At 40.4% G+C, this 63,013-nt stretch overlaps 1 protein-coding gene and 1 long non-coding RNA gene across 9 annotated transcripts; one reads left to right on the top strand and one right to left on the bottom strand.

The window, feature by feature from the left end:
* Positions 1-24,260: 24,260 nt before the first annotated feature.
* On the bottom strand, positions 24,261-31,170 carry LOC110213856 (uncharacterized). The gene is made up of 4 exons (XR_002326128.2): positions 30,907-31,170; positions 29,863-30,105; positions 28,584-28,730; positions 24,261-24,606 (listed from the first exon to the last, which is right to left on the bottom strand). It is a non-coding gene; the product is annotated as an uncharacterized LOC110213856 (long non-coding RNA).
* A 6,465-nt stretch (positions 31,171-37,635) lies between these two features.
* Positions 37,636-61,643, top strand: LOC110213855 (complement C1r subcomponent). 8 transcript variants are annotated; one of them, XM_020994382.2, is made up of 6 exons: positions 37,636-37,745; positions 45,181-45,271; positions 45,754-45,946; positions 46,581-46,736; positions 46,827-46,901; positions 54,241-61,643. In XM_020994382.2, exons 3-6 carry the CDS (start codon positions 45,856-45,858, stop codon positions 55,008-55,010), a joined length of 1,092 nt encoding a protein of 363 aa, XP_020850041.1. In that variant the 5' UTR covers positions 37,636-37,745; positions 45,181-45,271; positions 45,754-45,855; the 3' UTR covers positions 55,011-61,643. The 8 variants fall into 8 exon arrangements, with proteins under 8 accessions (XP_020850041.1, XP_020850040.1, XP_020850043.1 ...); XM_020994384.2 differs by lacking the exon at positions 37,636-37,745 and adding an exon at positions 37,756-37,959; XM_078155706.1 differs by lacking the exons at positions 37,636-37,745; positions 45,181-45,271 and adding exons at positions 46,102-46,358; positions 51,109-51,169 and having other exon boundaries at positions 45,862-45,946.
* The last annotated feature ends 1,370 nt before the right edge of the window (positions 61,644-63,013 follow it).

The raw sequence follows: 63,013 nt of genomic DNA, 5'->3' as shown, positions 1-63,013 counted from the left end.
CTATGGTGTAAAATGCTTTAGAAGAAGCCAGCCCAGGAGAGATGGGAGATTCTCAAGGACTAAGTTCCGAAGACACAAAGGAAAACAATTCCAATGAGAAAGAAAAATGAGATTTGTGTGAAGAGACAGACAGACACAGATGTGGATGCATGGAGAACTCACTGACGAATTTCAATTTTAAAAAGAAAATGCACAGAAAATAGAAGCAAGATCAGAAGCAAAAAGAGTATGAAGGCAGAACAGTCTTGTAAAAAAAATTAGGATCAGAAATGCTAAAGCTCACAGGACCTGAGTTCAAATCCGGCCTCAAACACTTGACACTTACTAGCTGTGTGACCCTGGGCAAGTCACTTAAGCCCTATTGCCTCACTAAAAAGCAAAAAAACAACCAAACAACAACACCAACAAAAAAACAAAGAAATGCTAAAGCTCAGAATGAGTTGAGATTGGCAAGGGAACCTAAGGACAACAAAACATTTGTGTGTGTGTGTGTGTGTGTGTGTGTGTGTGTGTGTGTGTGTGTGTGAGAGAGAGAGAGAGAGAGAGAGAGAGAGAGAGAGAGAGAGAGAGAGAGCGCACTATATTGGTAGGAAAAAAGGATTAAATAAGGGATATGACTTTTGTTTGAAGTGGATGAGGCAACTGACAATAAGGAGAAAGCAGAATTGCTCAATTATTTTTATTTTTCTGTTTTCTCTCAAGGGACAATGTTTATGATGTAAATGACAGGACAAAAATGGCTAACATGGAGTTGATATCTATGATAAATAAGAAGAGAATAAGAGAACACCTGGCTGCCTTTGACATATTCAAGTAACTTGGCCCATGTGAACTACATCATTAAGTCCTGAAAGACCTAGTCCTAGTAGATGTGATTACTGATCTACAATGAATGATATTTGGAAGATCACAGGAAATGAACAAGTTACAATAAGATTAGAGGACAAATGTTGCCCCAGTTTTCAAAAAAGGGAAGAGAACAGAGTCTGAAAATTCTAAGCCATTGATTTTGACTTTGATTCCTGGAAAAACTCTAGAATGGATGGTTTAAAAAAATGGTTGGCAAAGATTTAGATAGGAAAGTGATGATTTCAAAGAACTAGTGAGTAACAACAGGTCATACCAGATTAATATCATTTCCTTTTTTTGACAGTATTTCTGAACTAGTAGATGAGAGAAATACTGTCGAAGGTTTTGATAATGTATATTATACTATTCTTATGGAGAAGATGGAAAGTTATAGATTAGAGCAGAGTTTTGAGGAAATGAGGGATTCAAAGAGGCACAGGTGAGATTGGAGTGCATTCTGGGTTTGGGGACCAGGTAATTATAGACATGAATATGAAGTGTCACATGTAAGGAGAAGCAAGGAGATTCTTTTGGCTACACTGCACAGTGTGGGAAGGGAAGTAATATATAAATTTGAAAAGGTAGGTTGTTAAGGGCTTTAATAGCTAAAAAGAGGTGTTTGTATTTGTCCCTGGAGGCAATAGGGAGCTATTGGAGTTTATTGAGTAGCTGAATGGAACTGTCAGACTTACTTTTAGGAAAATCACTTGGAAGTTAGATGCAGAATGGATTAGCGAGGGAAGACATGAGGCCGAGAGACCAATTAGGAGGCTATTGAAATAATACAGGAGAGAAGGGACTGAGTTTAGAATAGTAGCCATAATGAGTAAAGAGAAGGGGACATATGTGAGAGATATCATGGAGGTAAAAATGATAACACTGAACAACTGATCGGGTACATGGAGTGAGGGAGGGTGAGAAATCAAGGATAATACCAAGTTTTTGAACCTAGGTGATGGAAAAGGTGATGGGAACCTTAACAGAAATAGGGTCAAAAGTAGGGTGGAGATGGAGAGAAAGAGAATGAGTTCAGTTTTAGACATGTTGAGTTTGAGATGCCTATAAGACATCTGGTTGAAATGTTCAAAAGGCAGTTGGGGAGAGCAATTAAGGCTCTGTGTATATGTACATATTCACATAAATGTATGTACATGTATATATACATGTATACATATGTGTATACATACATATATACATATGTATACATGTATATATGCATGTATATACATGTATACATATGTGTATACATACACATATATACATATGTATACATATCTCTTGCATGGAGATAATAAATCCATAGGAGGATGAGGTCACCGAGTGATAAGTATAGAGAGAGAAGAGAGAAGGGTCCAGGATAGTATACCCACAATTAGAGAGTATACTATGGATAATGAGTCAGCAAAGGAAACTGAGAAGGAAGGTCTGGCAGAGGAAAGAGTATCCAAGAGGAGAATGTGGTTAATAGTTTTAGATGTTGTAGAGATCTTGAGGATGAGAATTGAGACTGGGCTATTTGATTTGGCAATTAAATGAAAACTGGTAAATTTGGAGAAAGTGGTTTCAATTGAATGATGAAGTTGGAAGCCAGATTATAAAGGACTTAAAAGTGAGTGAGAAGTAAGGACAATGGATGCAGAGAATTTTTTCCTATGAGTTGGGCTGTGAAAGTGAAAAAAGAAATATAGTAATAGATGATAAAATGATAGGTGACAGTTTGTCCTCTACATGATTCTCTGTGGAACACACCTGAGGGAATTGACTGGTGTTCTGAGGGGCTGCTTTTTGTCATCTTACCATATTTCCCATGCTTCCTAACAGAGGGGAAGAATGGAATAAGCACCTACTCTGTCCCAGACACTGTGCTAAGCACTTTTGCAAATATTATTTCATTTGATCCTCACAACAACCCTTGGAAGGGTTAATAAATGCTTTGATTATCCTCCTTTTATAGTTGAGGAAACTGAGGCAAATAGAAGTTAAATGATTTGTCAGGGTCATACAGCTAGCATCTGCATCCAGCTTTGTACTCAGGTCTTCCTGACTCCAGGCCCAGCTGTCTATCCATTGCACCACCAGGTACCTCTGACACCTTCAGAACAACCTTTCCCTACTTCACAAATCAGCCATATCAGTTCTGAATAGCTGGGGGTCTGTTTGCTCCAGACACTAATAGCATGATGACCTATATGAGCTTTCTTAGCATTTGAGTCAGCCTAACATGATCCATGTATTTCATAGGCACTGTACCACTGTACCTTGGCCTTCTGTGTAAGTTTCTCCAGAACAAGAAGAAAGTTGCATTCTTTCTCTTCCTCTTAAAAAAAGAGGAATTTCAAATGGGTACCCTTGGTACTTCTTGAACTACCAAAATGATTATTTAGCATCATGTCACTCAAATAAAAGCTATCTACACCCATTGCCTTAAATTACTCTCCTCTTAATCATTCCTCAACCCTTTGAAATCTGATTTCTGACCTCATAACTCAACTGAATCAGATCTCTCCAATGATCTAATTACCAAAACTAATGGTCTTTTTTCAATCCTCACTCTTCTTGGTCTCTTTGCTGCATTTGACACTCTTGACTACTCCCCCCTCTCCTCTAGATTTTCATGACACAGCTCTCTCCTGACTTTCCTTCTAGCTGTCTGACCACTCCTCAATTTCATCTGCTGTCATCATCCATATCATTGTCCTTAAATATGGGCCCTTTTCTCTCTCTGCAGCTTCTTGCTTGGCAACTTCGCTTGCTCCTACAGATTTAATTGTTGTCTCAATGCAGATGACACTCAGATCTATATATGCAGCCCAGAACCTCTCCTAGGCTCTCTAACTGTGTATCTTCAACTGATTATTTGACATTTCTAACTGGTTGTATACCTTGGAGATATCTCAAGCTCAACATATCCAAAACAACTCACTATTTTTCCACTCAAACCCATCCCTTACCAAACTTTCCTACTTTTCTCTGACACTTCCTCTCTTCTAGTCTCCCAAGTTCTTAACTTTGGTATTATCCTCTACTCCTCACTTTCCATCTTGCTATTTGTGTGTGTGTGTGTGTGTGTGTGTGTGTGTGTGTTTGTGTTTAATTGAATTTTTTTTTGGGGGGGTGAGGGAATTGGAGTTAAGTGACTTGCCCAGAGTCACACAGCTAGTGAGTGTTATGTTTCTGAGGCCAGATTTGAACTCAGGTCCTCCTGGTGCTCTATCCACTGTGCCACCTAGCTGCCCTTGTGTGTGTGTTTTTAATTTTAAATCTAAATACTAAAACTTAATTATACAGTAAGAAAAGAAAAAGAAACATATAAACTTAAATACAAAATAAGAAAAGGAAAAAAAAAGCATTGCCATGTGCACAGCAGAATGTAAGAGAGTATTCAAAATATACAACAGTAAGTTTCCATTTCAAGAAAGCCTATATAATAAATACTACACATTCTGATGACAGCTATCCATCTCTTTTTTTGCTTCCTTGTACTTTTTTTTTGTTTTCTGCTTTGCACTTTTTACTTTGTTCTTTTTTTCCCCCTTCCTCCTTCCTCCCCCAAGAAGGCTACAATTAAGCATAGATACACACACGTATGCACACATATATACACATATAGACATGCACACAAACACATATATGCATGCATACATGCATACATACACTTACACATAGATATACTTAGATATCTATAATTATACTCATATATAGACACATACATTCATATGCATCTGTGTAAGACCATAATATACTTGTTTGTCCTCTCCTAAGGGTGGATAACATCTTCCTTCATAGGTCCAAGGCTTTCCATATTTTTCCAAGTCCACCAACTCATCATTTCCTATGCCATGGCAATATTCCAAAGTTATGCTGTCTAGTTATTTTAAATAGTCCAAAATAGTATTGATTAACAGTTTCCCTACTTTTCACTCTTGATCAAATCTATTTTAGCTTTAACTTTTTCTGAGATCACAATTACCTCTGCTTTTTTTATTCTCCTAATAAATTCTACACCTGGTCTTTATTTCATGTTTATGTGTATATCTCTTATTTTCTATCCCTCCTGACTCTTCTACTTTACTTCTATCTGCTACCTTGCCCTCCTATTGCTAACCTATCCCCCCACCCTAAAATCTCTCCCTTATCCTCTCCCCCCTCCCTATCCCCTTAGCCTTTTATTTCTTTCTGAAATTAGAAGATTTTTATGCCCTTCTAGATATATATGTATTGTTCCCTTTTTAACCCAATCCAATGAGAGTAGGGTTCCAGAGCTACCAGCCCTCCTTCTCTTTCTAATTCTTCTGTGTCAATTTTTCCCCTCGAACCTCATTTGTATATGATAATTACTCTTTTTACCTTTTCCTAGAGGATTTACTTGTTAGTATCACATCATGCTCAGCTCTACTCCAGTCTTTCTTTCAAACTACCCAAATACTAATAACAATCTTAGACATACAATTTACATTTCCTCATATAAAAAGTAAATAGTCTATCCTTACTGAGTTCCTTGTTATTAGCCTTTGATGTTTACCTTGTATTTCTCTTAGATCTTATATGTCAAATTTTCTATTGATTTCAGGTCTTTTTGCAACAAAATCCTGAAAGTCCGGCAATTCATTGAATATGCATTTTTTTTTGTACAGGATTATGCTTAACTTTGCTGGGTATGATATTTTCAGCCACAATGTTCCTTGATATATAGTGTTTTAAGACGTTTTAGTGTAGCCTCTGCTAGGTCTTGTGTGATTCTAATTCTGGCTCTACCATATTTGAATCATTTTTTTCTTGTTGCCTGTAACATTTTTCTCCTTGAGCTGTGGGTTTTGGAATCTAGCTATGATATTTCTGTAGGTTTTCCTCATAAGATCTCTTTCAGTTGATGATTAGTGGATTTTTTTCTATTTCTACTTTCCCCTCTTGTGCTAATGCTTCAGGGCAATCCTCTTTAATTATTTCTTGTGTTATTGTATTAAGATTCTTTTTTTGAACATAGCTTTCAGGTAGTCTAATTATTCTTATGTTTTCTCTTCTGGATCTGTTCTCCAGATCAGTTGTTTTTCTCATGAGATGTTTCACTTTTTCTATTTTTTCATTCTTTATATTTTGTTTTGTTATTTCTCAGTCTCTTAGCTGGCTTCCCCTTGCCCAATTCTAATTTTCTTCCTTAAGACTTTAGATATCTTTTTCTAGTTGGTTGATTTTCTTTTCATAATCTTCTTGTTTTTCTTGGATTGGTGGGTTTTTTTTATCAATTTTTCCTAATTTCTCTTATTTGATTTTTAAAGTCTTTTTAAAATTCTTCTATGAATTCTTTTGGGGCAGGTGACCATTTGCCATTATTCTTTGTAAGAGTAGGCTTTTTTTGGTGACTAGGAGAGGCTTTTTTTTTGTTTTAATATCTTCCTCTGAAGACAAACCCCAGTCTTCTCTATTCCCACAGTAACTTTCTATGGTTGTTTCCTTCTCCTTTGTCTGCTCATTTTTTGAAATTTGTAGCAGCTTATTGTTGTAATCACCTCTAATCCTGGAGTATGAGGGATTGTGCCTCTGGCCTCAGATCCTCCTTCAGTTCTCCCCTCTGGCCTGGAACCAAAATCAAGAATTCCACCCTCCTGTAAGTGCCCACAGCCAGTGTCATCCTGGCCCCACTGCTTCTACATTCACCAGGCATATGCTGGTTCCTTCTTGACCAGGATTGCTTCTTGGCAGCACAGCTGGACCTGGCATCCCTTATCAGCAGAAGTTCCCTCAATCTTCTCCTGCTCAGATGCCCAACTCCCTATACTACCCAGAAGGTGAAAATTCCTGTGGCTGGGACTGAGGCTACCTCTCAACCCAGCTAGCCCCAAGGGCTTTCCACTTGCTGTTTCAGCTGAACTAGCCTGGAGGTTTTTACACTTCACAGGGACCAAACAAAGTCCATCATCTTGAAGATTTAAAGACCCATAGGTGTGCACAGAAGGTAAGCCAGGTGGACTGGCACAATGTGCATAGCTGCCCCACTATCTACACATGGCTATGTAACTACCCTGTGTTACTGACAGTAATGTGATAAATATAGCTCATACAAATCAGGGACACAAGAGGCGGAATACCAGAGATTTAGAGGAAGACTTATAAGACCATGACCTACATACTCACAATCAGATCTGCTCTATGGAAAACCCTCAGCATGCCAAGATAAGTGTTGGGGGTGGAGAGAGGGGAACAAGCATTTATTAAACATCTACTATATACCAGGCACTGTGCTAAGTGCTTTTACAAATATTATCTAGAGTGATCCTCACAATAACCCTGGGAGATAGGTGCTATTATTATCACCACTTTACAGTCGAGGAAACAATGCTTAAGTAAGTGACTTGCCCAGGATCACACAGCTAGGAAGTATCTAAAGCTGGATTTGACCTCAGGTCTTCCTGACTCCAAGCTCAGTGCTCTATCCATCATACCACCAGTTGCCTCCTCCTCTTGAATATCATAAATAATAACCAGCAAGACATAGGACTCCCTCGTGGCTGCCAAGAAAAATGTAGAATAGGATTTGGAGTTAGAGGACCTCATTTCAAATTCTGGCTCTGTTACCTATATGACCTTGGGCAAGTAATCAGGTCACCTCTTTTGACACAGTATGCTCCATACATTGCTACTATATACATTGCCACCATGATAGGTTGAGACTTCTATGGTACTGGTTTATTTTCCCAAGGTATCAGGTACTTAAGGCACCTGGGGCCTCAACTATGTCAGCACCATGGCTTATATAGAGCTGCAAAAGGTGGGGGATGTGGTGGGGGCAATGAAACAAGGACTGTCAATGGCCATGACTTTAAAGGTGTGATTGAGTCAGGAGGGAGCACAGTAGACCAAGCCTATGATAATGACAGGTAAGGTTGGGACATAGAATTCAAGAACACACAAAATACTGAAATTGTGAAAATACTTTTAGTCAAATCAATAGTCAATTGTTTAAAGTACTCTAATACTCTCAATATTTTGCCTCTTTTTCTAATATTGACCTTCCACCCTCTTCACTCTTCTGTGCTTTTGTCTTGGCCCCTTGGATTTGGGTACTCTGAAACCCTTGTCCCAACCAGACTCTTTGGTTTAAGCTTCCTGGACTCTACATCTCCCTGTCCCCCCTCCCCCCCCCCAAAATTTCACTTTACCTACTCTGAGTTTGCCTAGTTATCTGTTGTAAGACCCATTTCCACATTCCCCTAGTCCAATAAACAGAAAGAGCCCACAACCCACATCCTAGAGCTGAATCTCCAGTGTTATACCTTCTGCCTTCAGGATAATTGGGCTGCCCTATAACCCATGGAATTTTCTTATGCTAGTTTAGTCCCCTTGTCCACCCTTCTACTGAAACAATGGCTTCCACTTTTGGTACTTCACTATACTTATCTTGGGCACTAGAGTTCCTGAAGTCAGTACTACCAGCACACTCAACAAAGCAGCCCAAGCAGATTACAGATAGTGGCCTGTCTGCTATCATACCCCCAGGGGAGACAAGTGTATGTGTGTATATGTATTCATATATAATATATGTGTGTGTTTGTGTATATGTATGCATATACATATATGTGAATATATATCTATATGATGGATATTATGTAGATTGTGTTGCACACATGTATGCATGTGTGTATGTGTGTGCATACATGTATGTGTGTGTGCATATATATGGGAAGGACAAGCATTTATTAAGCTCCTACTATGTTACAGACATTATGCTAAGCGCTTCACAAATATTACCTTATTCAATCCGCACAGCAACCCTATGAGGTAGATGCTATCATTATCCCCATTTTACATGTGAGGAAACTGAGGCATACAAAGGTTAAATGACTTACCCAAAGTCACATAGCTAGAAAGTGTCTGAATCCAAATTTGAACCTAGCTCTTCCTTACTCCAGGCCCAGTGTTCATCCACAGTGCCACCTAGTTGCTCTCTCTCTCTCTCTCTCTCTCTCTCTATATATATATATATATATACATATATGTATATGTGTGTGTGCATACATATGTATACACACATAGACATGCATGTGCCAACAATACATATATGCACATAGATGTGTATGTATATAAACATAAGCCTCCAAATAGGGAAAGAGATAGTATCAGACCTGTTCTCACCACCTAGGCTGATATGTGGTCTTCAAGGTACGCTTTTGCTATTGTTTCTTCTGTCCCTGTTGTATTTCTACTTTCCTGTTCTTAAGTGAATGAGTATCAGAGATAAGATGGACCAAGTTGTGACACTGGGACCTTTAAAAGGTTGAAAACTACCAGAGGCTTAGCAGTGAAGCCCAAGAAGGAGCCAGCACTGATGAGTGACCTTGTGAGCTTGACCCAGATGAGCCAAGGTGTAAAGGGAGTCCAATGGAGTGTCCCAATTCAGGGGGATGTTTTTGTACTCCATGTATTGCTATATCTTTTCGATAAATATCCCTTCCTAAAAGCTAATTGATGGTGATTAGTTAATCAATGAAGAACAATCAAGTTGCTAATCACTGATATGTTGATATTGAGGAGATACTAACTGACACTGGGTGATTGATACTGAAGGGAACACATACTAAATGAGGGCTTGGAGTAATACTATTAGTAGAAGAATGACTCTAATTCCTCAATGTCGCCCCTAAAAACTAAAGGGCTATACATATATAGCTGCCTTCTGATAATATGACTTGCCATTGTCAAGGAAGTCCATATGTATCACACACATAAACATATATATACACATGTGTATATACCATGTATACACTAGTATATACAGTGTATATTACATATATGTGTATATTATATATGTATACTACACACAAAATAGTCAAAGCTAAGGTTGTTTGGGAGAGAAGATAGGAGATCAGGAAAGGCATCATGCAGAAGATGGTACTTGAGCAGCTGGGTGATGCAGTGGACAGAGCACTGGACTTGGAGTCAGGAAGATCTGAGTTTGAATCCTGTCTCAGACTCTGTCTCATTTAACCTCTCTCTTTGTTCCTCACTTTGCTCATCTGTAAAATGGAGATAATGAAAGCACCTAACTCATAGGGTTGTTGTGGTGATCAAATGAGTTAACATGTAAAGCCCTTTACAAACTTTAAAATGCTACATGAGTACTAGCTTTGGAGCTATCTTTCTTCCCCAATTAATGAGCATTTACTTTCTGTCCCTCCCAACAGTGCCTCAAATGGAAAAAAAAATGCTTGAAACAAATATACATAGTCAAGCAAAACAAATTCCCACCTTGGCCAGGTTAAAAAAATGTAAGTCTCAGTCTGCATCCTGCATCCATCTTTCTTGTCTGGAGGTGGGTAAGATGTTCCTCATCAGTCCTCGGAAGTACTGATTGTTGATCATATTGATAAGAGTTCTTAGGTCTTTTGAAGTTGTTTGCTTTTACAATGATGCCATTATTGTATACATTCATCTCCTGGTTCTTACTTTTCTGCTTCCTTTCATACAAGTCTTCTCAGGCTTCTCCAAAACCATCCCTTCTGTCATAAGAATCATACTTTAATATTGCATTTCATTTATGTACCGTAAGTTGCCTAGCCATTCTCCAACTCACGGGCACCCTTTTAGTTTTCAGCTCTTTGCAGGTACAAAAAGAGCTGCTAAAAATGTTGTACACATGTCTTTTCCCCTCTTACTTTGACCTTTTTGAGGGTATAAACCTAGCAGTAGTACTGCTGGGTCAATAGGTATGCATAGTCTGGTAACATTTTGGGACATAGTTGCAAATTGCCTTCCAGAATGACTGGATCAATTTACAATTCTACCAACAGTGTCTTAATGTGCCTCTTTTCCCTCAGCCTCTCTAATATTGGTCATTTTCCTTTTTTTGTCAACTTTGATAATCTGATGAATATGAAGTAGAACTTCAGAGTTGCTTTAATTTGCATTTCTCTAATTATTAGTGATTTGAGGGTCTTCTCCTCCCAGTTTAATTTTTTTTTTTAATTAAAGGGGCCATCCCTTGACTCACTTCTTAAAAGAGGCCCATTCACTGAATGGGCATTGCCTCACTCAAAATGAGAGCTGGGAAAGACCTTAGCTGAAAAAGGCCAACGTCTCCCACTGCATCCTAGGCCATCTCTAGTCATCCTGATTGATATCTGGCAACTAGACCAAGATGGCTCTGGAGGAGAAAGTGAGGCTAGTGACTTTGCACAGCTCTCGTTCACTCAAATCAAAGTCAATTGCATATCATGTCATTATCTCCTTGATGTCATAGTCATCTTTGAGAAATGAAGGACAAAAACCACAGTGATTTGAAGCATTTTTTCATAATCCTATTGATAGCTTAGATTTCTTCTTTGAAAACTACCTGTTGACCAATTAAGCTTTTATTCTTATAAATCTGAATCCATTCCTTATATGCTTAGGAATGAGACCTTTAGATGCTATCTGAATAGAATAGAATCAGGGAGATTTGAGTTCAAATTCTGTCTCAGATACTTACTAAATGTATGACCCTGAGCAAGGCACTTAATCTCTCTCAGACTCAGTTTCTTTATCTGTAAAAAGGGGATAAATACCTACCTCACAATATTGTTGTGAGGATCAAAGAAGATTAACACACGTAAAACATTTTGCTAACCTTAAGGCACTATAAAAATGCTACCTATTGCTATTTATAATAATATTTAGGGGCAGCTGGTGGCCCAGTGGATAGAGCACCAGTCCTGGAGTCAGGAGGACCTGAGTTCAAATGCGACCTCAGACACATGATACTCACGAGCAGTGTGACCCTGGGCAAATCACTTAACCCCGACTGCCTTGCAAAAAAATAAATAATAATAATATTTATCAGGAAAACTTGCTGCAAAGATTTTCCCCAGTTAACTGTTTCCCTTCCAATTTTAGCTGCATTGATTGTTTATGCAAAAACATTTTAATTTTATGTGATCAAATTTGTCCATTTTATCTTCTGTGAACCTCTCTATCCTTTGGTCATGGATTCTTCTCCTATCCATAGATCTAAAAGGTAATTCCTTCCTTGCTTCTCTAATTTATTTATGATGTAACCTTTTATAGCTAAGTCATTTACTGCTCATCTTGTTATATGGTATGAGTTGTTGGACTAAGCCTAATTTCTTCCAGACTGCTATCTATTTTTCCCAACAGTTTTTGCCAAATATGGAATCCTTAAACAAGTACCTGCGATCTTTAAATCTATCGAACACGAGGCTACTAGGTTCTTTTGCCCCTGTATGTTGGGTATCCAATCTGCTTCACTGACTGACTTCTCTATTTTTTAACCCACACCAGAGAACTTGGATGGTTAGTGCTTTGTTGTATAGTTTGAAGTCTGATACTGCTAAGCCCCCTTCCTTCTTGCTATGTTTCATTATATCCCTTGAGATTCTTGACCTTTTGTCCCTCCAGATGAATTCCATTATTATTTTTTTCTAGCTCTATTAAGTAATTCCAAGTTTAAGGAACCCCTACTCTCCCCACCCCTTCTTCCTTGTTTGTATAATCTTCCACTTGTGAACTTTGAGTATGTGAAATACTAAGTTCCCTCTCTTTATAATGCATTCATTTTCCTTCTCTTTCCTTTCTTTTTTTTTTCAGATTCTAACAAACCTACTTCCAAACCCTGCTTCTTATTTAACTTCCTCTATTGACCCCCTGATGATATTAGAATTTTAAAGAGATCCTTGTTATCATCTTCTTTAGAGCCTAACCACTTCATCCTTGTATAGTCTCTTCTGATTGCTCTGAAAAAATATTTTTCTTTTCATGTTTCTCTTGACTCCTATGTTTTGTTTCATAGCTTCTGTGGAACTTTAGTCTTTTCATCAAGAATGCTTAGAAATTGGGCAACTAGGTGGCACAGTGGATAGAGCTCTAGTCTTGGAGTCAGGACCTAAGTTCAAATTTGGCCTCAGAGAGCTGACACTAGCTGTGTGACCCTGGGCAAGTCACTTAAATCGAATCATGTCACGGGAAAAAAAAAAAGAATGCTTAGAAATCTTCTAATTAATGAAAGGCTAGGTAACATGGTAGATAGATCATTGGCCCTAGAGTCAAGAAGACATGAGTTCAAATCCAGCCTCAGATATTAGCTGCATAACCCTGGCCAAGTAACTTAACCTCTGTCTACCACAGTTTCCTCAACTGTAAAATGGGAATAGTAGCCACACCTCCCTCCCAGAGCTGTTATGAAAATCAAATGAGAAAATATTTGTAAAATGCTTCTTAGCTGCTTAGTAAATACTTATTCCTTTCCCCCTTCATGAGAGTGCCATTTTTTTTTTCTCCAGAGGATTATATTGTTTTACTGGGTGACTTATTCTTGGTTGTAAGTCTTTATCTTTTGCCTATGTGAATATTCAAAGCTCTCTCTTCTTTTATTGTGGTAGCAGATAACTCTCTTATGATGCTGACTTGCCCCTTACCTCATGAACTCTTTCTTTCTGTTTATTTGCAGCATTTCTTTCTTTAACTAGGAAGCTGAGTTTTGACTCTTACATTCCCAGGAGTTCTCATTTTGGGATTTCTTTGAGGATGTGACTGGTGGATTCTTTCCATTTTCACTTTGCCTTCTAGGTCTAATATGCAGTTTTCTTTCATGATTCCTTGAAATATGATATCTAGGTTATTTTTAAATTTAAAAAAAATTTGCTCATGGCTTTCAGGTACTCAAATAATTTTTTAATTCTCTTCTACTTAACCTGTTTTCTGGTTAGATCTTTTTTAATGAAAGATATCTTTTCTTCTTTTTTATTACCTTTCTATATATATATATATTTTTTTTTAAAGACTTTTGACTTTGTTTCAAGATTGTCTCATGGAATCATTAACTTCTGTTTAGTCCATTCTAATTTTCAGGGAATCTGGTATTGGGTATGGTTGTGTACCTCTTATACTAAAAACAGTTAATTCTCCTCAAAGTCTTTCCTCTAAAGCTCTCATTTTAAAAATTCTTTCCTTTAATGTTCTCACTTAATTAATATTATCATTTTAAATTCTTTTTTAAAAAGAAATCTCTTATTTGACCTCTTTGGGGAATTGTAGTTGACCTTGTACCTAAGCTGTTCACTTGCTTGTGTTTTGAGGCTTTGCCTCTAGATGTTTTGGAATTATTCCCTGCTACTGGGGTTGTGTCTTAGATGTCCCTGAAAGTCTAAGAGGTCTTTATCATGAGAGGCTTTTTTTGTTTACTCATTTTTCCAGCCTTAATTCCCAGATTGGTACTTTGTGTTACAATCAGGCTCTATGTACTTTTGGAGGCAATGTCAATGTCTTGTATAATCTTTATCTCTGTTATCTGGAGACCTGCCAGTATGTTCTCAGAGTATCAAGTACTATGTCCTTCAAGGATCTCAGAGGCAGCTCAATCCAGGGAGATGCAAATTTTCATCAGGCTTTAAGAAGTCAGATCTACTATGGAGAATGGAAGAATTCATGACCAAACAAGAGATAGAGAACATTACGAAAAGCAAAATGGATAATTTTGATTACATTAAATTGAAAAGTTTTTGCACAAACAAAGCCAATGCAACTAAGATTAGAAGGAAGGTAGAAAATTGGGAAAGAATTTTTACAACCAGTCTTTCTGATAAGGGCCTCATTTCTAAAATATATAGATAATTAAGACAAATTTATAAGAACACAAGCCATTCCCCAATTGATAAATGGTCAAAGGATATGAACAGACAGTTTTCAGATGAAGAAATTAAAGCCATCTATAGTCATATGAAAAAATGCTCTAAATCATTATTGATTCAAGAAATGCAAATCAAAACAACTCTGAGGTACCACATCACACCTATCAGATTGGCCAACATGACAAAACAGGAAAATGATAAATGGTGGAGAAGATATGGGAAAATTGGAACACTGCTGCATTGTTGGTGGAGTTGTGAAATGACCCAACCATTTTGGAGAACAATTTGGAACTATGCGCAAAGGGCTATAAAAATGTATATACCCTTTGACCCAGCAATAGCACTTTTAGGGCTGTATTCCAAAGAGATCATACAAATGGGAAAAGGACCCACATGTACAAAAATATTCATAGCAGCTCTTTTTGTGGTGGCAAAAAATTAGAAATTGAGAGGATGCCCATCAATTGGGGAATGGCTGAGCAAGTTGTGGTATATGAATGTAATGGAATACTATTGTGCTATAAGAAATGATGAACAGGCTGACTTCAGAAAAACCTGGAAAGACTTGTATGGTCTGATGCTGAGTGAAGTGAGCAGAACCAGGAGAAAGTTGTACACAGTAACAGCCACGTTGTGCAATGACTGATATTGACAAACTTAATCCTTCTCAGCAATACAAGGATCTAAGACATCTCCAGAGGCCTCGTGATAGAAAATGCTATCCACATCCAAAGAAAGAACCTTGAAAGTTGAATTGCTATCTTTTTTTCTCTTCTGTTGAGTTTTGTTTCCTCATTCTGATGGTTCCTCCTATAGGTTCTAATTTTTATTTACAACTTCACTAATGTGAAAATATGTTTAATAGGAACGTAAATGTATAGCCTATATCAGCTTGTGTGCCGTCTTGGGAAGGGTGGTGGGGAGGAAGGGGGAGAAAAATTTTAAACTCAAAAGCATATGGAAGTGATTGTTGATAAATCAAAATAAATTTAAAAAAAATAAAAGCAAAAAAACCCCCAAAAACAAACAAACAAAAACAGAAGTCAGATCTAGGGCACAAGGTGATTGCTGCCTCCTGCTCTGAGTTTTCCAGGTCCTGACCAGGTTTGTGTCTAGGTGACACATCTACAGCCTTCACCTTAGGTGAAACTCCAGTAGACAGTTTCTGGTCCTAACTCCTGTTAGTTAACTGGAAGGTTCTGAAGGTTCAGAGCAATGGAACTCCTATCCTGGTCCCTCACCGCTAGGCCAAATTCTAGATATAGCTCCAGAGTTTGAGGGACAGAGCTGTAGGCCCATTCTCGTTCTACGATTCCTATCCTGGTCACTCGCAAGCTGAATTCATAGTCTTGGGTTGGAAATATGACCAACTGTAGTTCCTCCTAGTCTGGCACTCTTTTTATTTTTATTTTGTTAATTTTTAGGCAATTTGGGTTAAGTGACTTGACCAGAGTCATACAGCTAGTGAGTGTCAAGTGTTTGGTCTCAGGCCCTCCTGACTTCAGGGCCGGTGCTCTAGCCACTTCGCCATCTAGCTGCCCCCTTGGCATTCTTTTTAGATCTGTTAAAGTCATTGTGGAGAGAGCTGGTTTATACTGCTCCCTCCCTACTCCACCATCTTTGCTAATCTTGTTACTGTGCTTCATTTTAAAGAAGGAAAGGTACTCTTGGACTTCAGCCCTTCTTAGACATCCTGGTACTATTCTAGCCTGGTCTTTGGATTTATAGTTGCTAGATTCTCAATTTAGACTCCAACCCTCTCCCTGGAAGAGAATTGCCTTCTACCTCCCATCCCACTCTCACAGGCAAGTATAGTACTGGCACCTCCCTCATGAAGATCCTGGAAAAATACCAATGAATGGTTATAATAACATAAAATTCTCCTCCATTTGGAGGGAGGGGAGGGGTCAGGGGCCATTCTGAGGTTCCTAAGGCTCATTTGCTATAAACTGCTCTATCACAAAATCACAGAATCTCAGAATCAGAGGTGACCTCAGAAGGCCGCTAGTCTAACCTGTACTAGACATGTCACCTCTTCCTCCTTCTTCCCAGCCCCTCCCCCAATCTGGAATCTTCTCTATTTGGAAATATCCATGTCTCATGCCTGTACATCTGAGTCTTCAGGACAAGCCAATTCCTTGCCTGCCTGTGATGTCAGAGATAGGGAATCAATCTGAGGATAGGAGGGGAGGAGCCAAGATGGCAGGGTGATAGGAAACAGTGTGATAAACTAAAGCCCCTCTAAAAGCTTCTCCAAATGGTAGAAAATATACCAGACCTAATCCTGATGGAGAAATACAGAAAAAGTCACAACGCATCATTTGTCCAGCCCAGCTCAGCACAGGGGGATAGGAGAGGAAGTTTGCAGGCAATGGGGCTGGGGTTGGACCAGAGGAACGAGCTCTCTAGCATCCAATGAGAGGCTGCAGAAGGTGAGAGGAGGCCTCAGACAATACCAGGACTCTGCCAGACCTATACTGGGACACTGCTATAGGGACAGGTGTGGACTAGCAGCTTTTCACCCAGTGCTCGGTTCTGGGCCACCAAACTAGTTCTTAGTGTGAAGGTGATTTGTGCAAAGGAGCGGCATTCCCAGGCAAGGAGGCCTGAGAAAGGAGGAAGTTCAGAAACTGGTAGCAGCAGAGGTGCAGCTAAGACCCCGAGCTGAGGGCAGGGTCTCATATCCAACAGCTGGCCCAGTCTGCAAAGAAGCAACTAAGGTGGGAATCCCAGACCAAAGAGGAACCTGCAGTTCCGCCACTCTGAACTCACAGAGCTGCTCAAGAAGCTGAGAGGGGCAGAGGCCAGCAGTAGTCTGCTCTTACACAGACCCAAACCCAGGTCAGGAACTTGCAGAGCTCAGACTAGGGGAGTAACAATCAGACATTGCCCTGGATCTGACCACTGTGACAGCACTGAAAACTTGTAGGTCCCAACCTGTCCCTGAGATCCTGGAATAACGCAATACTTAAAGAAACAGGACCAGTTCAGACCTTTCTTCCAGAAGTGTGGCAGAGCCTAGCTCCAATATCAAGTACAAAGTCAGGCAGTAGTCTGGAAGAATGGGGGGAAAAAAACCCATACCCTAATGAGTTGTTATGGTGGCAAGGAAGCTCAAGATTTTACAAATACAGATGAAGAGAATGACCCAAAACCATCTACAAATGCTGCCTCAGAGAAAAGTATAGGTTTCACACAAACTCAACTAAAATTCCTGTTGGAGATGACGTTAGAACTTTTTAGAAAGAGGTTGGGGTTTTTTTTTGAGGCATTGGGGTTAAGTGACTTGCCCAGGGTCACACAGCCGGTGTCAGGTGTTTGGTCTGAGGCCAGATTTGAATTCAGGCCCTCCTGACTTCAAGGGCCAGCGTTCTATCCACTGCACCTAGCTGGCCCTAAAAGGAGTTTTAAAATGCTTTTATAAATAAAATGAGAACGTCTGAGGAAAAAATTCAAAAAGAAATGAGAACCATGGAAGAAAGAATTGGAAGGGGAATGAAGAGCTTGGCACAAGAAATACAAAACCTTGCCCAAGCAATAAACTCCCTAAAAATTAGTATGAACCAAATAGAAGCCGATGACTTCAGGAGGCAACAAGAAATATTAAAATAGAGTCAAAAGACTGAAAAAAATAGAAGAAAATGTAAGTTTTTATAGCAAAAATAACTGACCTGGAAAATAGATTAAAGAGAAAAAAATGTAAGAATGATTGGACTATCTGAATGCCATGACCAAAAAAAAAAGAGCCTAAACACCATATTTTAAGAAACTTTAAAAAATAACTGCCCAGATTTCTTAGAACCAGAAGGCGAAGTGGAAAGAGAAAGAAAGCATCTCCCAATCACCTCCTGAAAGAATCCCCAAATGAAAAATCCCAGAAACATCAGAGCCAAAAGCCAGAGCTTCCAGGTCAAAGGAACCACCTAGTGTATGGAGCTACAGAGGTACCATGTAGAGCCATTGCCCTAGTTTACAGGTTTCAGCTGCCTACTCTAGCGTGGGAATTGCTGTCCTGATATGGAGGAGACAATACCTCAGCCAGCTCTCATGTCTATCAGGAGTAATGGACCTGGGGAAGCTGGATGTACCATAGCCAAAGGGCAATCTCTCCACAGGACCATTGTTGAACCCCTTTATCTTCCTGTCATTACAACAAAGACCTAGCAACTGCCCTGGTTGTATCTTTCTCTCTCGCCTCTGCCCCTAACGTTTCCACCCCATGTTCCCCACTCCCTTGCCCTTCCCCTCCCCACTCAAGCGTGCTGTGTTTCAGGTTCTAAGTCTTGTGTGAGCTAAAATGTGCCAAATAACAACCTATTGATTTCAGCATTCACTAGCCACTGAATGTGTTGTAAAGCCTCCTTTATGTCCCAAAGCTACTGCAACGAATCGAAACAATGATTTAAGTTTGTGTTGAGCTAACTAAGTAACCTGAGACCTAGAATTTACCTGTTCTGCATGGTGTTTGTAATCTCAAATCCTCTCAAACTATAGGATAACCCCAATGTGAATAGCCCCTCTCACACTTTTGTTACTGATACTATATCTTTGAGAGGGAATAGAACTGTGGGGAGTGTTCTTCATGATTCTGTCCTCTCTGTCTTAAAGGTACAGTATCAGTAATGAAAGTCTCTGAGAGGAGCTATTTAAACCGAGGTTACAATAGTGTCATTGTTGTGCACTTTTAAATGTCCAACTGTTAATGCCGTACTGAACTGATATAGTTGGGAAGAGCTCTTAAGAGTAATGGGAAAGTAATGTTTTTGTAAAGTAAAAGGATAGGGGAGAGATAATGGAATGCCAGCTAGGAAGCTAGGAGAGTCTGCTGTGTGGGGACACCTAAGGGGTGCACTTTTCCAGGCATCAATAGAATTTTAGGGTCACTAGAAAGGAGGAAAGGAGGCATCAGGTTGAGATATGTGGTCGTTCTAAGTTATAGTCTGTCAATTAGTATTCATTAAGTGTCTATTATGTGCTAAGTGCTAGGAATACGAAGACACTTCATAAAAAAGGCAAAAGGACCCACATGTACAAAAATATAGCAGCTCTTTTGTGGTGGCAAAGAACTGGAAACTGAGGGGATGCCCATCAATTGGGGAATGGCTAACCAGATTGTAGTCTATGAATGTAATGGAATACTATTGTGCAGTCTCTGCTCTCATGAGTCATGACTATGATGGAGGAGGCAACATACAAACAGGATGTATACAAGGTCATTTATATGCACAAACAAGATGTATACGGTTCCTCCTATTGGTTTTAATTTTTACTTACAACACCACTAATATGAAAGTATGTTTAATAAGAATGTAAATGTATAGCCTATATCAGATTGTACGCCATCTTGGGGAGGGTGGTGGGGAGGAAGGGGGAGAAAAATTTTAAACTCAAGCACATGGAAGTGATTATTAATAAATCAAAATAAATTAATAAAAAAAATTTAAAATTACAAAAAAAACCCCAAGATGTATACAGGATGAGTTAGAGATAATCAACAGAGGGAAGGCACTAACATTAAGGAAGACAGGAAAAAGCTTCTTACCAAAAGTGGAATTTTAGCTGAGCCAGGGAAGTTATGAGGTGGCGATGAGGAGGAGGAGGGGATTTCAGGCATGGAGGAGAGCCAGAGAAAATGCTCTGAGTTGAGAGACTTCATATACTACACAAGAAAGTTTGGAGTTAGGAATGGGATAAAGGGGTGTGTATTTAGAGGGCATCTTGGGGTTGTAGGAAGAAGACATAGGCAGCTGGAATAATTGTGAGGGTATATGTGTAATAGAGGAAGGGGGTCACAGGTGAGGCTGTCTTGAGATTTCCCAGTATCATTTGATGTGAAACTGGTCAAGGAGGAAGAGTTGACTCAGCATACTATTCTCATTAGGCTTTTCTTGCCCAGACTCTAATTTTCCTCAAGAGCTTATCTATATTGGTTTAGGTATGTATAAATTATGGTGTATGTTTATACACTCACTCTCCTGTTTATGGGAAAGAACAGCTAGGTGGTACAAAGCATAGAGCACTGGCCCTGGAGTCAGGAAGACTCATCTTCCTGAGTTCAAATCTGGCCTCAGACATTTACTAGCTGTGTGACCCTGGGCAAGTCACTTAACCCTGTTAGCTCCAGTTCCTCATCTGTAAAATGAGCTGGAGAAGGAAATGGCAAACCACTCCAGTATCTTGGCCAGGAGCACCCCAAATGGAGTCATGAAGAGTAGGACACAAGTGAAATGAATGAATAACAAAAATATATGGGAAGCTTGTTTCTTCCCCATGAGCTATGATTATGGTTTATCTCTTCCTTGCAGGAAATACAAATGGGAAATAGGTCCACCTCTATCCTGGATCTCAATTTCATGCTTATAGAGGGACAGTGTCTCCTGTCTCTTTAAAAGGGTCAAGCCTCTTCCCAAATCTCTGTTAATGCCAGCATTAATCACACAAATTAGGATGTGGGTTGCTGCCAGGGTTTTTCACTTATAATCAGACACATAGAAATACATGATAATGCAAAGAACAAGTGATTGGGGAGGTAAATTGTGTGTATCAAGACTTTAGGGGTCCTCTACCCAACTTGCACTTGCAATGGCAAATTGGGTCCCCAGAGAGAGGCTGCATAACTCTCTCAAGGTTTTAGGGGTACCTCGGAGGGGTTAGGGTGTCTTCCTAATGCTATATGACCAGCCTCATTCCAGTATATTTTCAATATCAATAGACAAGGGACCATTAATCCTCAGTATCACCGGTATAATTGATTAGTGCCCAATTATCAGTTTAGCCAATTGATGTCTCCTTTTTTTTTCATTCTTTTCTATTTTTATTTTTTGATATAAATTTATTTGTAGTTTTCAACATTCATTTCCACAAGTTTTTGAGTTCCAAATTTTCACCCCGTCTCACCCTCCCCTCAACCCAAGATGGCATGCATTCTGAATATCCCTTCCCCTAGTCTGTCCTCTTTTCTTTCTCTCCTCCCTTCTCTTACCCCCTTCCCCTTCTATTTTCCTATAGGGAAGGATAGACTTCTGTACCCCATTTCCTGTATTTCTTATTTCCCAATAGCATGTGAAAACTTTTTTTTAAAATATATGTTTTTAAAACTTTAGGTTTCAAATTTTCTCTCTTCCTCCCTCCCCACCCACCCTCAATGAAAAGGCAAGCAACTCAATATAGGTTGTACATGTGCAGTTATGTAAAACACTTCCATAGTAGACATGTTGTGAAAAACTAACTCTATTTCCCTTATTCCTGATCTGCCCTCCCATTTATTCTATTCTTTCTTTTGACCCTGTCCTCCTCAGAAGTATTTACTTCTGATTACACCCTTTCCAATCTGCCCTCCTCTCTATCATCCCCCTGCTCTCTTGTCCCCTTCTCCCCCTATTTTCTTTAGGGTAAGACAATTTCCATACCCAATTGAATGTGTATGTTATTCCCTCCTTAAGCCAAATCCTATGAGAATAAGATTACTCATTCCCTCTCACCTTCCCCTGCTTCCCCTCCACTGTAAGAGACTTTTCTTTTCTGTTTTTTTTGTGAGATAATTTACCCCATTCTACCTCTCCCTTTCTTCTTCTCTGATATCCTCCTCATCCCTTAATTTTATTCTCCAGATATGACCCCTTAATCTTCAACTCACCCTGTGCCTTCTATCTATCTATCTATCTATCTATCTATCTATCTATCTATCTATCTATCTATACATACATATAATTTTTTTCCTCCAACTACCCTAATACTGACAAAGGTCTCATGAGTTATAAATATCATCTTTCCATGCAGGAATGTAAAGTTCAATCTTAATAAGTCTCTTATGATTTCTCTTTCCTGTTTACCTCTTCATGTTCCACTTGAGTCCTGTATTTGAAAGTCAAATTTTCTATTCAGCTCTGGTCTTTTCATCAGGAATGCTTGAAAGTCCTCTATTTCACTGAATGACCATTTTTTCCCCTGAAGGATTATACTCAGTTTTGCTGGGTAGGTGATTCTTGGTTGTAATCCTATCTCCTTTGCCCTCCGGAATATTATATTCCATGCCCTGCGGTCCTTTAATGTAGAAGCTGCTAAATCTTGTGTTATCCTGATTGTGTTTCCACAGTACTTGAATTGTTTCCTTCTGGCAGCTTGTAATATTTTCTCCTTGACCTGGGAACTCTGGAATTTGGCTATATATTCCTAGGAGTTTTCCTTTGGGGATCTCTTTCAGGAGGAGATCTGTGGATTCTTTCAATTTCTATTTTGCCCTCTGGTTCTAATATCAGGGCAGTTTTCCTTGATAATTTCTTGAAAGATGATGTCTAGGCTCTTTTTTTGATCATGGCTTTCAGATAGTCCAATAATTTTTAAATTCTCTCTCCTGGATCTATTTTCCAGGTCAGTTGTTTTTCCAATGAGATATTTCACATTGTTTTCTAATTTTTCATTCTTTTGGATTTGTTTTACAGTGTCTTGATTTCTCATAAAGTCACTGTCTTCCAATTGCTCTATTCTAATTTTTAAGGAAGTATTTTCTTCAGTAATCTTTTGGACTTCCTTTTCCATTTGGCCAATTTTTCTTTTTAGGGCATTTTTCTCCTCATTGGCTTTTTGGACCTCTTTTGCCATTTGGGTTAGGCTATTTTTTAAGGTGTTATTTTCTTCAGTATTTTTTTGGGTCTCCTTTAGCAAGCTGTTGACTTGTTTTTCATGATTTTCTTGCATCACTCTCATTTCTCTTCCAGTTTTTCCTCTACTTCCCTTACTTGCTTCTCAAAATCCCTTTTGAGCTCTTCCAAGGCCTGGGACTGATTCATATTTTTCTTGGAGGCTTTGGATGTAGGAGCTTTGACTTTGTTGTCTTCTTCTGGTTGTATATTTTGATCTTCTTTGTCACCAAAGTAAGATAATATAGTCTGACTCTTTTTGCGCTGCTTGCTCATGATCCCAGCCAATTACTTGAGTTTTAAACTCTTTGTTAAGGTAAGAGTCTGCTTCCAATGTGGAGAATGTACTGTCCCAAGCTTCAGGGGTTTGTACAGCTGTTTTCAGAGATACTTGTAGGGACCTGTAAATTTTCAGTTCTTCCAAGGTGGTATGATAAGGGGCAAGGTGTTTACTCCTTTCCTGGCCTGTGACCACAAGTATTCCTTTCTGTCCTGTAACTGTGAGGAGGGGTTCCTCTCCACAGCCACTACAAGCTCCACCACACCAGTGTTCCTGCTCACCCCAGCAGCACCACCCAGAACTGTGACCCAGATACAAACACGGGCAAAGCAAGAGATTCCTGCCTCAGCACTGGCAAAGAGATCCCTGCAGTCCCTCTCTGATCAACCACTGGATTCCCCCTCAGTCGGTGGGCCAGAAGCTCGGGAAGCAGCTGCCCCCCCAGGGCCACGCTCTTGGGGAATGGAGCTGAGACCCCACCTTCCTTTCTCAGCACCGACAGAAATAGACTTTTCCCACTGACCTTCTAAGTTGTCTTTGGCATTAGTGGGTTGAGGAGTCTGGAAACCTCCACAGGTGCCCGTGATTCACTCCTCTGAGGCCTGCTCCACATTCGCTGCAGCCTGCACTCCCATGCTGCACTCCCAGCCCGGCGCGATACACCTTTCTGATCAATCATCCAGGTTGTCTTGGGCTGGAAATTTGTTTCACTCTGTCTTTTTGTGGGTTCTGCTGCTTCAGAATTTGTTTAGAGCCATTTTTTATGAGTGTTTGGAGGGGTTTGGAGGACAGCTCAAGCAAGTCACTGCTTTCACTCCGCCATCTTGGCTCCGCCCCTCTGATGTCTCCTTGACATCAAAAAGCAACAAACATCAATTAACTTTTACAAAGGGAAGTTTACTGAGAAGGTGTAGGAGGGACAGAAATACAAACACATTCCCTCAACCCAATGGTACACTCTTCCCTCTACCACTTCAATCCCTTGAGAGAATGGATTCAAACTTAACCAGGTTGCTGATAAAACATTCACCCCACCAAGTTCCTCAATGTGGAATAGTCAATGACTGGAGTTATCCCCTGTTTTCAGGACATGTCTTATCTTCAGGTCAATCCACTACTGGTATGGGTCACGTAGGTCTTTCATCAGGCCTCCTGGTTCCTTTCCAGATTTGATTGCTGGACATCTGGTAGTTCTTCCAACTGTTTGAAATCTCACAAGGCCCTGTACAGAGGAAAGAAAACATAAACAGGTCTGCTCCCAGACACAGACTTACCTAGGAAGCCATATGCTCACAGGTTGGTCTAGCGGAAGTAAGGACAGACCTCTACTAGCCCTTTGGAGCTCCAAGGAAGGAAAGGGAAAGATCTGGTGCCTTTCCTATGTACACTCAGTTTTACCTCAGCAGCCAATTAAAAGTTTGTCATCATTCAGTAAGCCCACAAGAAACAGTCATAGAATACCTATGGATACTCTGCAGTAGAGGGCAAAGCTCTCTATTCCACTTTTCCAGATATCAAGACTCCCTAGCATCCATGGGGACTGTCACTAGTAGGAGTAGCAATTTATGGAGAAAGCGGTTACGGATTAAGGTCTTGGAGGTGTTGATTTAGTTTGAAGATACCATATTGTAAGAAAGATTTTAGATGAGCATAAGGAAAGACTACTAGGAGCCAGTGGTCCAAAGATGTCAGCTCATAGCACCAGTTCTCCAGAGCCTCTGTCGAGCATTTAGGTCACATCATACTTCAGAAAGGAGTAAGGACCTTTCTTGAGAATATTGAAGCACTCATCCCTTGACCATGTCTGAAGAATTATCAAGAAAATGAAGACCCTTTGAATTTAACTGTAGCTAGGAGGACATATCACAAACAGTACCCAGAGGAAGCATCACAAACAGTACCTGGGATAATGGTCATGAAAAGCACACTCAAATGGAAAGAACAGTGAACATGATCATAATGGAGATGAGGGTGACATAGACCTCACAACACTGACCCTCTTGGGAAGATACTTCCTGCTGCTGTTAGGGAGGCTACCTACTCCCAATCCACAGGAAGTGGCTTGTTTGGCAGCTTACCATTTTAACCAATTATTCTTAATAATTAGGTGCTGCGGCCAGTTGTTTCTTCATAATTGTTATTCGAGAATCCTGTATGCTAGGAAGGGGTGGAGTGGGGAGCAATAACTCTGAGAGAAATGATTATTAATAACAAATATCTTGGGAAGATTCAGAGCTCTCCCCTTCTTCCAAAGTCTTGATTTTAAGTTCAGTCTTTGAAGGACATTATTGATAATGAGGCTGAATTAACTCTTCTCAAACTTGTTCGAACCCACTCAACTTTACAAGGCATTAAATCTAAAGTGGGGAAGCCCATTGTGTTCTACCTAAGCTTGGGTGGAGACAGATCCTTTTCTATAAATAGCCTAAGGCTGGGGGTACCTGAGTATAGAGATAATTGCTCTAAGGGTGACCAATGTCACTCTCAGACCCTCACTGAACACTTACTCTTAGAAAGGTATATAAATTGTGAGCCTAGCACTATGATTATGTTTCGTCTAAGAGAGAGGGCCAAATGGCCATTCTTTTATTAATAACATGCTGGCCTTATTAATAAAATGACTAAATAACCCGGAAACTATGTCTCTCAAGCCTTTTTAATTGTCATAATCCTCAAACATGCTTTTATGAGAGGTTGAAAGAGAGTTTGAAGGCAACCCCACCAAAATCTTAAAATATCATATTTGAGCTTGAATGGTCCTAAGGGATCATCAAACTCCATTCTTTATTTTAAAGGGGAGGAAACTGAGACCGCAACACATGGAAGTGACTTGCCCAAAGTCACAAAAAAGACTCAGCCAACTCATACTAAAATTTAAACTGAGCTGAGGAAGAATCAAAGGGATCACGGACTCATAGACTGTTAGAGTTTGTAGGGACATTAGAGACCACCTTTTCCAATCCCCTCATTTTAGAGATACCCAAGGTTAGTGTTGAAGACAAGACTAGAACCCAATTCTCCTTACTCCCTAGGGCTCTTTCAATCAGATTGATGGAATTGGGCTTCCACCTGGAGCACTGGTGCTTCTGGTGCATCAGTCCCTGATCTCTTGACTTAGGACAAGCAGCTAAGTAGGCTGGGGGACAGGAAGGGGAAGGAAGAGGGTTTCCTCAATCCTCCTAGGCACAACCTGGCACTAAGCTCACTCTCTCCACACCAACCTCAAATTGGCAAGAAAGTTGGAGGCCAAGATGGCCAAACTTAGAGGGAAGTAAAGGTTCCAATTCAAGAGGTCTAGGACTTTTGGGGTGCTGCTGGGGGACACCCCAAGGTTGCGGTACTGGGCCCTGCTGAATGAATTCAACTCAAATCTTCTTCAGCCAGAGAAAAAGTTTATTAGTGATAAATCACATAGGCCAGGTAATGCCCATGAGGACACTAGTGGGCATGAGAAAGTCTCAGCCTTTTGAGCTTGAGATTCTCAGCGTCTGAATGGGGGCCAGGGTGGAATTTTTATACACTGAAGTAACTTTGGGTGGCCAGAGAAGGGGGGCTGGAAAGAGGGTCTAGGTGAGAATTCCAATTGGAAGGTCTGAGAGATTGAATAGACAATGGGAATAGCTAATGGAGGGAACAGGAAGGCAGAAGTTTGAAAGGCATTTGCACAAGATCAAAGGTGGGGCTAGGACTTTCAAAGGGAGATAAGGGGAGTCCATAAGGTTTGAGACCAGAGTAAGGCCTTTCTGGGGCCTATAGACAAAAGGGAGCCAGATTCTTTTAGGGCGAGGGGCAAAGGCGCATCTGAATAAGATTAAAAGGTAGGGCTAAGGCTTTCAAGGGGAGATGAAGGGCTGGGGTCTGTAGACAAGTGGGAGTCAGATTCCCTTTGGAGCAAGGGGCAAAGATCTTGGCTTGGGGCCCCCCCATCACAATGGCTGAAGGCCTGACTTTCTCCTAGGCTTTGCCCCATTTCAACTGTCCCACCATTATCATTCTTTTCCTAGAGCAAGCCAGTGGACTATGCTGAAAAGTGACTGAGAACTCCTAACCCAGGGAAAGCATTTTCCCTCTCCTAAACAGTTCCCTATCTATAAGCCTATTTGCTGTACAAACCATTGCCTTCCCTGCCCTTTGGTTCATAGGGCACCACATTGGCACCACAGTTTCAGCCAGGTCTTCCTGCTCCCCTGGCCACCCCACCAAGATCTGAGCCAGGAAAATTTGTTCCTGTCTGCCTTGTCCCATATGGACGACTGCTCTCACCTCCTTCCAGAGGCAAACTGAGTAGAGGAACTGATTCACATCTTATTTATGGTTCCAACCATTACCCAACAACTGTCTGCCCCACTTTCTGGGCGCAGCCTGCTGTGAGGCAATGTGTGAAGAGCTCTTGTTGGCACCAAGGGAACTTGCTTGCTGGGCCAAGAATGAATATCTCTCCCCTTGCCTCAGCTAGGCCAAACTTAAGGCCTAAAATGTTATTCTCTATTCTGCCCCTTCTCAATGGAACCCCAAGAGCTAGAGCCAAACTGTTCCCCCATCTATAGTGGAAAGCCTTCCTGCCCTGACTGACATCCTTTTACCAGCTCTGCCCTGCCACAGCTCTACCCTGACACCAGGCTTTGTGTCCATCTCCTTTCTTCCTTAGAGGACAAGTGCTATCAGAAGGTCTTTTAAATTTCCCTACCCTGACACACAAATACCCCATTGGCAGAGTTGTTAATTGAATTGACCATTTTGGAAAATAATTTGCAATGTTTTGAGAAAAGTCACTTAAATATTTATATCTTCTGACATTTTGCCCACAAGGAGATAAAAGACATAAAGTTCCCATTGTACAGCAATGCAACAACTTCTCTAGGATACCGCCCCACACACATACTTGCACTTGGAGATGTGGTAGATGATTACCCCAGGTTAAAGCATTCTGTAGGCCTTTACTCCTAAAACTATCACTCATAAGCCTTCACCAATCTCTGTACTTTGCTCTCCAGTTAGCCAGGAAATACAATTAACTCCAAGCAAAGGAATTTCCTGAGATGGCATAATAAAAGCTGTAGCAGCAAAACATTTCCCCGCTAAACCTCCCACCGATACACACAGCATCAGCATGAAGAGAACACAGTTCACAAAAGGAGAAGTATACACGCAGACAAGGAACACATGTGGTTAAGACACATTTGAGCCAAGGCAGCTCACCTCCAATGCTACAGGCCCAGTGAAGTTTTCAGATTCTTCCTGATGTCCTTTCAGTAAACGAATTTTTGAGATGGGAAAGATCTAGGCATGGAAATTAGGGCTACTCACTGCAGCAATTGAAACAGGGGTTTCTTGAGTTGAAGGAATCTGAAAATGAGGAAGAGATTGATCAGCTTGTCCTACCCATTTCAATTCCTCTATTTAGTGGCAAATGTCTCTCCAAATGACTAATTATATAGTTATTCAAATATCCAAACTGGGGAGGGGAATAGGAAACCAAAAAAAAAAAAAAAGACTTATGTCCTGAGAGATTGTTAAAGGATATTTTTGTTGGCTTGTTGGAGACAAGCATGGGCTATTGTGGGCCTCTAAACCTGTGTCCAAATTGGGGCAAATGGTATGGCAACACCCCGAGTTGTGGTGGTTCAACAGCTCCGAAGACTCCTTCCAAACTTTTTTTTCCCCTTTGATACAGAAAAAGTCCTATCTCTGTTGTCTACAAGAGATATTCACTCCCTTTTTTTGTCTTTTGGAGGTTCCAGGATGGCGGTGGTGATCGGTACAGCAACGTATTGATTGACTACCTCTACTTCCAGATCTATGCTTTGGAATAGTTGAGCAGGGTACTTAGTTGAGGGGAATGAGCATATGAGTGGAATGTTCCCTGACTTGTTCAAAGTTGCCTAATATGGAGGACATGGAAGATCTTATCCATGATGTCAAAAGCTATGGGACTCAGATGGGCACTGATCTATGAAGTTGTTATTGGGTAAAGAAGGGAAGACTACTTAGGGGCAGCTAGGTGGTACAGTGGATAAAGACACTGGTCCCGGAGTTCAAACCCTGCATCAGGTACTTGCTGACTGTGTCAACCCAGGCAAGTCATTTAACCTCTGTTTGCTTGAACTGCGAAATGGGGCTAATAACATCACCCACCTCCCAGGATTGTTGTGAGATATTAGTAAAGCAATTAGCACAGTTCCTGGCACATAGCAAGCACTATATAAATGCTTATTCCTTTCTCCCCTTGGATGATTTTAGGGGTAACAGCAAAAAATAAGGGACAATTAACATGAGATACATACCAATTATCAAGTGATAACCAAGTGACTTTATGTTGTTCTCTCAAAAGGGAAATCAAAAGCGCCATAAAGGTAGTTGTGGGTTTTTACCCATCCTCTGGGATTCTATACGTGAAATGCTAACTCTGATTCCAAAGGAGAAGTGAATAAACTTCCAGACCTCAAAGATATAACAAGGGGATAATAACCTTACTTACAAAATAGGAGACTGGCCAATGAGCTCAGCACACATAAGCAAGTGTGGAGTGTTCGGCTGATGCAATCCCCCAGATGGACTTGGGAGCATGCACAGACATTCTGTAACTGGTTCTGACCGGCTAACCACATAGAGAAGAGGCACTTCTTTGATTGGCTGCATAGCCAGAAACAGAGTACATTTCAAAAGCAGTAGTTGACCAGACTGTCACTTCATTTGGTTTGACTTCTTGGCTAGTGGCATTCTAGTGACAGAAGAGAGATAATGCTGTAATAAGAGAAACATTAGGCCATCGCCATCCCATTAGATGGTGAGCTCCTTGAGGGTAGGGATCTCTTTTTCCTCTTTTTGTTTCCTCCCCTCCCCCCCCAGGCATTTAGCAAAGTGCCTGGCATATATAGGTACTTAATAAATGTTGATTGATTCATTGATTGGCCCATTAATTAATTGATTGTCATATTGATTGTTCTTCCATTTTAAGTGAAGGAGAATGGAAATGGAGATCTGAGTGGAGAGCCAAGGCTAAGTTTTGCAGACAGTCCAGCATCAGTGCCTCAAGGTGGTCTGTGGGACCTAGCCAATTATTAGTTGAAATCAGGACTCATCTATCAGTTGATGCCACATTTGGATGTGACTTGGAAGGATCAATGCTGTGTAGAAACTTCATTAAGTCTGAGCCCACTGTCCCCTCAGACTGAGGCAGAGAATACTTCCCTGGGGTTGGGACAGGGAAGATGACGGTACTTGTGTTTTTATTATATCTTCAAAGTAAATATCCCTTTGGAAAGGCTGTTAATTGGTTAAATGGATCTGTGGCATTAATCACTGATGGTTAACAGTGAGAGGATTGGAGCAGAATAGGGGCTCAAACCAGCAGCATTAGAAAAAGACACCTAAGGGGTAGCTAGGTGGAACAGTGGATAGAGCATCGGCCCTGGAGTCAGGAGGACCTGAGTTCAAATTCGGCTTCAAGTGTGACCCTGGGCAAGTCACTTAACCCCAATTGCCTTGCAAAAAAAAAAAAAAAAGAAAAAGACACCCTTACCTCTCAGGGATACCCCTAGGACACTCTGGGAATCTGTAGCCAGCCTCGGGCCAGAGGAATTGCTGCATGTCAGAGGATAGGTTTATCGCTTTACAGTACAGTCCCTCTTCTCTCACCAGAATGCTGCTAGTCAAGAAAAAGTTAAACCAAGCAAAGGGGCAGGTTCTGCTTGACTTGAGCTTTTTGAATACACTCCAGTTCTTGCTAAGTATCCAGTCAGTCAAAGAGGGTCTTCTTTGCCACATGGTTAGCAGACTGGAACTATTTGCAGAGAGGAACAGAATAAACATTTATATAGTGCCTACTAGGTGCCAGGCACTGTGCTAAGCATTTTTATTTTTTTAACAAGGATTATCCTATTTGATCTGATTTGATTTGCAGAATGTTTACATACACACCAAAATCCACATGGGGATTGTATCAACTGAGCACTCTCTGAATGTTCATGAGAGTTGGGGTCATTGGTCAGTTCCATATTATACTTAGTAAAAAATTTTGTTGTTGTTGTTCAATCATGTCCAACTCTTCATGACCCCATTTGGATTGGGTTTTTTTTTTGCCATTTCCTTCTCCAGCTCATTTTACATATAAGAAAACTGAGGCAAATGGAGTTAAGTGAATTGCCTAGAGTCACACAGCTAATAAGTGTCTGAGGCCAGATTTGAACTCAGGAAGATGAGTCTTCCTGATTTCAGGCCTAACACTATATTTACTGCATCACTTAGCTGCCTACTTATGAAAATGTATGTATGCTTTTGTATTATAGAACACACTATTAATTAATTTGCATTCCTCGAAATGAGGAAGGATATTACTTGTAGTTAAAAAATTCTAAGAAGCAAATCATACCATTATATAAATTATACAATTATACAAAAGAAAGTGACATAGAACCACGGAAACCAAATATTATAAAAAGCCTTGCTGAAGTATTTGCCCTCCTACCACATGTTTATAGGCAGTAAGAAAGGAGCCAGTAGATAAGGAGAGGTTGAAAATGAGACAAAGAAAAGAAATGATTGAGAAGTCAAGCTCCCAGAGGAGACAGGCAGGGATGCCATCAAGAACCTCATTATAATAGGGAACACATTATCTCAGGTTTCCTGGGAGGATGCCAATAGCCAAGGCTCTGTAATACAGGGCTTTATGTGTTGAGGGCTCATTCATAAGTATCTGTTCAATCATGTATTTTCTTTATCTATAGAGGATGAGCTAAATTAGCATGATATCATAGGAACTGGACTTCTGGGGCAGGTACCGAATGGCCACAATAAACAAGACACCTTATGAGGAGGAGACAGAACAGAAATGCCACTCCCCGCCAGCAGCCATTCTAATGGGCCGGGTACTGTAAGAGCACCCGGAAATGTCTGTCATAAAGAAGGCATTCCTTGGTACTTGTATGATGCAGCTAATACCTTTCCCCACACCCTCCAACTTAACTTGGTTCAGGTCTTCTCTGCTGCGGAGGCAATTTTGCCCAAAGGTGACAGGGTAGAGCCCAATCTTAGATTTGTGACTCTGATGTATATTGCCTGGGCATTTGGTGGGTATCCCCAAGAAACAGTAAGGTTCCCACTTTAGGTTTACATTCCTCTTTCTGCAAGCCTATAGAAAAGCAGGCTGTGACCCTATTAATTAAATTAAGCGGCGAGAGAGTGTAGTATATAGTTTGGACGGCAGGTGGCACTGTATTCAAACCACCAGACAAGTGGTTTTGTCAGAGGAGAACCAGTGCGCCTGCCCAGGCTTCCGTAATAGCTGCACTTTCCCAATTGCTTGTCTGCCTACAGACTCTTAGATATTTCCCAGCCTCATATCACGTTCTCGTTCCAACTTAGTATCCTTCTAGCTCAGGGGTAGGGAAATGAAATTATGTGAAATCTCAATTTCACTCTATTTCCCATCCCCATTTGTCTAGGAAGATTTTAGGAAGTTAGCAACCTCATTTATAAGATTTAGACAATTGACCTTTCAGAGTCCATAGGGCTTATAAAAACATAGTAAAGTAAAAACTGTAAGGGAATTATCAATCCCAATCATATCCCCCAAACCTCTGAAGTGGTAAGTTTGGAGAAAAAGAAAATAAGTGAAGAAAATACACGTTTGGAACTTTCTAGGATAGGTTCTGCAAACAAATGGAGAAAATGGGAAGCCCCATCATGGGGCAAATAAAACCAAGGAGTTGAAATTGATCTTCCTGGTCCAATCCCACCAGCTACTGTACATCAGTAGTTGTCAGTCCAGGTTAGCCCTGCTCTGTCCATGTCTTTGTTTGGTCTCTTTCTCAGTTGCTACACATTGGTCCCATCTCCATCCCAGGGTCTCCACCTTGGCCACTGCTTTTCTCAAGGCTCCATCCCAGATCTGCCTTCACTGGTCAGCGGCAGTAAGTAGCCAGTGGTGACCGCCTATACCACCTGTCCTGTCCTGTGTCTTATGTTGGAACCCTCTCCTTTGGGAAAAAAAAAAAAGGAGAAAGGCCAAGATGACCCCAAGCAACATCTCACCTTGCCTGTAGTCTTGTAGTGGTACCTACAACACATTTTACCTCCACTGAACTAGAATGGGCCTGAGGGCAATTTCAGCACAGGGGAAACCCAGTTCACTGGACTTTTACAGTAGATTTGCCTGAGAGTAGATTTGGTACAGGAATAAAGCTGATGAGAAGGCAACCCTTCCTCCTCTTTAAATGCTCCAGACACCCATGCAGCCCCAGGCTTTAGCTACCAGGTCGCTACCAACAGCTTGTGTGAATAAACTCTACAATTGCTAGTCTTTCTCTAGTGATCTGAATTTTGTGTTTAAAATCTAGTAGACTGGATTCATCCAAACAATTCTTAATTCTCCTTGCTTATGTACTGCCACTCACTTGGACTTCCAGTCTTCCTTCCTTTTTCATTGTACCACCAAAGAATTCACCTGGCAGAGAGACTAAATGCATTTACTGAAGCAAAACTTAAAGTAAAAATATATTAGACCTTTGTTTCAGTCTCTGACTTCCCTGAGGTATAATACCCAGTAGTAAGATTGCTAGGTCAAAAAATACAAGTGGTTTAGTCATTTTTCCTGCATAATTCCAAATTTATACATAAGGAACAGTTAAGACCACTTTGTAACCACACTAATGATGTGTTTGTGTAACTGACTTTCCATAGTCCCTCCAACATTGACCATTCCCATTTATTGTGATCTTCATCAATTTGAATGGTATGAGATAAAACTTCAGAATTGTTTTTTAATTTTCATTTCTCTTGCTGGTAGTGATTTGGAGCATATTTCCATGTGACCATTTACAGTTTATGATTCTTTCAAAAGCTCACTCTTTATATTCTTTGCACTTATCTGTTGATGAGTGACTCGATATTACATATCTGTGTCAATTCTTATATATTTTGAGTGTCAGGCTTTTACTGGTAATAGTTGATGGAAGTATTCTTTTTTCCACTTTACTGTTTCTCATCTAATGATATCTTTATTGATTTTGTGCATCCAAAAGCTTTTAAAAACTCAACCAATTCTAGTGAATATTACCTCCAGGATCAAAAATAAAACCCTCTCTCTGGCTTTTAAAGCCTTTAATAACTCAACCCCTTTCTTCCTTTCCAGTCTTCTTGCATTTTACCACACATTCTACAATCCAACAACATTGACCTTCTTACTGTACCTCAAGCACAATTCCATCTCCTTACTTTTCTTTTTACTGGCTGTCTCCCAAGCCTGGAATACTCTCCCTCTGACTTGCCTGGCTTTCTTCAAGACAGTTCAAATCAGCATGCCATCTTGGGGAGCGGGAAAGAGTGGGAGGGGAAGAAAATCTAAAACTCAAAATCTTATGGAAGTGAATGTTGAAGACTAAAAATAAGTAAGTTAGTTATTAAAAACAAACAAGACAGTTCAAATCAGACCTTTTTCAAGAGGCCTCTTCCAGTCCCTTGTACTTCTGGTGGAGAGATTGTCTAATGCTATGAGCTCACAAGCCTCAACTGAGTTTACTTCCCCATTTATGTATAACTTGTGTGCGTGTGTGCGTGTGGAGAGAGAGACAGAGACAGAGACAGAGAGAGAGAGAGACAGAGACAGAGAGAGAGAGAGAGAGAGAGAGACAGAGAGACAGAGAGACAGAGACAGAGAGACAGAGAGGCAGAGAGAGAGAGAGAGAGAGAGAGAGAGAGAGAGAGAGAGAGAGAGAGAGAAAGAGAGAGAACATTGCTGTTTGCTGTTTACAGATCATCTCCCCCATTAGACTATAAGCTCTTCAGGGGAAGGTTTTCACCTTCCTTTGTATCCCCAGTACTTACACTGCCTGACATAATATAAACACTTCATAAATGCTTGTTAATGAATTATCTATTTTCTCTTTTCTGATCATCTTTATCCCTTGTTTAGTTAGGAAATCTTCCCCTACCTGTACTTGGGAGAAGTTCCTCATCTAGTTTTCTCTTATTTTTCTTAGGTCATGTATATATTTTGAGCCTATTGAACTATATATATAAGATGTTGGTGTAAGCCTAATTTTTGGCAAAATGCTCTCTAACTTTACCAACAGTTCTCATCAAAAAGAGAGTCCTTCCCCTAGTAATTTATGTTCTTGAAATTAACAGACACTGGGACTGCTATTTTGGATTGTCCTATTTCTTATTTAGTCTCTTCCTTTGATGTATTCTTCTATTTTTTAACCAGTAGCAAATGGGGGTTTGTTTTGTTTTGTTTTTAATGGCTATCACTTTATAATATAGTTTCAGGTTTGGCGATGCTTTGTCCCCTTCATGAACATGTTTTCTCATTAGTTCCCTTGAGATTTTAAACCTTTCATTTTTCCAAGGGAATTTTATTGTTATGTTGTGCAGTTCTACAAAGTATCCTCTCATTAATATCTGTAGTCATCTATTCACAGCAGCCTTCTTTGTGGTAGCAAAGATAAGTGTCCATTAATTGAGGAATGGCTAAAAAAAATATGGTATGTGAATATGATCTCTAGATATCTACCAAAATGTATAGATACTCTACTGACAAATCCCAGTAGATCCCTGTTGCCTCCAGGTTAAAATACAAAGTTCTCTGTTTGGCATTTAAAGTCCTTCACAACCTAGGCCCCACCTGCCTCTCCAACTTTATTATACATCACTCCCTTTCCCATACTCTACCCTGGAAAGCCTACAGTCTAATCAAATTGTCCCTTCTGTTGCTAGGTGGTGACATGGATAGAGTACTGGGACTGGAGTCAGAAAGACTCAAATTTGTTCAAATTTGGTCTCCCACTAGCTGTGTGACCTTAGGCAAGTCACCTAACTTCTGTTTGCCTCAGTTTCCCCAACTGTAAAGTAGGGATAATAAAAGCACCTATCTCTACCTCCCAGGGTTATTGAGAGGGTCAAATGGGATAACATGATGGTGTTCCTCCCTATGCCTTCATATGCATTCCCTCCTTACTTCCAAGAGCAAGCACTACCTTCTACATTAAACCTTATGCATCAGCATGTCCTTGAGGACAGGGGTTTCTCTTTTCATTTTTGTCTTTTATTCTGTGATTAGAGGAATTTTATCTACCAGAGTCCTCCCCTCCTCTCCATGGAGGCTGAACAGGCTTTTTCCAAGACCCTCCACCCCTATGCAGGTGTATGGGTTAATTTAGTCAATCAATCAAATTATCCCATCCCATTTAAAGTAAGTGACAAGATGCTATGCTCAGAAGATAGCTTTATTAGGTGAGAAAACATCTGTATTATTCACAAGACATGGGCAAGGCCTGGACATCTCCAATGTTTCAAATAAATATGGGAGAAAGTCCATTAAGGTATATTGAGGGACTTGGTCATGCCCTGTGGGGCTTGTATATAATCAGTAAAGTATTTTGGAATTTGAGATTTGAGTGTCGGGAGGGTCACAGACACATCCAAATTCCTTTTGTAGCTGATTACCACCAAAGCATTTTTGGATCTCAAGGTCAGCCAGTCAGTAAGCATTTATCAAGCACCTACTATGTGCCAGGCACTGTGTGGGGCTTGAGCTGATAGAAGAAATTTCTCCCTCTTCTCTCTCCCACCCTTAGGAAAAAAAATTCCCTCAAGGTGTCCCTAGAGGGCAGTAGGGAGATATATCTTACCTGGCTCTGGAAGAAGGAGGTCAGAAGTATTCATTACATTCCTTGAGATGGAGGTGGAATCCACCTGCTCCCAATGTTCAGACAGATCCCTAAAGGAAAGGAATAATATTACGATTCATAGAATAAAGGAGACAGAGAAGGAAGCCATAAGAGACAAAAAAGATCAGAGGTAGAGAGGGAAGGGAACAACCAGGTTCATGAGTCACTTAAACTTTCCTCTACCTTCTCCCCGAGCATCCTAGCTCACCTTCAAGTTTTCTAGTGAGAAGACTGACTAAAGGGGAAAAAAATAAATTTACATGATAACTTTATAATATATTTAAAAGAAATGGCAAGTTGTACATAATAAATTTGCAGTTTCATGGGCAATCATCTTTATTGTATTTTGTCATAGAAACGCTTGCTTTATCTCATAAATTAGAAATAAAATAAATAAAATTTTAAAAGAGAAGATTGACTAATCCTTACATTTCTCTACTGCCCTATGCCCAAACTGGATAGAAACCTAGAGTCCAAAAAGCCTTGCGATTTCCCTTATTCCAACAGCAGGTGTCGCCTTCTGCAGGTAGTTAGTAAAAGAACATGATCTAGCACAGCTCTCATTTCCAGTAATTCTCCCCAAGTCCTACCCTGGCCCCACCTCCTCTTCCATTGCCAGAGGCGAACAAATTCACTTGCTCCAGCCTACAGAGCAATCACCGGAAGACTGCCTTATAGCCTGGATTTACGAGATGTGAGTGAGCTCTCTAAGGGAGTACTAGTAGGGGAGGAGGGCTTGAGGCAGCCACATGGAAAAGAAATGGCAAAGACTTGGAGGTAGTCCATCTTCCTAGTGGGCTGTTGGAAGCTCTTGGTGATCTATGGAGTAGAAAGCTCTGACATGAGGAGTCAGGAGGGGATGGACCTACCCCAGGAACTCCACCTCCCAGCCTGGCTCTTAGATTTTGGTAGGTGATATCTGTTCCTTCGGGGAGCCCTTTACAATTCTATACAGTATGTCTCCCTCCCCTCTGCACCATCCAGAAGCTTCACCTAAAGCCGAGGCCTGTCCTCCTAGCTAGACTGTGATATCCAGTGGACATGGAGTTTCTGTAGAACTCAGCAGCAAAGGCTCCTCTTTTAGAACAATAGTCTGACTAGGGAGACTTTCACTGCACCAGAAGGGGCACTGGTAACCTGAGCTCCTTTGCTGCTATTTGCCTTCAAATTTGAGAGTAGAGGAAGGGGTATATAGGTTCGTAGGATTTAGAAGCAGAAATGATCTGACAAATCAAGTTAGTCCAACCTTAGAGATTGTTTTACAGAAGAAGAAACTGAGACCCAGTTGGGGAAAATCATTTGCCCAAGATCGCTGATCAATCAGCAAGCATTTCTTAAGTACTTACTGTATGCCAGCTGTTATGCTAGGTGCTTAGGTGCTGGGAATATAAAAACAAAAAAATTCCCTGTTCTCAAGGAACTTATATTCCATTATGGAGAGACAACACTTCTATATGTAGGCATATGCAGAATAAATACAAAACAAATATGTATTCATTAAATGCAGAATACTTAGGGAGGTGGGATACCAGAGGGATCTAGGAAGTGTTCATGTAAAAAGTGGCGTTTAAGCTGCCTCTTTAAAGAAGTGAGGAATCCTCAGAGGTGGGGGTGGGGGGTAGTGTAGAGAGGGCATTCTAGGTGTGGGGCTAATTAAAAGGTACAGATATAGGAGATTTTTTTGTGTGTGAGAGGAACAGAGAGAAAGCCAGTTTGACTTTACAAGACCACAGAATGTGAGAGGAGCAATGATTTATAATTAGACAGGGGATAGTTTGGGACAAGATTTTGAGAACTTTAAATGCCATCCAGAGGAGTGTATTATTTTATTCTAGAGTCAATATGGAGTTGATTAATTTAGAACAAGGGCCCTCAAACTTTCTGGTGGTTTGGTAAAGCTTAAAACTCTTTTCAGGATAATGTTCACCCTCCCCTTCCCTCTCCTCTTTTAAATCTTTTTAAAAAAAATTTTTGTTACGTTTTGAGTTCCAAGCTGTGTCCTTCCCTCCCTCCCAACAATGCACTAGAGAAGGCTAACATTTAATACAGATATATATTTGAAACCATACACTACATACTTCCCTATAAAATTCTTTCTCTGGAGATGGATGCATCTTCCTTCGCAGGTCCTTTGTGGTTGATTTGAAAACTCATTATTAGAATAACTTAATCATTCATAGTTACTCTTCAAACAATACTGCTGTTACTATATGCTATGTTCTCTTGGTTCTGACCATTTCACTCTGCATTATTTCATGTAAGTTTTTCCATGTTTTTCTAAAACCAACTTGTTCATTTCTTAATGGTAGTATTCCATCACAATTATACACCACAACTTATTCAGCCATTCCCCAATTGATGGGCATCCCCTCACTTTCCAGTTCTTTGCCACTACAAAGAGAGCTGCTATAAATATTTTAGAACATATAGATTCTTTTCCTTTTTCCCTCATCACCTTGGGAAACAGACCTAATAGTGGTACGGTCAGGTCAAAGGGTGTACAAAGTTTTATAACTCTTTGGGCATAATGCCAGATTGCTCTCCAAAATTGTTGGATCAGTTCATAATTCTACCAACAGTGTATTAATGTCCCAATTTTTCCACAGAAAAATGTTTTTAAATGCATAAAATATCCGTAGGATTACAAAGGAAACCAATCATACTGAAATAGTTATTAAAACATTTTATTTAGAAGTTCGTGGAAGCCAGGTCAAGAATCCCTGATTTAGAGAGACATGGATATATCTGTGCTTAAGTAAAATCATACTGGCATCTGTGTGGAGGCTAGACTGACATGAGAAGAGACTTGAGGCAGGGAAAGCAATTAAGGTGGCCATTGCAATAGTCCAGACAAGTAGTGATGAGGCCTTGAAATAACAATGGTGGCCCCACCTATAAAGAGAAGGGATAAGATGGGGCAAAAGTTGTGAAGGTAGAAAGGGCAAGATTTGGCACCTGAGTGTCTATGTCAGGTGAGAGAAAGTAAGGAGAGGACGGTAACCTAATTAAAAACCCTGGAAGACTGCCAGAATGATGATGCCTTCAGTAAGGGAAAGGAAGAGGAAAAGTGTTTATGTTGTGCTTATTATGTGCCAGGCACTATGCTAAGTGCTTTGTAAATATTAGCTCATTTGATCCTCATAACAGCCTTGTGAGGTGGGTGCTGTTATTATCATGTTTTTACAGTTGAGGAAATATTCAACAAAGATAGAGAAGCTGAGTAGAGGGGAGGGTTTGGGGGAAAACAAATAAATAACAGAACTAAGATTCGTATGAAGGTCTTCTGCCTCCAAATCCAATAATTATTACCTTTTCCATTAAATCATACTGCCTCTTCTGTATCTATAAATGTTGTGAACAGCCTCATGGGCATACCTCTCTGAAGGTTGGGAGTGGGTCTCATAGAAATAGAGCTGAAAGAGATATTAGAAGTCACTAAGCCCAACTCCCTTATTTTACAGATGAGGAAACTGAGGCATAGATGAGGTTAAGTGAATTCTGAGGCAGGACTTGATCTTCAGATCTTCTTCCTCCAAGTTCAGTGTGCTACCCATAACGTCACCCAGCTGCCTCGGGGGTAGCCAGGCATAGAATCCTGGGATCAGAATTGGGGCACAAGATGGAAACATAGTAGGATTGCTGAAAGAAACCCACTTGTTGCAAAGATAACTCCTTGAGGGTTGCATTAGCAAGTGCCTGACCTCCTCTCTCTCTTGAGAAAGAGTGGGGAGGCTTTTGTCAGTGTGTTGTTTCCTCATGTCAATACCCAGACCACGAGAAATAGGGGATAGATTGTGGGGCATGAGGTATCCAATTCCCCTCAAGAAGTGAATTGCTTCACTGGAGTCAAATTTACTAACTAAGAGCTATTATTCCAATGTTCGTCTTCCTCTTTAAATTCTCCTTACTTTCTTGTGCCTCCTAATTATAATCCAGAAGAATGTAAATTTCTTTTATAGGGCAGGGACATTTTTGGTTTTGTCTTTATATACCCAGCATCAAGAACAACGCCTGGAATGTAGGAGGTGCTTAATAAATGCTTGATGGGATGGATAAGATGGCAAGGATTCAAAGCCATCTTCCTAAACGGGAGGCTAAAACAAAGTGACATCTTTCTAGAGAGCCAATGTGTACTTAACCTTGGAGACAGACAGATCTCTTCAAAAGGCACAAAGAATTACACTTCTGGTGTGACTTGGTGATGGTCATCGTGTGAAATATTGTAGTTATCCTTGCAATGTTTTAAGCCTTAATATATTGCCTGGTAGGAGGACTGGGTACTACGATGCCTATAGCTCTGGAGAGGGAGCTGGAGCTACTTTAAATAAGTCTGTTATTTACAGGAAGTTCGTGCATGGAGCCAGATCCAGATGCTAGTTTTATCAGAGTGGAGAAAGTCAGGTGGGTTGGGAAGTGGTGAAAAGGCAAGACATTTGCTAGGTAGGGCCTCATCACTTACGTCACATGTGTTTCAATCTATCTCCTACACTGGATATAGGGGAGAATGGCAAAAATATTTTGAAAACATGGCTCAGAAGTAGGAAATAAGAGACCAAAGCTTTGTAGACTATCCTAAAGGGTTATAACTATCATTTTCTTTGAGAAAAAGGTTGAGAGGCACTAGATAGACAGACGTCATAAGCGCTTGAACAACATTGTGAAAAATGAAATTGATTATATTGTAAGAGTCAGAAAATGACAGGTTACAGATTTTGAGTTGTTTCTGAACCTTAGTTGTTTCTGAATCTTAGTTCTGCTATTTATTTGTGTTCCCCCAAACCTTCCCGTCTACTAAGCTTCTCTATCTTTGTTGAATATTTCCTCAACCGTAAAAACATGATAATAACAGCACCCACCTCACAAGGTTGCTGTGAGGATCAAATGAGCTAATATTTACAAAGCACTTAGCATAGTGCCTGGCACATAATAGGCACAATATAAACACTTTTCCTCTTCCTCTCCCTTACTGAAGGCATCATCATTCTGGCAGTCTTGCAGGTTTTTAATCAGGTTAGCCTCCTCTCTTTACTTGAGTTGTTTCTGTGTGCTTGTTTGAAATCAAAAGCAATACTAAATTAGAAAGAGAACAAAAATAAGATGTAACATTCAATTTAGAGAACTCAACCTGACATATTTAAACAACCTATTGGTGCCCCCAAAATGGGAAATGGGTTGAAAAAAACAGACACCACTGTAGAATTTCACCACTTCCTAAGGAAGTTTAACTAATGTATAGCAATCGCCACAACACAGAGACCAAAAGAGATTAGAAACAACCTTAGTAAGCAAACACTTGCTCTTATCAAGTGGAGAAATATGGCAGCCATGAGCAATACAAAGAGTAGGGCGTTGAACCTGGAGTCAAGAAGACCTGGGTTCAGATCTCTGTCGTGCTAGCTGTGTGACCAAGGCAAATCACTTAACCTTTCAGAGCCTCGGTTCTCTTTTCTGAAAAGTGTTGATAATAACATAGCAACTGCTTTACCAGGTTGTTGTAAGGATCAAATAAGATATTGTATGTATGTAAGAGTTTTGCAAGCCTTTAAATGCAATATTGTTATTAGGATCTGGTATTATTATTAGACCATAAACTTGTCAATGAAATCTTCCAGAGAAGAAGAGTGGAAAATTATGAGTAGCATCACCTTGCACAATAGCAAGAAGCTATAGAGGAATAAACAAGTTTGAAGGAAGCTTGGGAAGAGACCCATTAAGCCATATCATCTTGAGTATATTTAAGAGTGTAATTGTAAAGAGAATATTGAACAGAATAATGGAAATTAAAAGATATGTAAAAGAAAGCAATCAGTATAGTTAAGAGCCTTGAATTCATACCATAATAGTGATGAATGGGATATTTTACCTGGGTAAAAGAAAAATAAGAGAGTATAATATAATAGCTATCATCAGGTATTTAAACTTATTCTGATTGGCCCCAAAAGGCAGAAAGAACCAGGATAATGAGAAGAATGTTCAAAGAATCAATGTAGGATTTATACAAGGTAGAACTGCTTAGAGTTACCTAAAAGTAAAATGGGCCACATTGGGAGATTTGGGGCTCTCCCTGCACTGGAGATCATCAAGAAAGGCTGAATGCATTGAAGAGTTGTTGGGAATATTGTAGAGGGGATTTTTGTTCAGGTACAGTATGACCTCTGAGATCTCTTCCAAATTTTGATATCTGTGATACTGAGAAAAGAGGCTCCTAGGACTTGGGTAGATCTTCTAAAGAGAAATAAGAGCAAGAGTATAATAATAACTAACATTTACATAGCACTTACTATGTTTCAGGCACTCATTTGGTCCTCGCAACAATCCAGGGAGTTAGGAGCTATTATAACACCCATTTTACAGGTGAGGAAACTGAGGGAAACAGAAGTTAAGTAACTCACCCAGGGCCACACAGCTATTAAGTGTCCGAGGCTGGATTTGAAGACAGGTTTTCCTGACTTCAGGTCCAGTTCTCTATCCACTATGCCACCCGCTTAGCTGTCTCATGGGGAAAACTCACACCTGTGAGATGACAGATCCATTGACGTGCTAAGGACACTGAAATCTGTTGGGAGGAATATGCCCACAGATGAAATTACGAATCCTTGAAGTAAATTGAGTCAACTCTTGATCAGATGCATAAGAATTAGTCTCTAAGTGAATTATTATTATTTTGGTGAGGCAATTGGGGTTAAGTGACTTACCCAGGGTCACACAGCTAGTAAGTGTAAGTGTCTGGTCTGAGACTGGATTTGAACTCAGGTTCTCCTGACTCCAGGGCCGGTGCTCTATCCACTGTGCCACCTAGCTTCCTCTAAGTAAATTCGTCACTGCAGATGTTTTACCCCAGGCTGACTCTTCCCCAAACCTAGGATTTTCAAGCTAAAGGAAACACAACCACCAACTATGAATCTAAGAGTACATACTTAAAAAGGTAAGTCCAGGTGCAACTAGGTAGCACAGCGAATAGAACTCTGGCCTTCGAGTTAGGAAGACCTGAGTTCAAATCCAACCTCAAACACTTAACACTTACTAGCTGTGTGACCCTGGGCAAGTCACTTAGCCCCAATCGCCTAAGCACACACACACACAAAAAAGGCAAGTCCACTGTTAAAGTAATTATAATGGTGCATTTCAAATACAACTAAATGGTCATTGAATTAAATGTTTTTTGAAACATCTTGGGGCAGCTAGGTGGTATAGTGGATAGAGCACTGGCCCTGAAGTCAGGAGGAGTTGAGTTCAAAACCAGTCTTAGACTAAACACTTGACACTTACTAGTTGTGTGACCCTGGGCAAGTCACTTAACTTCAATTGCCTAAAAAAAAAATCTTGATGTTTTTTTGAACCAACTCACCATTCCATTACAGCAGATGGTAGAGACTTGACATAATCCCACAGGGCATCAAAGCAAGAAGGGACCTTAGAGATAATCCAATCCAAGCCTTTATTTTATAGGTGTGAAAACTGAGACCTTGAAAGGTAAAGTGACTTACTTATCCTAGGTCACAGATCCATGGATTCCATTCAGTTTTTTTTTCCCCACTGTAACAAGTTTCTTCCTCAGTGTCTATATTTACTTGACTGATATTATATGCACAGAGTAGATTTAAGATTACCACAGGATTGTAGATTTAGATCTAGAAGGGACCATAGAAATCATCAAATCCAACCCCTTCATTTTACAGACTAGGACAATGAATCCCACAGAGGTTAAGTGATTTACCCAAGGGCAGGTGACCAGAGACTGAACTTAAACCTATGTCCTCTGACTCCAAAGAAGATGCTGCAGGACGCCTATGGTTAGTCAGGCTTTAGGTGATGGGAAAGTTTCCTAGATGAGGTGGTATAACAAAGTTTGTCTGCTCTAATTTTTTTTTTAAGTATTGATTGGGAGATTCTGAACCAATGGGAAAATATAGTAGAATATAAACATAGCATTTTGAGCCATGTTGATATTTCATAAGGGAAAGAACAATGTTAGGGCATCATAAGCCTGTATGTGGAAGGGTTTTTTTTCCTTTACAAGCTGGAGTACCTTGTTGAAATGAGAATGTGTGTGTGTGTGTGTGTGTCTGTGTGTTGGGATGGGAGGAGGATGGAGAGGAGATATGAAAGCATTTGTTCCATACTTTTAGAATAAAGTATTGGGAGAACCAACTATGTGCTGATTGGAATTGGAAACTCAAAGGCGCGGATCAGAATATGCTGTGTGCTCTCTACACCAAGGTGGGAATTTCGGTGGCTATTACAGGGAACCTCACAAAGGTGAAATTTGGGAAATTAAACAGAATAGTGAGGAGGGAAACTTACCAGTGGAGCCTTCTAACTTGAGGTGTACTCGGGCACTTATTTTGACATTGGTGGGATTTCGGGAGCAGATTGAAAGGAGAGAAGATGGCAACACAGTTGGCTAAGGGGACATTCTGAGCACATGATGATGTTTGGCTGACTTTGGAATCAGGAGTGGACCAGGCAGATAAAAGAATTTATGGAAAGTAGACAATCATTGACTTCTAATATTGAGCCCTCATACCACTCCAAGTAATTCCCAGGTGGATGAGGTATCTGAACCTGGGGTAATGCTGACCAACTGGAGAGAGAGACTTATGTGGTGAAGTTCACCATAGAGTCTAGAAAGTGTCTTGCAACCAATATGAAACTATGCCTAAGTCATCCCCCTTTTTCTTCTTCTTCTCCTCCTCTTTTAGTTCTCAGTTCGTTGGACCCATGTGATCCAGTTTAGTGGAGAACTAGGATTTGTATGAGGGAATTATTCCAGCAAGAGGGATTTTGTGTCCTAGCAGAAGAGAATGAAGCTGCCTTTCTACACAATATTCTCCAGTCTGGAAAACTGGACTGCCATCTTCTTTAAGGGCTTCCTGGTCTACTCTCAAGTTGTGGGTAAGCATCCATCCCATGAGGGTTATGAAGAAAGGGTGACCTTTACCACAGAACACATTCTCTGTGTAACTAGCTGTGCCTGAACCTGGAGCAGAATCAGCTGAGGAGGGTAACAACTCAAAGAATACAGACTGAAGGCAGATACTATCTCATAGGGAGAGAGGATGGTCTGTCCTCATGAGAGATCAGCCTTTGTCCCTGAAGAGTCTACGAGGAAGATAAGCCTGGGAGAGAGGCATCATGGCAATGGGATGCTGAAAGTGTCAAATGGATCCATTGTGCCATTTTTAGCCAGGAGACCCAGAGGTGAAGCATGGGGACTGTAGTCATCTTGAAGAGGAAATTCAACCCCTCTCTCCAAATGTTGGTGGACTAGGGCAGAGTGCTGTTCACTCTGGGCTCTACTAGAAAGGTTAGTATACCTGGTCTAAGTAGTGTTCAGTTGTAAGTAGCCCTCAAGAAAGAGCTCAGCAGTTAGAGATCTGTTACAAATTCAAAAGGCAGAGAGACCTGCCCCAAATAATTACCCCATGCCGGAGAAAGGGTAGTAGAAGATGCTCAGGGTGACTTAAAGGAAATTATTTGTGAGAGGAGGCTAAAGGAAGAAGTTATGGATCCTTTTTTCCCCCTATAGTCATGACCTGCAGCCCTCCCCAAAACCTGTCCATTGGTGGTTTTGAGTATGTTACCAGGTCTGGAGAAGATATCTACCAAGATAAGAGGCCTTACACATGCCATAAGCCATATTACGAGATCGTGCCTGCCATGGACAGTGGCCAGCCTCCCCCTGGTAAGGAATCAGTTGATTACTCTAGCCCCTGAGACAAGAAGCTTCTGTGTCTAACCTCCAAATTCTAAACACTTTATGTCGTCCCCCAAGGAACATTCACCAGCTCAACCCAGGGCATCTGGAAAGGCAGAGAGAAAAGTGGGAAGACTTCTCAATGTTCACCCGGTAAGCAGAGCCTACAACAGTCTTGTCTTCACTGCTCTCCCCCCTGCCAAGTTAGCCCTCAGACACTGAGTCAGCATGTAGTAATTAAAGAGAGATTAAAGGTCCACGCTTAGCACAATGTCTGACACATGGTAAGCACTTAAATGCTTGTTAACTTGACCGAGTAGAAATTGACAATTTCGGATGACCACTTTATGTAACCTCAAGCAAATCCCTTTACCTTACAGAGCTTTGGTTTATGAGGTTTATCTGTGAAATGAGAGACTGGGTTAGAATATAGCTACTAAATGATCTTTAAGGTCCTCCTCCCTCCCCTCTAGCTCTAATGTTCTTTGCATCAGTAAAAGAGAGGAAAAAAGCTAAGGTAGGAGGAATGAAAGAGAAAACAATATCCCAGGATTTTAGAACTGGAAGGAGCCTAAGTGGTCATCCATTCCAACCCACACCTGAAAAGAAATCCCCACTGTTGTTCAGTTATGTCCAATTGTTCATGACCTTATTTAGGGTTTTCTTGGAAAAGATACTGGAGTGGTTTGCCATTTTTTTCTCCAGTCCATTTGAAACTGAGGCATACAGGGTGAAGTGATTTGCCCAGGTCACACAGCTAGTAAGTGTCACAGGCTGGATTTGAGCTCACATCTTCCTGACTCCAGGCCCAGAGCTCTGTCCACTGTGCCACTTAGCTGTCTTGGGATTCCCACTATAATGAGCCTGTCTCTACTTGAAGACCTCCAATCAGGGGTGTGCTGAGCCAGCTCATAAAGACGTGGGATGGCCCATTACTAAAGTTTCACTGTGAGCATTTAAAGCTCAGAAATTGGCAAATGTTACAAATCAGGGCTTGATTTATTGTTCTGTTGATTATTTGGAGAAAATGTTAGCCTTGCAGATTAAACTTTAAAATGTGTCCTGCTAATTGTTAAACATTTACCAGCAAACCCCTGCTTCCCATGCACCAGAGAAAGGAAAAAACAAGATCCTGCTGACCTATAGAAGAGAATTCTGCCTTTAAATTAACCACAGAGTCAGGTCGGGGGAAAAAGGTCTCAGAGGAAGGGAAGGTCCAAGAGAAGGGGACAGGAACAGATTGTGTAAGAGGATCATGATTTTAGGTAATTTAGAAGAGATCATTTAGCAGGGCCCTCTAATAGATGTGTTAACTGAGACCCAAAGAACTTAAGTGACTACTCACTTCAGCTAGTAAGTGGCATCAGAGCCCTAACTGGAATTTCTACATCTGGGGTAATTGCAAACTCTAAGTAGCAAGTAACAAAAAAGTCAGGAGGGTGCCACCATCTTGTGGCAGAAGACATAGACACCAGGACACCCTGAGCCTATTACTGGGAAAGCTGCCCTTCCACTATATCACAGGAATCAGGCTATTTGCAACTTACTCACTGTTTCTCATGGACTAGTGCAGGGATCAGCTAATGTGGCCCTTAGGCTTTGGTGCACAATGTGTTTACTGTATTTTAAAATGTTAAAAAAAAAATAATAACTCTCTTAGCTTCTACAAAAAGAGGCATCAGGCTGCATTATGCTGTCATTGGCCCACCCTTGGGTAAGTGGATAGAGAGCTAACCCTGGAACTGAGATGTCCTAGCTATGTGACCCTGGGCAAGTCACTTAATTTCTCTTTGCCCCTTGGCAGCTTTATAACTAGAAGTTGCTGATCTACATTAGCAGAAGGAGTTTTCTCAATAGGGAGCTTCCTACTCCAATAAAATTACAGGCCTGGATTCTTCCTCCCCTCCCCAAGCCATTTTCCAATTCTTGATAACTAGGTGCTAAATTCAGCTGTTTCTTCTTGGACTTGGCATCTAAGAAATCTGACTTAGATAGTAAAGGGGGGCTAGGGATTATCGATCCTTACAGCAAACTGATAGATGATTTGGGGAATGGAGTTGAAAAAGGACTGGAAGTCAGCCCTACTAAAACCCTCAAAGTATCATGTAAGAGCTGAAAGAGTCCTTAGGGATCATCATTTTTATAGGAACTGAGGCCCCAGAGATGGAAATTGGCTTGTCCAAGGTCACAGAGGGAGACTCATTCAACTTTTACTGAAATTGAGGCAGAACTGAGATGGAATCAAATAGAAGCCGAGCAGCATAGATTCACAGACTTGTGAAGGGTCCTTAGAGACAGGGATGTACTGGAGCCAGCTGATCAGGAAGCCAACTGTTATATTTTCAGTATGAGTATTTCCGCCTAAGAAATCAGCAAATGCTATCAATCAGGACTTGACATAGTGTGGGCACGTGTGTCCTCAAGGCCACACATTCCCCATCTCCTCTCCACCTCAGACTTAAGAAAGTGATGGAGAAAATGTTAATAATGCAAATTCAACTTTAAAATGTATCCTAAATAATGACTACCCTATTGTTCAGCAGAAAGAGCACTGACATTGGAGGACTCCAGTTCAAATCTTGCCTTCTCAATCAATAAACATTTTTAAAAAACAACTAGTAAACATTTATTAAGCAGCTACTATGTGCCAGGCACCGTGCTGAGCACTGGGTGTACAAAAAGAGGCAAAAGACAATCTTCTTGCCCTCAAGGGGCTTACAATCTTGTTCTGTCTGAAGTGCCCCAACCCTCTACCACTCTTCTCCAAAGTAAACCATTCTGAGAAACAATGAAGAATTTCATGTTCCAGGGAATGGTGTTTCTCTCTCCGAAGTGGCAGGTCCCCTACCAGAGCCTAGCTAGGATCCCTGAAAGAGCTGCTAGCTTTCTCACACCTCTGCTGCCAACTACACTTTCAACCTGCCCCTCATTCCCAGCACCTTGGCTCTAAGCATCAGGAAAGTTGGAGAAAGTGGGGGGTTGAAAGAGAAGGGGAAAATTCAGAGAAAAGACAAGGGCCCTGCCAACAGGGAGACAGTGATATCCTTGGAAAGGCACAGTCCCTCCTGCAGGGGCAAAGGTGCTATATCCCTTCCCCCAACAAGGACCTTCTCCTCTATAGGCTAATCAATGGCCCTGGCTTGTTCTTTCCCAAGGAAGGAGTTACGTTGCAAGGGGCCTTTGGACCAACACTTATGACTGAGGGGATTCATTGAACAAAGGGCCTAACCCTAGGCTGGGCCAGATCTTGTGTCCTGCCAACTTTAACAGGCTTGGCCTCTGTATAAGAATGTCAAGAAATGCCCATCAGACACAGCTCCCTACTCCTCCCCCTACCAGTCAGTTCTATTCTAATTCTACCCTTTGAAAACAAACAGAACAAGTCTAATCTTTCTTCTCTGCAACAGTCCTTCATGTACTAGAAGATGGCAATCATTTACTTCCTAATTTTTCTTTTCTCCCTGCTGACCTTGCCTGCTTGCTTATAGTGCCCTCTAGTCTACCCTCTGCTCTAGGCAATTGCCTTTCCTGGGGCAAAATCCTCATCTCTTCTCCTACCTTTATTCTACTAGTTTCTGCTGTGGGAATAAAGGAGTCAGCATTTGAGCCCAGGTCTTCTCCTTGACTCCATACACAGAGGGCTCTTGCCACAATGTGGCACATAGCTTCCTATCTTCATGTATACAAAAAATGCCCTTTAGAGCGTGTTGGATGAATGTTGGGACTTTGTATAGGTTTTTAAGATATCAGGAACAATATCTAACAATTTTTTTAAAATGCTTGCTGGATTTAATTTCATATTAAACAAAAGGAATGTTTTTAATATGGTATCATGACATACATAAAATAAAAAAAGCATTGGCCATTTTATCCCCAAATATAGCACTGATCCAAAAATTATCTTGAACATTGAATATTGTTGAAATGAATACATTTCATGCATTGATTTTGTTTTATGAGTAACTACAACTGATAAAAATGTTATATACTACCTTCCTTATTAGCATTCCAAACATGCATAAATCCAGCCAGCTGATTCATATTCAAGTCACAAAAATATTCTGTAGTTTGCTTAGAAGGTAATCTAAGATAGCTAGGAAACACTTCATAAGGAAAGCAGCATGAGTTGTTGCTACTAGGATGAGATCTCATGATCCCATGTCTCCTGGATCATGAATAAGTCACACAATGCAATTTCTACTTTACAGTGGAGTCTGTTATTTATATTTACATCAAATTCTTTCCTTAAGTATTTTCCACAAAATTTTCCTGGCATGGTGTGGAGCGATCCTAGAAGGGCTAGTCAAAGAATTTGTTTCCCCTGAGACCTACTCACAGAGATATCCTTCTTCCTTAATAGGCAACGCTGATCATCAATCATCTCTTTACATCACTGATCCTAGTTTTCCAGTTGTCAGGAGGTAATGAAAACTTTTTTAGCTGTTTGGGGTGTCATTCTTTTAAAGAACATCCCCGTTCATTCTCAAGGATGACCAGCAAGGCTGCTTTGGGGGCAGCTAGGTGGCCCAGTGGATAGAGCACCGACCCTGAAGTCAGGAGGACCTGAGTTCAAATCCAGCCTCAGGCCAAACACTTGACATTTACTAGCTGTGTGACCCTGGGCAAGTCACTTAACCCCAATTGCCTTTAAAAAAAAAAAAGAATGCTTTGATAACAATAATGAATTTTATCTTTGATGGTTGGCTCTGAAGGAAGGACATTGATCACTTTCACTATTTGTGCTGCATACCAACTTGGAAGGAGAACTGTGGTCATAAATATCTAACAAATGTAGCAGGGCTTACAAAGCATTTTACACTTAATCTTATTTGATCTTCACAACTGCCCTGTGAGGTAAGTCCTATTATTATCCCCTCTTTACAGATAAGGAAAACAAGCCTGAAAAGGGAATAAGCATTTATATAACTCCTACTATGTGTTACACACTGTGCTAAGTGCTTTACAAATATTATTCACTTTGATCCTCATAACAACCTTGTAGCTAGGTGCTATTATTATCCCAATTTTACAGTTGAAGAAACTGAGGTAGGTAGAGATTAAGTGACTTTCCAAGGGTCACACAGTCAGTATATGTGTGAGGTGGGATTTGAACTCAGCACTCTATCTACTGAGCCACCAGCTGCCTCTGAGTAGGTTTAAGTCATTTACCTATGGTCACACAGCTAGTACCTAAGGCAGGATTTGACCTCAGGTCTCCCTGACTCTATCCACTATGGCATCTAGCTGCCTAGAAGGCAAGGCAGGACATAAGGCAGAAATATCAAACTTGATGCCCACTGGCTGCAAGCAGCCCACAAAACTCCAGGGTGCAGGCCAGAACCAGATTAAATACAATTGCAAAATATTTAACAGAATAAATAAAGATTCAGCACAGCATAGATGATGTTAATTTATTTGTGGTTTTCTAAATCAATATATACCTGCAAGGATTCCTCTCTGTCTTAATTTGACACCACTGAATAAGGCATAGGTCTATTGTCTCCCTAACCTTTGCTCCCAGAGGAGAGAGGTGACTGTACCTCCATCTTCTACTAACCAGAGACATGCCTATGCCTCAGTACTTCCATCCAAAAGAGGCATAAGTTTTTACTAGCATAATAACATTTGCATATTAAGTAGCTAACCAAATTTTACTTCCACCACTGTTAGTGCAGAGAATGTAACCCAAGTCCCAAAGCTGCATCAATGACTTGACCTCCGATTTCACTGCTATAGGAGATCTCACCCAAAGAAATTCTCCCCTCTAGATCGGCGTCTGCTCTGAAATGTGAAGTTTGCTTGAGGCATTAAATAACTCATCCAGGGTCACATAGCCTGTATGTATCACAGAAAGGACTTGAACCTAGGTCTCTATTCATTAGGCCATAGCTGCCTTTCAGAACTGCAGTGTAATTCCTTTTAAAATGTTATTGATGTTTTGTTTTTTAATATTAATTTTCCCCTTTATGCTGCCCCCTCCTCAAGGAGCCATCCTTTATATATTTTTTTAAAATTCTTTCATTCATCTGTCCTTCCCGCTGCTTTCATTGAGTAAATGTTTTAAAACCCCTCAAAATAAAGTCAATAAATGCATACATACATAGTCTAGCAAAAAAAAAAAAAAAAAAAAATATATATATATATATATATATATTCACACTGTCCATTTCTGATAATTCATTTCTTTCATGCAGCATCATTTTTAAATTTTCTGTTTCAGATTATTCAGTTAATGATTCTCTGTGGCTCAAAAGCCAAGAACCAGGAGGAGGAGGGAATCAAGGGTGGGAGAAATAGGATGCAGGAAGAAAATGTAGTTGATTTTTAAGAAGAACCTTTGGTAGTAACAGATTTTGAAAAGCACTAAAAAATAAGGTTTGGTCTACTATATGACAGTTAGGAAGCACTGAACTGGGTTGTGGTCCCAGATCAGGAGGCAGGTCTCAGGTAGGACCTTTGGAGAAGTATTACTGCCTCAGGATTTTAAAAATTCTTCCCAAGATGAAAAAAGTGATGGAAGGACACAGGAGGAGAATGTCAAGTAAGGTGAAGGAGGAGAAGTGACCCAAATCAATTGTACAACTAGGCAGCCCTGTGTGATTTAAGACATCTCTCTCCATCCCTAGAAAATCACCCCTAGTCAGATGCCTAACACCTCGTCGTTAGACTTCAATTTCTCTGATTTAAAGTCCTCTCTTTTAAAATGCCAATACCCCTGAGAGGGGTAACCCAGCATATCACTAATACCTCCAGACAAGTGAATTACTAATCACTTTCCTTATGAAGCTGGAGAGATTCCAAGGCAATATGAGCCGGGTGGAAAGGATGGATACATACTGAGAAGGAAGGAAAAGGCCACATAGGAGACAAATCAACATACTTCATCATTTTGCTCAAAATTTTCCTCTCTAGACATCCAAAGGGCAAAGTCCCAATGAAGCAGGAGAGATAAAGGAGAGCATTAGGAGAAGAATAGGGGCAGATATTGGACCTGTCATTTCATTGGTTTGGGAAACTCCTGGACTTGGAAGTTCCCTCTACCAGTGTAGGTTGGCACCTCTTTCTAACTCATAGTCTTAGAAAGTTGGCTAGAGGATTGAGAGCTTTAGTAACATACATGCCAGAATGTGCAGATCTTCCTGGCCTCTGAAGCCTGCTGTCTATCTAGCGTGCCCTGCTGCTTCTCATAGCAGGTGAGCCAATTCAAAAATAAGCCCTCATTTCTTGCTCACGAGTACTCAGTTCACTTATCTGTAATATACATGATTTTGTCTACATTTCTTTATTGTTTGCATTGCTAACTGTTCTAGATCCAAGATTTATACCTGTCTTAAACATTTATTTTCCTGAACCTCATTCTTAGCAGAGGGAGGTAGCTGTGTGACTCTCTTTGTAGGGTGGACAGTTTGCCATAGAAATAAGTTCTTCAACCATGTACTTTGGTTATGATGATTTAAATGACATTTTCTTCCTTTCCTCTCTTGACTTCCAGTGTGTGGGCAACCATCCACTCCTATTGACCAGAACCAGGGGGCCCCTGGTACAGCCAAAGCAAAGCTGGGAAATTTCCCATGGCAGGCACTCACCATTATCTATGGGCGTGGAGGAGGAGCTCTGCTTAGAGATCGCTGGATCCTCACAGCTGCTCATACCATCTACCCTAAGGACAGCTTCTTCCAGAAGAACCAGAGTGTAAATGTTTTCCTAGGACACACAGACATAGAGGAGATCATAAGGCTGGGGGCTCACTCCGTCCGTAGGGTCATTGTGCACCCAGACTACCGCCCAGAAGAGCCAAACAACTTTGAAGGTGACATTGCACTGCTGGAATTAGAAAAAAGTGTCCTCCTGAGCCCCAACCTCCTCCCCATCTGTTTGCCAGACAATGAGACTCTCTATAGCAGCGGCTTGATGGGCTATGTCAGTGGCTTTGGGATGGAAAGGGGCCGGCTGGTTAGCCAGCTAAAATATGTGAGTCTGCCCATTGCTAAGCGAGAGGCTTGTGAGGCCTGGCTTCTGGAGAAAAACAGAACTGAGGTGTTTTCCTCAAACATGTTCTGCGCTGGAAACAGAACCATAAAGCAAGATGCTTGCCAGGGGGATAGTGGAGGAGTCTTTGCTGTGTGGGACAATACCACAGAGCGCTGGATGGCCACAGGCATTGTGTCCTGGGGCATTGATTGCAGCAAAGGGTATGGCTTCTACACCAAAGTCCTCAGCTACGTGGACTGGCTTAAGAGCATAATGGAAGGGAAGGCCTGAGCCCCTAGCCTTAGCTCAGAAATTGCCATAGGTTTGAGGTTCTTAAAGTGTGTTTTCAGGAAGTCCACAAAGTCAAAACTATTTTCATAACAACACTGTCATTATAATTCTAATATGGTAAATATCAATAGATATTTGAGGCATTAAATAACTTGTCCAGGGTCACATAGTTACATACATACATACATACATACATACATACATACATACATACATACATACATACACACATACATACAGCTGTACTATGTGTACTTCTATTTATCAGTTCTTTCTCTGGAGGTGGATAGCATCTTCCTTCATAGGTCCTTTACAGTTCCATTCATTTTTTACCTCTTTTTAACTTCTTGTTTCATCTTAACACTACAGAAGCCAAGCAGTCCCCAATAACCAAGCTTCTCTTTTCCATTAAGAATCTGCCCCCTGATTCAAGCAAGAGTAGGTCAGTCTTTTCCTTACTCTCCAATGACATTTAAAGAAAAAAAATCTCACTACCCTTGTTCCTTCACATTCAAGGTTCGTGCTACTTTCCCCTACCACTTAATGTTACTCTTGTTTATCTACCAGACCCCAATTCTTCTTCCCTAGTACCCCCTACCCTTCTCTTTCTTTGAGGACTTTAGCATTAACTGACCCATGTTCATAGTATCATAAATTTAGAGTTACAAGGAAACTTCAATATTATCTACTAACCCTCCTCTTTTTCCAAATGATAAAACTGAGACCCAGAGAAGGTGAATGATTTGCCAAAGAGCAGGCAGGTAGCAGCTGGATTTCACCCCAAAACCGTCTGACTCCAAATCCAAATTTGTTTCCACTCTGCCATGTTGGATAGCTGAGAGCCTCATAAAGAAACTCTTTTGCCTTTGAAAGTTCATCAGGTAAAGGAAGAGTTTATGACTAGACAAGAGATAGAGAGGACCATTGGAAGTATAATGAATTTTTTTTTGGGGGGGGGGTGAGGCAATTGGGTTAAGTGACTTGCCAAGAGTCACACAGCTAGTGAGTGTTATGTGTCTGAGGCCGTATTTCAAGTCAGGTATGCCTGACTTCAGGGCCAGTGCTCTATCCACTGTGCCACCTAGCTGCCCCTATAATGGATTATTTTGATGATGTGAAATTAAAAAGCTTTTGCTCAAACAAAACTAATGAAGCCAAAAGTAGATGGAAAACAGGAACAGAGGGGAGGCAGAATTTTATAGTAAGTTTCTCTAGTAAGGGCCTCATTTCTCAGATGTATAGGGAAGTGAGCCAAATTTATAAAAAAAAAATAAGAGCCATTCCCCAGTTGACAAATGGTCAAAGGATAAGGACAGGCAGTTTTCAGAAGAAGAAATCAAAGTTACCAATAGTCACATGAAAAATGCTCTAAATTACTACTGATTAGAGAAACACAAATTGAAACAACTCTGAGGTACCACCTCACACCTGTCAGATTGATTAATATGACAGAAAAGGAAAATGACAAATGTTGGAGGGGATGTGGGAAAATTAGGACACTAATACACTGTTGGTGGAGTTGTGAACTAATCCAACCATTCTGAAAAATAATTTGGAACTATGCCCAAAGGGCTATAAAACTGGACATACCCTTTGACCTAGTGATACCACTACGAGTTATATCCCAAAGAGATCAAAGAAAAGGGAAAAGAACTTATTTGTACAAAAATATTTATAGCAGCTTATTTGGGGGTGGCAAAGAATTAGAAGCCAAGGGGATGCCCATCAATTGGGGAATGGCTAAACAAGTTATAATATATGATTGTGATGAAACACTATAGTGCTATTAGAAATGATGAGCAGAATGGTTTCGGAAAAACCTGGGAAGACTTATATGAACTCATGCAAAGTGAAGTGAGCAGAACCAACAGAACATTGTACATCGTAACAGCAATATTGTAAGAATGATCAGCTATTGAAAGACTTAGCTACTCTAATCAGGACAATGATCCAAAGCAGTTCCCAGCATGTTGAAAAATGCTGTCTACCCCCAGAGAGAGAACTGATGAACTCTGCAGATTGAAGCATATTTTTCTTTCTTTTTTTTGTCTGTGTTTTCTTTTGCAACATGGCTCATATGAAAATATGTTTGCATGGTATCACATGTATAATCAATATCAATTGTTTTCCTTTGCAAGGAGGAGGGAGTGGGAGAGAGAAAGAGAATTTGGAACTAAAAATGTTAGGAAAAAATAGTTAAAAATTTTACACTTAATTGGGAAATATTTAACAAAATTAATAAAAACATTTTATAAAAAGAAAGTTCATCAGATAAGTTATACAGAAATTCTAGTTAATGATTAAACTGAACTATAGTTAAATAGCATTACATTTTTTTTTTGCTTTAGGATAGGGAGTTTTTGCCCTAATACATCTAATGTCTGAAAATTAATATATGAATACCAGTTTCAGAAAAGTGGTTTTCTTGCCATGCAACACAATAGAAAAAACACTGACTCTGGAGTCAGCAGACCTCCCTGGATTCAAATCTCACATCTATTATTTCCTACTTGTGTGATCTGGGGGAAGTCCCTTAACCTCCCTGGCCTCAGTTTCCTCATCTGTAAAATGAAGGGGTTGGACTTCAGGCTCAGAAATCATCTCTGAGGTCCCTTCCAGACTTATGACTCTACGATCATTCATTTTAACCCAGCAAATGATTTATGCAATTATGTCACCCATACCAATTCTTGAATACCTGCCCACAAATGATAGCCATAAGATCAGTCATTGAAATACTTTGCTTTTTGACTCTGGCCATCCTGTTCTCTGAGTCAATAAGATCAATTAAACAGACCTAAGTTCTTCCTCCTTACCCCATTTGCTGTCATCCTTGGTAATTCTGACATCCATCTAGAAGACCGTACAGATAACTCAACTTCATGATTCCTTTCAGGGAGGAATAATGCCCATCACTAATTCACCAGTAAGGAAATAACCTTGCATTTGTGATCACAAAGCATTGCTCCACTTCTGAGATCTCTAAGTAGGTAGTCCTCCTCTCAGACTACACCCTAAGAACCATGTCCAGTTATCCCTAGGCTGATGGCTGAGGTTTAGGGCATTAGCTCTTTCTTCTCCAATCCCAGACCCCCATATCTCCCATTATCTCCCTTCTCTGACCATCCCAGTTTCCAAATTTTTCCAGCTTTACCCCTCCTCCTACAATATTTCTAGTGGTCTTCTTGAGACTTATTTGTCTCAAGTGAAATGTCCATGGCTAGGCATCAATCTCTCTCTGGGCAGAATGCAAATTGGAAATTAGAATTACAGATTCAGAGTCCCAGGGATCCCACAGACCATCCTTCCTTTTATAGAGGAAACCAAAACCCAAGAATGGTAAGTGACTTGCCCAAGATCACACATAGTCATATCAGAAGTGAAATTTGATCCGTCCTTAGACCAAACACTTAACACTCACTAGCTGTGAGACCCTGAGCAAGTCACTTAACTCTGACTGGCTGGGGGCGGGGAGGAAATTACTGTAATCTTTGCTATGATTTCAGTGACTAGAAAAGGAAATGAGTAAATAAACACTACAAATGGCTTTTAAAAAAAGAAAGAAATGTAGAGGTCCATGAAACATAAATGCATTTTAAGAAGACTTTATTGGAAATTCATAGCATGTGACTCTATCTTAACTAATTCTAAACTGATTTAACTCTACCACACACACATCACGAAAAGCAACAATCAATAGGGAGAAAAATATTATCTTCAACATACACCTAAAGTGGAGTTTTCTTTGTTGTTGTTCAGCCATTCAGTCATGTCTGACTCTTTGTAACCCATGGAGTTGTCCATGGGGATTTCTTGGCAAAGACACTAGAATGGTTACATCCCTATTTTAAAGATAAGGAACTGAGGTAAATAGGAGTTAAGTGACTTGGCCAGGGTCACACAGCTAGTAGAAGTCTGAGGACAAATTTGAACTCGGATCTTCCTGATTTCAGGGCTGGTACTCTAGCCACCACACCACCTAGCTGCCTCTTTCTTGTCTTAGAAAATATATTTATTGGGGCAGCTAGATGGCACAGTGTATAGAGTACTGGCCCTGGAGTCAGGAGGACCTGAGTTCAAATCCAACCTCAGACACATGATACTTACTAGCTGTGTGACCCTGAGCAAGTCACTTAACCAAGAAAGAAAGAAAGAAAGAAAGAAAGAAAGAAAGAAAGAGAGAGAGAAAGAGAGAAAGAGAAAGAAAATAAACATATTTATCAAGTGTCAAGCACAGACTTTAGCCCAACAACAGGCTGAACTCTTTACAAAGCACTGGAGATGGTAAATCACCATACAAAGGATCCACAATAAGAAATGGCCAGTTAAATACCACATATACTTTTGAGCTGCCATTTGAATATTTATGTATAAGAGCTGATGTACTAATATACCCACCCACTCAGGGCCAAGGGAAGTCCCAAGAAAATGCCCATTCTTTCCCCCATCTCCCAGTGCCCGTCTATTTATACATACTATAGTAAAACCTGCTGTTTCACTACCCAACTGTTTCCAGTAAACTTGAATTTTGCTTCAACCACAAAGAGGCCAATGGTTAATTAGAGCTAGATATAAATACATATTTTAGCAAAGACCCCAAATTCTACCTAAATGTTAGCGATTTCCCTTACTGGGGACTCAGAGCAATTGTTAACCTTTTGTTTAAAAGAAATTTACTAAAGCTAAAAAAGGAATAAACCATGTGCACCTTCAGGCCATTTTATTGTCCCTAGGCTTAAGATGAACCTAATTATTATAACAGGATGTTGCATTTGTCTCTCCCCTAGCAGCTAGTATACAGAAGGTACACTTTACAAATGTTCGTGGAATGAATGGAATCCCTAGATAACAGAATATTAGCCAGAAGTCTTCAAGACTAACTTGTACATGAACCCTCTCCAGCTTCCAGTACTGTCATCCACTCTTTGCTTAAAGACCTCCAAGGATGGAGAAACTACCGTTTCCTGAGTCAGCTCATTCAACTTGGAACACCTGGAAATCAAACTTAAATTGTCCTCTCTACAACTTCCGATCAGTGCCTTCAGTTCTGCTCTTAGGGACTAAGCCAAAAAAATCTATAGTATCTACCCACATGATATCTCTTCAAATGAATTTTTTAAAGCCATCATTTCCAGCCCACCCCTGACCCCCACTCTCTCTACAGCCTGACTCAAAAGTCTTTTCTCCTCTTTGTGAAACATCTCCTGTTACTTCAACTGGTCCTTAAAACTTATTGGCTTCAGTCCTTTCATTATCCATAGGCCAATCAATATTCCTCCTAAAATATAGTGCCCCAAACAGAGTAGGGTACTCCAGATATGTCTGATTAAGGTAAGGTACAGAAAATTCATAACCTCCCTCACTCAGGCCACAATTCATTCATTCATTCATTCATTCAACAAGTATTATTATGTAAACATTCTGCCAGGTACTAGGGATTCACAGATTAAAAACAAAATAGTCATTGTCCTCAAGGAACATACATTCTATGTCAGAAAACAACATAAACACCCATAAGTAAACGCAAAAATATGTAGTTATTTTCAGAAGCAGGGACAATGTGTGAAATTGAGATAGGTTTTCTGTAGTTAATGTTAAGCTGAGTTTTGAAGAAAGCTAAGGATTCAAGGAAGAAATGACTTTGAATTTTTTTTTGTGTATGTTTTATTTCATTATAATTTTGTGTATTTGTTCTGCTTCCCACCATCCTCACATAGAATGTACTCTCCTCGAGGGCAGGGAATACATCCTTTTTACCTTTTGTATTTCTAATGCCTAGCCTGTGACATAGGAAAGGCTTGCTGAGTGAATGAAGGAATGAATTCTATACTTGTGTAAGACTTTAAATTTTATCTCATTAGATTTGGGCCATTCTTCTACTCTTCCAAAATCTTTCTGGATCCTGAGTCTGTCATCAAATATATGAGCTATCCATTAGAGTTCCAGTCATCTGGAAAGAACAATTGGTTGGTCACCAAGTAGCATGACAATCATACTATCTGTCCCTTCATCCAAATCCTAATAAGGACAGATCCCTGGGTCATTCCAATAGAGACTCTCCTCCAAGTTGACATTGATTATGGCATAACAGATAGTGTTGGCCTTGAAGTTAGGAAGGCCTCCATTCAAATCCTGCTGCAGACACTAGTTAAACAATCAGGGTTGTAAATCATTTAACCTCTTCCAGTTCAGTTTCCTCATCTGTAAAATGTAGATAACAGTATCTATTGCCCTTGTTTCAAATGGTTGTTTTGGGGAGTGAATGAGATAATTTCGTTTATAAACTGGAAAACTCTATTTAAATGCCATTTATTGTTATCATCCATCATCCATTAATTGATATTCTTTATGTCTGGTCATTCAACCAGTTCCAAATCTGTCTGTCAAGATCTCTTGATCTTGTCCACAAAGACAAAAGAAAAGTTTGTCAAATTTTTGCTGAAATCCATGTATAGTGATGGTATTTCTCTGCTCCACCTCCCCACCCCCCACCACTAAAAAAAGATTAGATTAGGTTTTTTATGACCTGTTCTGACTTAAGCCATGCTGGATTTCAGAGCCTGTCAAATCCTTTGTTGAAATCCAGGTATATTGATGGTATTTCTCTGTCCAAAAAAAAAAAAAAAAGAAAAAGTAATTAGATTGGTTTGATATGACCTATTCTGAGAAAAGCCATGCTGGGTCTCAGGGACCATTTCCCTTTCTCACAAATTATCACTTTATGCTGAGTGAAGTGAGCAGAACCAAGAGGACTTTGTACACAATACGTTATTCAATGACTAAGATTGTTAAACTGAACCCTTCTCAGCATTACGAGGATCTAAGACATCTCCAGAGGCCTTGGGATGGAAAATGCTGCCCACATCCAAAGAAAGAACTATGGAAGTCGAATTGCTATCACTTATTTTTACCTTCTGTTGAGTTTTGTTTCATCTTTCTGATGGTTTCTCCTATTGGTTTTAATTTTTACTTACAACTTCACTAATGTGAAAATATGTTTAATGGGTATGTGAATGTAAAGCCTATATCAGATTGTGTGCCGTCTTGGGGAGGGTGGGGGGGAGGAAGGGGGAGAAAAATTTTCAACTCAAAAGCATATGGAAGTGATTGTTGATAAATCAAAATAAATTAATTAAAAAAAAAGAATACAAATTATCCCTTTCATAACATGTTCCAGAACATTCCCATTTACCTAAAATTTGAAGACTTTGGAAATTGGTACCATATTTATCTGTCTCTAGTTTTGTAACACTGAGGGGTATGCTGGAACCAGCTTGCACTGGTTCACGAAAGCCAATTGTTAAATTTTCAGTATGAGCATTTACAGTTCAGAAATCAGCAAACACTATAAGTCAGGTCTGGATTTATTGTCATGTTCAAAGTGTTGGATAAAATGTTAATAATGTAAACTAAACCTAAAAGTTTGGTTGTTTTTTGGAGAGCCTGTGGTTAAACCAGCACTCCGCTGGTGACACACATCCCATTCTTCAGTTTTTCAAAGATCAGACAGGAAGCTCAGTAATTACTTCTGCTCATTCTTTCAGCACTCCAGAATGTACATCCAGTTCCACTGACCTTATCTCATCGGGGGTCAGCTAGGTGCTCTCTTACCATCCAAGTGCTGACTGAGTTCATAACCAGTACTTGGGTCTGACCCAAAGACCATACTTGTTTGGATCTGTTTGCACAGGCTTTATCGAAGATGCATAGAGCTAGAGCAGATGTGACTACTATATGTGTTTGCTCCCGGCCCCAGGAAAGTCTTAACCCTCAGGAGTATAATACCCAGTGTTTATTCACTCAGATCTGTTAGAACAAAAGGACCTATCCCCGGGGAGATGAGGAATACTTTGAACTAGAGTCCTAGGCAAATGATCTCATGCAAAGCAAAGTTGGCTTTAGCTCAACCTGATCTAGACAGTGTTTACCATACAGAGTATGGTACTCCATCCTTCTGGGATGGAATATGGGACACATTCCCAGGCCCAGGTCATCACAATTTG

Source organism: Phascolarctos cinereus, unplaced genomic scaffold (genome assembly GCF_003287225.1).
Source record: "Phascolarctos cinereus isolate Bilbo 61053 unplaced genomic scaffold, phaCin_HiC Scaffold_1;HRSCAF=81, whole genome shotgun sequence".
Classification (NCBI taxonomy): Eukaryota; Metazoa; Chordata; class Mammalia; order Diprotodontia; family Phascolarctidae; genus Phascolarctos; species Phascolarctos cinereus.
This window is presented reverse-complemented; position numbering and strand designations above follow the sequence as displayed.

Coding starts and splice junctions, on each gene's coding strand:
- LOC110213855 (XM_020994381.2), top strand. CDS start 45,856: ATGAAGCTGCCTTTCTACACAATATTCTCCAGTCTGGAAAACTGGACT. Junction 45,947..46,580: donor GGTCTACTCTCAAGTTGTGG/GTAAGCATCCAT, acceptor TTCCCCCTATAG/TCATGACCTGCAGCCCTCCC. Junction 46,902..54,240: donor GACTTCTCAATGTTCACCCG/GTAAGCAGAGCC, acceptor CTTGACTTCCAG/TGTGTGGGCAACCATCCACT.